Source organism: Macrotis lagotis, chromosome 1 (assembly GCF_037893015.1).
Source record: "Macrotis lagotis isolate mMagLag1 chromosome 1, bilby.v1.9.chrom.fasta, whole genome shotgun sequence".
Taxonomy (NCBI): Eukaryota; Metazoa; Chordata; class Mammalia; order Peramelemorphia; family Peramelidae; genus Macrotis; species Macrotis lagotis.
The window spans coordinates 79,620,500-79,692,588 of record NC_133658.1 but is presented as its reverse complement, the minus strand read 5'-3'; the positions used below and the strand labels follow the sequence as shown (position 1 = coordinate 79,692,588).

At 34.9% G+C, this 72,089-nt stretch overlaps 2 protein-coding genes and 2 pseudogenes across 2 annotated transcripts; all 4 read right to left on the bottom strand.

Annotated features, from left to right (window-relative positions):
* Positions 1–2,853: 2,853 nt before the first annotated feature.
* LOC141513701 (olfactory receptor 1G1-like) lies at positions 2,854–3,753 on the bottom strand (annotated as a pseudogene).
* A 19,882-nt stretch (positions 3,754–23,635) lies between these two features.
* LOC141510111 (olfactory receptor 1G1-like) lies at positions 23,636–24,514 on the bottom strand (annotated as a pseudogene).
* Positions 24,515–39,213: 14,699 nt separating this feature from the next.
* On the bottom strand, positions 39,214–40,146 carry LOC141513695 (olfactory receptor 1f45-like). The gene has a single exon (XM_074223781.1). It carries the CDS (start codon positions 40,144–40,146, stop codon positions 39,214–39,216), a length of 933 nt encoding a protein of 310 aa, XP_074079882.1.
* Positions 40,147–52,414: 12,268 nt separating this feature from the next.
* On the bottom strand, positions 52,415–53,347 carry LOC141513687 (olfactory receptor 1f45-like). The gene has a single exon (XM_074223769.1). The coding sequence runs from the start codon at positions 53,345–53,347 to the stop codon at positions 52,415–52,417; it is 933 nt and encodes a 310-aa protein (XP_074079870.1).
* Between the last annotated feature and the right edge of the window lie 18,742 nt (positions 53,348–72,089).

The window sequence follows — 72,089 nt, the reverse complement described above, 5'->3', positions numbered from 1 at the left end:
ACAATGTGATTTCTGGTTTTAGTGCCTATGCTCCTACCTATGATCCCTGATGAAGTAAAATAAATAATTTTTATGAAAGCCAGGAGACTCTTATCATTATCAATATTGGACCAAAGATGTGTGCATGCGTGTGTGTGTGTGTGTGTGTGTGTGTATGTGTGTGTGGTTTGCACTTATATAATTTGATTTCTTCTTTGAAAAACTGCCTTTTTGGGTGGCTAGGTGGCACAGTGGATAGAGCAGCGGGCCTGGAGTCAGGAGTACCTGAGTTCAAATCCAGACTCAGACAAATTAATAATTACCTAGTTGTGTGGCCTTGGGCAAGTCACTTAACCCCATTGCCTTTGAAAAACTAAAAATAAAATAAAGAAAAAACTGCTTTTTTTCTATCCTTCAACTATTTATCAGAAAAAGAATGAGATCTTTTAAATTTGAGAAAGTCCCTATAGACTTGATTTATGAGGTCTTTTTTGACAAAAATGTCTATAAAAATTTCCTCCAATTGTCTGCTTTCTTTCTAATCTTGGTTCATAGGTTCACTTTGTACAAAATATTCTAAATTTAATATAATCATTATCCATTTAAAATCTTACTTTGCTCTCTATTTCTTGGGTATTCATAAATACTTCCCTTATCCATAAATACTATATTTAATATTTTCAGAGTTTTCTAATTTACTTACATATCTCCCATTCTGTTTAGATAATGAATTCCTTTTAATCTTGGTAAATGGCTTAAGATATTGTTCATACCTAATTTAATAATAATAATAATAATAATAGTAATAATGATAATGATTTATTAAACTTTTCTGTTGCTATGTATTATACATTTTCTTTATTCCACTGATAGAGTATTTCATCTCTTAGCCAGTTCCAGAAACTTCTGATATACTTTATATAGTTTCAGATTTGAATAGTCATCCTTCCTTTATTTTATTAAAAAAATTTCTTTGACCTTGTTGGCTTATTTTCTTCCAAATTTTTTAGCTCAGTGTTTTGCCCCCAGATTCTCTGCAATGGTTCATTCAATACTCCCCCAAACACTCCATTTTACTGTTTACTCTGCTCAGCAGTTGGCTAGGGTCTTGGACACCTGGGGAACCCTATCAGTTCTGTTTGGATTAGAGTCTCAGACATGTAAGGTTCTGTATTAGAAATACATATTCCAGTTATGCATTATTCATGAGGTCCCCTCTAAATATGATATAGCATTATTTTTGGCGTGGTAGAAATCATGGTGTAATTGTCATCCTACACGTGGGAGTGCCCATTTTACTTTCATCCAAAGTGCATATTATGCAAATAAAATATGTTCATAGGAAACAATTACTTCTATAAGCTGATATAATATTTGTGTGTGCCAATTACTATTTGGAAGAAAGGAAACAAGATTATTTTGTATATTCATTTACCAGTATCAAAAAGTTTCAGAGTTTATAAACATTTATTAAGTACGAGGCACTGTCCTAAGTACTGGAGCTACAAACAGACATTTCCTGTTCTTGAGGAACTCACAATTTAAAGTGGTAGACAATATCAAATATTTATGCAGAAACTGACCATATACAGGATAAATTATTGATAATCAATGAAGGAAAGGCAGTAGAATGAAGAGGAATTGGGAAAACTACCTGTGCATTTCCAAAAGTTTGGTGTTACATAGACATGGAAGTTCTTTCTGTTCTTAACAATTAGGACCTCCTGACTTTTTAAATACAGGGTCAATCCTTGACCTCCATATAACTTTTCCCCTTATGTCCTAGATTAGACTTTACTGTTTCAGTTGATTTATTCTTGAAATGAATTGAATTGAAATCACCATGTAAACTGTCATTGGGTTTGTTTTTTATTCATACCTCTAAAAGAATAGAATTGAGATTTATAACTTTTTAATGCAGTTTCTGAAAAAAAAGGTATCCATGCCTTTTTTGGTTGTTTTATGGGTTTTTGTTGTTGTTTGACTTCTAAGTCCAGAGAAAAAAACAACTAAAAGCTTAAAATGGTGACCAAGAAAGGTGATGATGCTGGTGGGGAGCTGAGAAATCAAACAGTAATAAAATCCTATATTCATGGGCACTTTGTTTTTATTGTCCTGTGATCATAGCACTAACTTATCTTTCTTAACTTCTTTATTTTTTTAATGAATTTCATTAGGTTGAATATTTATTTATTTTCCTGGAAAGTTACTTCTAGTTAGTGATACACATGACTATAACTTAATTTAGTGCACCTTCTTTATTGTGCAGAACTGGAAACTGAGACTCAGAACCTCGCTATTAGCTAAATTAGTCACGGAAACAGGATAAGAACTATGTCTGCCATCTGACTCTGAGTGAGATCTCTTTATCATAGCATGTGATGATGAATAAGAAGTTAGCTGAAGGTGACAAGGGCTCAAATAGATTAAATTCAAGCAAAATCATATGAAAAATGAGTGATATTATTCCATACTCAGGTGACAGAATTTTCTAACCTGATGACCAGAATAATGTGGTGAAAGGGAATCAAAGTGGAATTTATTTGTATCTTTATGATCTCTGTTTCTTTGTTAGTAAACAAATGTCTCATTCTTTAATTTCAAAATTAGGTTATTTTGACTAGTCACCAATAGAATTATATTATTATACTATTAGGGAATTTGGCTGATTCAAACTTATCAACACAGGGAGACAAAGTCTGGGACTGAGTTTCAGATATGTGAATGAGATCGAAACGAATAGAACACTTCCACTGTATGAAAATTCTTTTAAGTTGATACCCTCTTGCTCCTCAGTTTGGGTAGCAAAGGGGATGAAAAATATAATTTTAGGATTGATTTTAGATATTTTAGTCTAATAAAGAGGAAGGGGAATTAAAAGAGCCTACTCAGGGCTGATTTCATATCCCAGTTCCTCAAAGTGTAGATAAAATGGTTCAGCACTGGGGTCACCACTGTATACTTTACAGATGCAGTTTTGTCACTTTGGGCAGAATGGTTGGATGAAGGGCTAAAATAAACTGCAAAGACAGTCCCAAAGAAAAGAATTACTACAGAAAAGTGCGAGCTGCAGGTGGAAAAGGCTTTCTGCTTCCCTTCTGCAGATGGCGTCTTTATTATCGTCAAGGCTATATACAAGTAAGATATGATGATGCAGAGGAAGGGAGTCAGGCTAGCAACATTACCTACAGTGACAATCATTAGCTCATTAATGAAGATGTCTGAACAGGATAGCTTCATTAGGGGGATAAGGTCACAGAAGAAATGGGGAATTTCATTTTTGGCACAGAAGACTAGTTCATTAATCAATAGTGTATGTAAGAGTGACTGAAGAACATTAATGATCCATGAAATTGAAATCAAGAGTAAACAAAGCTGAAGTCTCATCATTATTGCATAATGAAGTAGGTGACAGATAGCCACATAGCAGTCATATGCCATTGTTGCCAGGAGAAATTCATCTACTGCCCCCAAAATGATAAAAAAAATATATTTGTGTCAGGCAAGTAGAATAAGAGATGGAGTTATTTTGAGTTTGGACATTCACTAACATCTTGGGGACAGTGGTAGAGATGAAATTGACATCAGCAAAAAGGTAAGTTGGCTAGAAGGAAGTACATTGGGGTATGGAGGTGAGTGCTAGAAATGACAGCCACAATGATGAGTAGGTTTCCAAACACAGTTAGCAGATACATGAATAGAAATATGCAGAAGAATAGTTGTTCATACTTTGATCCCTCAAACAGAGATAGAGGTCTTGTTTTTCCAACCCATGAGTCTAATAAAAGAAAATTAAACTTATTAAACTATATATTCAAGTAAAACACTAGTTTCATGATGAAGCCATTGGAAACATTATAAGGTATTTCTTCTGCAGCAATTATAAACATACTTGTGATCATGATACCATTTTGATTTTTCTCTGCATTAAAGAGGCAACTAGGTGTCACAGTGAATAAAGTGAAGGACCTGGATTCAGGAAGACCTGAGTTCAGACCCGATTTCAGATATTTATTAGCTATGTGACCCAGGACAAATCACTTTGCTCCTCCTTTTCAGTTCCTTTATCTGTAAAATGGTGATAATACCAGAACTTCTCAGAATAATGAAGATAAAAAGACATATTTGTAATTTGTCACAGAACAGTGATATATAAATGCTAGTTCTTGTTATTTATTATTATTACTTTTATTAAAGAGGTCAATTATCTTAAGGAGAATTTCTCATTACAATCATAAGTGACCTTGGGAAGATTATTTTTTGCTTTATGACTCAGTTTTTCTATTTGTAAGATGGGGGAGGATTAGATTATGTTATGTTTTCAGACCTTTTCAATTCTGATCATCTCTGTTTTGAAAATCTATGATTCTACATACATCTTGAACATTGTTATATAATCCTATAATTATCCATTAAAGCCAGTCATATGAGTATATAGAAGACATAGAATGTCAGCCTAGTTTCATGTTTTGCCCCAGATATTTAGCAGTTAGATATTGAAGTTTTCAATTTATCTCAGTTTACCTGAAAACTTTCTTTTTTTTTTCTTTTTTTAGGTTTTTTTGCAAGGCAGTGGGGTTAAGTGGCTTGCTCAAGGCCACACGGCTAGGTAATATTAAGTGTCTGAGACCAGATTTGAACTCAGGTACTCCTGACTCCAGGGCCAGTGCTTTATCCATCGTGCCACCTAGCTACCCCCAACCTGAAAACTTTCTAAGACACTTTGAAGATTGATATCAGTGGAAGTAGTTGTCTCCCCTGGTTTTTACACATATCAATTAACTTCCATGTCTGAAAAGAAAGAGGAGAGAGAGAGAGAGAGAGAGAGAGAGAGAGAGAGAGAGAGAAAAGAAGAGAAGAGAAGAGAAGAGAAGAGAAGAGAAGAGAAGAGAAGAGAAGAGAAGAGAAGAAGAAGAAGAGGAAGAAGAAGGAGAAGAAGAAGAAGGAGAAGAAGAAGGAGAAGAAGAAGGAGAAGAAGGAGAAGAAGAAGGAGAAGAAGGAGAAGAAGAAGGAGAAGGAGAAGAAGAAGGAGAAGAAGAAGAAGAAGGAGAAGGAGAAGAAGAAGAAGGAGAAGAAGAAGAAGAAGGAGAAGGAGGAGGAGGAGGAGGAGGAGATAGACAGAGATAGAAAGATGGATGGAGAGCAAGAGACAGAGAGACTGAGAAGACTAGAGATAGAGATAGAGACACAGAGAGACAGAGACAGCAGGACAGACACAGATAAATCCACAGAGACACAGAGACAAATGGAGAGAGAGACAGAGAGACAGAAACAGAAGCAGAGGCAGAGGCAGTGGCAGAGACAGTAAGAGACAGAGACAGTCAGAGATAAGAGAGAGAGAGAGACAGACAGACAGACAGAGACAGAGAGAGACAGAGAGGGAGGCACATACACACAGTCCTTTTTTTAAAAAAAAAGTTCTTTTTCTGCTATTAGTGACTATGGTTTTATTATCATAGTTTGTTTAAACCTAGAAGGCAAGTTCCTTGAAAATGGGGCCTATTTCACTATTATCTTGTACTGCCTAAGTATCTGAGAAATATTTGAGTGACAGTTGCATAAGATATTTCAAATAAGCAACTTTTCTCATTATGATTTCTATTGCTTTACTCCCAGATGAAAGTTCCAACCAACCTTATACCAAGTATTTCTTACCCTCAGAAGACCATCATCTCTATCCATTTATTCATGAGAGATCCCTCCTCTAGGCCTAAAATGAATTTCCAGTTCACTTCTCTCCCTTTGTAAGGGAGAGATGGGGGGGGGGGGGGAGAGGAGAGAGAGAGAGAGAGAGAGAGAGAGAGAGAGAGAGAGAGAGAGAGAGAGAGAGAGAGAGAGAGAGAGAGAGAGAGATGAGATATTGTGAAAGGAGGAGGAAAGATATATAGGGAGAGATAAGCAAAGTAGGAAGAAGAGAGAAAGGAAGGGAGGGAAGGAAGAGGAAAACAGAGATAGAGACAAAGGGTGAAATTCCTTTAGATGATTTTGAAATAATTAAAACCAACATCCTGTACTATTACTTTATGAAAAGTATGAGATCAGTTTCACAAGTCTCTGTTTTTTTTTCCCTTCTCTTCAGTTCTTTGCTTTACGCTCATGAAAATAATTATTTGCTTCTTTTCCCACTGATATTCACTCCAATGCTTATCACTCTACTTCCTACCTTGGATTTCTGACTTTTCTCATGTGAATAAATCTCCTTATCACACAGTCATATTCAAATGCCTCTCTTGTTTCTTCTGTTCCATTTTAATTAGGCATAACTTTCCTTAATGATACCCTATTTTTATCCCACAAAAATGTAGTGATCTTTTTAGTTTAAAAATGGACCAATAAGCATATTATGTGTTGAAAGTATGTACTCAGAGATGAAATTGTGTGCAGTGGAAATTGATGGGTTGATGTTATGTTCTTTTTACATTTGTTGTGTATTGAAGTATTCATCTTACTATTATTTGTTAAGCCCATAATGATATAAAGTAATATTTAAACAAATCTTTATAGTCCTGAGTTTCTGACCCTCACATTTAATTTGCCTACCTTGGATGACTTTGGGTAATATATACATTGTTATAAATGAGGTATGATATGTTACTTTATGTATAACTGCTTTGCAAACCTGAAAAGCCTATATAAATATTAGTTACTAATATTATACTTTTCCTCCTCTTCCCTCTGCTCCTATTTTAATTACTACAACTACTACAAATATTACTACTACTACTACTACTACTACTACTACTACTACTACTACTACTACTACTACTACTACTATGTACTAGTACTAGTACTACAATTCTTAGGGTTGAATGGTCAAAGTTAAGGGTGTGCCCAAGTGATGCCCTCCTGAGACTAGAATTTAAATCTAAACAGAAAACACAGTTTGAATAATGCAGTGTTGAAAGATGAGCAGAGTGGTAGCTGAAGGGTCAGAGGCAATGGCATGAAGGTGGCTAATAGCTTGTTGTGTCCCTTTTCTTAAATGGTTCTTTCTCCTCTATACACAAACTATGGGTTCCTGTCACAAAATTAGAACTACTACATAGATTATATAATTTATTTACACTTCAATTAAAAAAGAACAACTTAATCTAAAATCAAATTATTTAAATAACCATAATGTGTGAGCTGCTAATATAAAGCTGGTAGAACTATAAATTGATCCAACCATTATGAAAAGCAATCTGGAATTGAACTAAAGAGATAAAACTTTGACCTAGATCTTCTGCTATTAGGACTATTTCTCAAGGTGATCAGGGAAAAAGCAAAAGAATCGATTTATTTTAACATATTTATGGCATCTCTCTTTATGGTGTTTAAAGAGCTGGAAATTGAGGGAATGACTATCAATTGGGAATGGCTATCAAGCTGTAGTATATGTTTGTTGTGGAATACTGTTATTCTATAGGAAATGATGAAGTTGATTGATGAAGTTGATTTATTAAAAACATGGAATGGTTTATATGAAATTATGAAAAGTAATGAACAGAACCAAGAAAAAAGCATAGTATACAGTAATAGTAATAATAGTAATAATAATAATAATAATAATATTGTTCAGAGAAGAGCTATGAATGATTAAGTGATTCTGAGTATCTTAAATACCCAAATCAACTGGAAAGAACCTATGGAAGGAGATAATATCCACCTCCAGAGAAAGAAATGATAAATTGAAGTACGCACAGTATAATAACACACATGCTTCTAAGTCTCAATCTGTGTCAAATGTCCTTCTCTAGTGTAGTGTGAGAAGGGAAGGAGGCAGTTTGGAACTTAAAGTGTAACATAAATTAATTAATAAATAAAAGTGGTGAATGTGCATGTATATATGAAATACATTTTACAATATCTCTCTATCTGAGAGATGCTCTCCACATTGATGGTAGAACATTGGAAAAAGGAAAAAAGAAGAGAGAACAGGGTTGGAAATGACTAGTCCTCTATTTAAGGATAGTGCCTAAGGTGATCACATTTCTTTATTTCTCAGATTGTAATTTTTACTCTTCCAAAATGCCCCATGAAGCTCTTTAAGAAAAAAATATATTTTATTTTTTGTTTTATCTTTTTTAAAGTTTTTTTTTGCAAGGCAAACGGGGTTAAGTGGCTTGCCCAAGGCCACACAGCTAGGTAATTATTAAATGTCTGAGACCGGATTTGAACCCAGGTACTCCTGACTCCAGGGCTGGTGCTGTATCCACTATGCCACCTAGCCGCCCCTTTTGTGTTACATTTGAGTTTCAAGCTGTTTTTCTCCTCATTCCTTCTTTAGAGAAGACCAACATTTTACACACACACACACACACACACACATACTACACATCAATATGTGCCTATAAATTCATTTCCACATACACACATATTATGCATATACATAATATACACAAAACTATGTAATACATTGTCCTATATATATCAGTTCTTTCTCTGGGGATGGATATTACTTTTTCTCATAGTCATTTGTAGTTGAATATCATATAATTCAGAATAACTTAGTCATTCACATTTACTTTGTACAATATTACGAGTATTGTATACTCTTGGTTCTGCTCATTTCACTCTTCCATATTTCATGCAAATTGTCTTGCATGAGAATCTCCCTTCCCCAAACAAGGCTTCTTCCAAACAAGGGGTCCAACATTATACTAAAGACTAGGGAGCCCCAGATTGATTATATGAGTAGTTTAATAAACAAAGCCAGATATTCAATTGGTGCAGTCTGGGGTGTTGGCCAGATAACAATCTTGAATTCTGGCAAAGCCTATTCCCCTCAAATTCCCATGGTAATTTTAGAAAGCAGATTAATGAAAGAGAAGTTATAGAATATATCTGTGTCATATGAAACATTGTTGAGTTTATATTGTTCAGCACTGGGTTCGGGTCTTGGGTGCCTGGGTATCACAACAGCGCTGTTTGGTCTGGAGTCCTGGGCATGTCAGGTCAAGTCAGTATGCATTCTTTCGACTTACATTAATCTTGGCTTACATTATTTAAGATGTTCATAGACAGGGACTCCATAATATTACTATTATGGATTTAAATATTAGAAAATTTTTCTAGGAAACCCACATTATTCATAGCTTTTACAGCTTAAGGGATTCATATTATGGCTTTTGTCAATAGGGTCCCCTGATAAGTCTTTCCATGTTTTCCTAAAATTAACCTGTTCATTCTTATTTCTTTCCCCTCTACTTCATTTTCTAATTATATGCAAAGATAGTTCAACATTTATCTTTTTTGAAAGCTTTTGAGTCTACATTTTTCCAGTCCTTTCTCTTCCCACCCCTCTATCCATGCCAACAAATAATCTGAAATATATTTGTACATGTAAAACTGAATTTAATATATTTCTATATTAGTCAAGCTGTCAAAGAAGAGTTAAAACTCTGTATGAGAAAGAAAGGAAAAAATGTAAATGAAGTTTTAAAAAGGTGAACATAATAAGTTTTTCCTCGGCATTCTGGATGTGGATGACATTTTCTGTAACATGTCTCTCAGGATTGTCTTTGATCACTGAACTCCTGAGAGCAGTTGCATCAATCTTAGTTAATGAATTCCCAGTGTTGCTGTTCTTGTGTATAATATGTATAATATTCTTTTCATTCTCTTGCTTCATTCAACAACAGTTCTGTAAATCTTTCTATACCTTTCTGAAGTGAAGTCATTCATGATTTTTTTAGTTTTTTTGCAAGGCAAATGGGGTTAAGTGTCTTGCCCAAGGCCCATTCATGATTTTTTATAGAATAAAAGTACTCCATCATGGTCACATATTAAAACTTATTGAACCATCCCCCAATTGATGGGCATCCCCTCAATTTCCTATTCTTTGCCACTACAAAAAGAACTGTGATAAATATTTTGTATCTGTAAATTCTTTACCCTTTTATGATCTCATTGGGATATAGACTAGCAATGGTATTGCTGTGTCAAAGGGTTTGCACAATTTTACTGTACTAAGAATATAGTTGCAAATTGCTCTCCAGAATGGTTGCATCAGTTCACAGCTCCACCAACAACCCAACAATACCTTAGTGTCCTTTGTTATTGAAAAAAGGCCAAAATGACATCAATATATTTGAGATAAATTACAGTGTGTCTGACTTATTGATCAGACCAATACAAGCTTAGAATACTCTATCACAGGTTGATAGGTTGGGCACAGGTTGGGCACAAATAGTCCATGTAAACATCTGGGGTACTTACACTAAACATCTGAATGTCACATTTTCTTTCAGCTACTTCAATTCTGCCTTGTTCACAGAGTGCAGCATCCTCTCTGAGGGCATTTCATGCAGAGTAGTCCTGTACCAGTGTCCACCATGCTGTACAGTCAGTTCTAATGTTCTGAGGAGAGACCATTAGGGTGTCCTAGTACCGCTTCTCCTAAAGTCATTGTGAGCACTTGCCCTGTGTGAGTTCTCCATAAAATAGTCTTTTTGGCAAGCATGCTTCTGGCATTCTAACCATTTGCCCAGTTCATAGTAGTTGTACTCTCTGAAGTAATGTTTGAATGCTTGTCAGTTTAGTAAGAGAAAGGTCTTCAGTGTCTGCAATCTCTTGCCAGGTGATATTCAGAATCTTTCTAAGACAATTTAAATGGAATAAATTTGGTCCTGACAAGGTGCTGGTAAACTATCTAGGTTTCACATACATCAAGCTCTGAGGTTAGCAATATGTCTCTGGACACATTCAGTTTGGTAGTTGTCTAATACCTCTTCTCTCCTATACTTTTTTCAGAATACCAAAATACTGAGCTACCTTTGGCAATGCATGTGTCAACCTCATTTTCAAAGAGAAGCGGTACTAGGACACCCTAATGGTCTCTCCTCAGAACATTAGAACTGACTGTACAGCATGGTGGACACTGGTACAGGACTACTCTGCATGAAATGCCCTCAGCAGAGAGGATGCTGCACTCTGTGAACAAGGCAGAATTGAAATAGCTTAAAGAAATTGTGACATTCATATGTTTAGAGTAAGTACCCCAGGTGTGCCTCTTTGGAAAGGACATTGTCAAGGTAAGCAAATTTGTTCATAATATTCAAAACTTCTCCATTTGCTGTTATCACATGGTTCCACATAAGGACAAGGTAGTGCTAGACTGATGGAGGAACTGGGTCTTTTTCTTTTTGAGTTAATTGCTAGACCAAAATTAGAACATGCAGTAGATATTTGAGCCACGCTTTCTTGCATTTCAGCTTCAGAGACTGCATTGAGTATACAATCATCTGCAAACACAAGGTCATGCACCAACACTCCCTCCACTTTGGACTTGGCTTATAGCCTTTTCAAGTAGAAGAATTTACCATCAGTGTGGTAGCTAATCTTGAGTCTTTGTTTATCTTCAGTGAAGATAATAAGGTGAAAACAGCATGGGGGCAAGTACATATTTTTGTTTAATTCCATCGGTGACATAGAAATCTCCAGAGCATTGCCTACTATTAGGAACTCAGGCAAGCATGCTGGTAAGAAATTATTGTACAATACTACTGAATTCTCTGAATAACCTAATTTTGACATAATTTCCCATAAACTCTCATGACTGACAATATCAAAGGCCTTGGACAGATCTGCAATCATTTTATATAGACCTCTCTGGCATTTTTGTGGAGTTGCTGGGCAACTAATCATATATCGACTGTTCCTCTACCCTTTCTGAAGCCACACTGGCTCTCAAGGAGATGACCATTGTTCAGGTGAAGGAACAAGTTGGAGAGTAGCCCTGAAAAGGGCTTGTCAGTCTTCATAACAGAGGTTCTAGTTTTCCTTGAACACACCCTATACTCCTCATAAAAGAACCAGTGGCAACAGTTTTCCCCATATCCAATCCAACATTGATCATTCCCCCCACCCCTTTTTTTGCCAGTTTAGGAAATCTATCGGATGTGAGGTGGTATCTCTGGGTTATTTAAATTTGCAATTCTGTAATCAATAATGATTTGGATATTTTTTCATATGATCATAGATAGCTTTAACTTCTTCATTTGAAAACTGTTCATATCCTTTGACTAGTTATCATTTGGAGAATGACCTGTATTCTTTCTTTTTTTTTTTTGCAAGGCAATGGGGTTAAGTGGCTTGCCCAAGGCCACACAGCTAGGTAATTATTAAGTGTCTAAGGCCGGATTTGAACTCAGGTACTCCTGACTCCAGGGCTGGTGCTTTATCCACTGTGCCACCTAGCTGCCCCCAATGACCTGTATTCTTATACATTTGACTCAATTTTTTATATATTTTAGATAGGAATCCTTTATCAGAACACTAACTGTGAAAATTGTTACTTATTTTCCTGCAGTCCTTCTAGTCTTGGTTGTATTTGTTTTGTTTGTGTAAAGCCTTTTTAATTTATTGTAGTTGAAATTATCCATTTTGAAATATATTATGCTCTCTATCTCTTCTTTGTTCATAAGCTTCTCCCAATTTCATAGATCTGAAAGACTATTCCTTATTCTCTTGACTTATTCTATCATCTTTTAAATATAAATCCTGTTTGCATTTTGACCTTATTTTGGGTGTGAGTTGTGGGTCTATGCCTCGTTTTTGCTATCCCATTTTCCAGTTTTCTCAGCATTTTTTGTCAAATAGTGAGTTCTTGTCCTAGAATTTTTTGAGTTTATCAAACATCAGGTAACCATAGTCAATTACTAATGTTTCTTTTGTACCTAATCTATTCCATTGATTCACTTCTCTGTTTTGTCAGGTCCAGACAGTTTTGATGACTGCTGCTTTATAATATGGTTTTGCATCTCATGCAACTAGGCCAACTTCCTTTTGCAGTTTTTTTCATTAATTACCTTGATATTCTTGATCTTTTGTACCTTCAGAAGAACTTTTTTGCTATTTTTATCTAACTCAGAAAAGTAATTTTTTGGTAGCTTGATTGGCATGGGACTGAATAAATGATTTAATTTAGGTAGAATTGTCATTTTTATTATATTAGCTCAGTATCTCCATGAGCACTTCGCATTTTTGCAGTTGTTTAGTGCTGACTTTGTGTGAAAAGTGTTTTGTAATATGTCCATATAGATTTGGGAGGTAGATTCCCAAGTATTTTGTATTGTCTGCAATTACTTTACATGGAACTTCTCTCTATCTCTTGCTCTTGGAATTTGTTGGCAACAAATAGAAATATTTTGATTTATGTGGGTTCACTTTATATCTGGCAACTTTTCTAATGTGAATTGTTTCAAGTTATTTTTAGTTGATTTTTCTAGGGTTTTATATATATACTCACCATTATATCATCTGAGAAGAGTGAGATTGTTGTTACCTCATTGCCTATTCTGATCCCTTTAATTTCTTTTTCCTCTCTTATTACTATAGTTTAACATTTCTAAGTCAATGTTGAAAAAATGGTGATGATGGGCATCCTTCTCTCACCCTGATCTGATCGAAAAGACATCTACTTTGTCCTCTTTGCATATAATGCTTGTTGATGATTTTAAAATAGAGAGTGCTAATCATTTTAAGAATAACTATTTATTCTTATACTCTCTAGTGTTTTTAATAGGAATGGGTGCTGCATTTTGTCAAAGGCTTTTTCAGTATCTATTGAGATAGTATAATTTTTGTGTATTTTGTAACTGATAAGGTCAATTATGCTTGATTATTTTTCCTAATATTGAATTATCCCTGCATACCTGGTAAAAATCCTCCCTGATTATAGTGTAATATAGTAGCAATAATTTGCTCTAATCCCTTTGCTATAATTTGATTTAAAATTTTTGAATCAATATTCATTAGGGAGATTGGTTCATAATTCTCTTTGTTTTGATTCTTCCTGGTTTAGTATCAGCATCATGTTGGTGTAATAAAATAAATTTGGCAGAACTCCTTCAGCTAATTTTTCAAATAGTTTGTATAAGAATTGGAGATATTTGGTATTTAAATGTTAGCTAGAATTCATTTGTAAATCCATCAGGCCTTGGAGATTTTTTTTTCTTAATGAGTTCATTGACGACTTTTTCAATTTAATTTCTGAAGTGGGTGTATTTAGGTGTTTTATTTCATATATATAATATATTTCACTTAGATTGTCAAATTTCTTAGCATAAAGTTAGGCAAAAGACCTCTGAATTATTGCTTCAATTTCCTCTTCATTGGTGGTGATTTCACATTCCATTTTTGATACAAGTAATTTTCTTTTTTAAAAATCATATTAGTCAAAGTTTTATATATCTTATTTTGCTTTTTGATAAAACTGATTTTCAGAATTTCTAATTTGGTATTTAATTGAAGATTTTTAATTTGTTCTTTTTTAACTTTTTTAGTTGCATGCCTGATTCATTGATCTCCCCTTTCTCTAATTTATTCATGTAAGCATTTAGACCTGTAAAAATTCCCCTAGTAACTGCCTTCACTGCATACCACAAGTTTTGGTAGGTTGCCTCATTATTATTATTATTATAATTATTATTATTATTACTATTGTTATTATTATTATTACTATTGTTATTTTTAGAGAGACCAATTTCCTCTTGGGAGGGGTTGAAACAGTTCAGAATATGGTGATGAGGACAGAAATCAGTGAATTATTCTCTAGACTCCCAGTTTATGTCTCTACAAGAAATAATCAACCCCAGCTGAAAATTCTCAGATTAGGCACAAGGATTTAACCCAAACTCAGAAACTGAACCTTACTCTTGATTTCTTGGAAGCTTCTCTAGAGCTGCCCAGTGTCAGCTTGATATTCCGAGTTTGATCAAAGATTTCCTACCCTGTCCATCTGAAGAGTTAATAGGTCAGGTCCATTTGTAGTCAGGTGAGACAGCCTTTGATGGTGATGTACATTTTTGTATTTCCTCTTTAAAGGTGTTGAATTTTCTGATCAATTTTTCATAATTCCCATGTAATTCCTGCATAATTCCTGCAAGACTCTCATTTCTTTTTTCCATTTTTCTTCTTCCTCTCTTCTTTGGTTTTTAAATTCTTTTAAAAACTCTTCAATGAGCTTTTGGACAATTCATACTCTTTTGAGACTTCCCCCTGTATTGATTTTTCACTGATTTCTTCTTCCAACATGACATTGTTATCATCTTTGCCTGTAAAGTAGTTTTCTATAGTGAGTTGAGTGCTCTTTTAGTTTTTTTTTTTGCTTATCTTTTTTATTTTGACTCTGCTCCTGGGATGGAGTATAGATTCAAGCTTTTTATTTTTAGCCTGTGGTCTGATCCCTGGCTTGTTGTTGGCCAAGATGTTGCCTGTGTAGTCCAGGATTTACCTTAACAGAGTTTAATTTCATTCTTTGTATCTAGGTTCTGACTTAGCAGTGGTTTGTTCCTGCCTTTTGCCCCAGTGTTCCCAGGGTTCAGATTTTGTTTGGGTTTAGAGTCTTCCCTGCTGGTTTGCTAATTGCTGTGACCTCTGCCTTTGTCAAGGCGTCAGGATATGGACTGCACTGTGTCTAAAACCCTCCCATTGGCTTTCCTGCTTTTCTGCCTCCTGGGTTTTACTTCCCCCTTTCCCCAAAAGAGACAGACTTTTATCAAAGATTTTCCATGATTTCTACCATTGAAAACTTCTTTGAATCTTTTCTTTTTCTTGATGGAATCTGGAGCTTAAATGTTAGTGCAGAGGCTTCATTTATCTTTGGTAGGGAAAAGTTCTGGGAGCATGTTAACATCTTGGCTCTGCCCAAGAAGTCATTGCCTCATCATTGTATTTGTCTTGGATGAAATTGCTTATTATTTCTATGGTTTATTGTTCGTCAATTCATCTTTTATATTAGTTTATTTAGTTTCAATTAATTTTTAGCTTACCTTTCCATGGACCTTTATTACATGTAATTTTTAATGTATCAAAACTAGAAAATGATGCATTTATTATTTCTGCCTTTCTGCATTTGATTTTGAGATTTTGCTGCCTTAGTGTATGGATAGTTTTTGAATAGGTACCATGTACCACAGGGGAGAAAGTATATTCCTTTTTATCCCCATCAATTTTTTTCTCGATGTCTATCATATCTAATCTTTCTAAAATTCTATTCACCACCTTGACTTCCTTCTTGTTTATTTTATGATTAGATTTATCTAATTCTGAAGGAGGGAGGTCTTTGGACTTAGATCTTCCTTTAACTCCTTTAGCTTTTTCCAAGAGTTCCCAAGAATTCGGATGCCATGCAGCTTGTTCTGAATATATATGTTTAATATTGATATTACTTCATTACCTATGGTTACCTTTAGGGAGATGTAGTTTTCATCCTTATTCCTTTTAATTTCATCCATTTTTACTTTTGCTTTGTTTCTCACTCCATACAGTTTTCCCCATTTGTACTTTTCTTTTTCCTTTCCCCTTATTCCTCCTCACTAGTGGTTTGCTTTTGGCTATTGTTTCCCTCAATCTGCCCTCCCATTTGTCAACCACTTCCTTTTTTTCTCTTTCCATTTTTACTCCTTTTCTTTTTTATTCTTACTTTTTCCCTCCCTTCTATTACCCTCTTCTTCTCTTTTCTTTCCCCTTTCCTCCATTTCCCTCTAGAATAGGATAAATTTCTAAACCCAGTAGGGAATGTGCGTTATTCCCTCTTTAAATAAAATCTGTTGAAAGATTTACTTAGTAGTCACACCCTCCTTTCCTTCTCACTACTATATTAGATCCTTTAGATATGTTTATATGGTGTTATATATCCTTTAATGCCTTCACTTTCTCCTGGGATAATCTCTTTTTCATGACTTAGTTGTTTATAGATGTCTTCTACCAATTCCCTTTAACAAAGTATACTCCTTTCAGCTGTACTAATAGAATTACAATTCTTAAGTCATAAATATCTTTATATCATAATAAATTTATACTCACACCCACTTTCCAAATGCAATTCCTCAAACTGTACCAATGTAACTTCAATACTCAAGAGCTAAAAAGTTTGAACATATCATATCACTGTTAATTTAGATTAACTTTTCAAGTATCCAAAGAAAAATAAAAATCTGAAGAATTGCATATAGATTAGTATTATTGACTAACAGTCTCCTGCTATTTTATACATCTCTTGAGTCTTGAATTTGAAGATTAAATTTTTTGTTTAATTCTAGGATTTTTTTTATCAGGTAAGTTTGAAAGTCCTCTATTTCATTGAAAGCCCAACTCTTCCCCTGAAAAAATTTGCTGAATTTTGCAAAATAGTTGATTTTTTAGTTGTAATTCAAGCTCCTTTGCTGTCCTTTAATGTTGAAACTGATGTCTAGTGTAATTCTGATTGTGACTCCCTGGTATTTAAGTTGCTTCTTTTTTTGACTGCTTGTGGTATTTTATCCTTTAGTTTAGAGTTCTGAAATTTGGCAACAATATTCCTTTGACTTTTTATTTGGGGAGTCTCTTTCTGGGTAAGATTGGTGTATTCTTTCAAGGATTATTTTATCGTCTTGCAATAAGGTATTAGGGAAGTTTTTCATGATAATTTCCTTCAAGATAGTGTCAAGTTTTTTCTGATTGTGGTTTTTGGGTAGATTTTCAGATAATTTGTAAATTTTATTTTTTGATTTATTTTCCAGGTCAATAAGTGGTACTTAACATTTTTCTTCCATTTTTTCAGCCTTTTGGTTTTATTTGATGGAATCTTGGTTTCTCATAGACTCATTAATTTCCATTTGTCCAATTTCAGTTTTTAGGGTTTTCGTTTCTTCAGTTCACCCATGTGTTTCATTTTCAATTGGTTTATTTTAATTTTAAAGTAGTTAATTTCTTTTTCCATTTGGGCAATTTTACTTTTAAAATTATTATTTTCCTTAGTCAACTTTTCATCATTCTCCTTCCTGATTTCCATTTTTTTTCCATTGTTCTTCTTCCTCTCTTCTTTTAATTTTTGAGCTCTTCAAGAGGTCATTTGGAATTTGGATTTTGGATTTGAGAACCAATTAATAAAGGATTCACATGTAAGCATTTTGTCATTGCTTTCCTCTTATGAGATAGCATTTTTATCATCCCTACAAAAATATGGGTTCTTAATGGTTAGAGATTTTTTTCATTGTTCATTTTGATAGTTGAGTTCTGCTTCTCTGGAGTAGGGTTATATAGTCTCAAACTTTTATGCCAGGACTGAGGTGTCTGAGCCCTGGATTTCTGCTCTGGTGTTTCTGGTGTCCATGACTTGCTCCCTTCTTAGGGTAGTTCAATGCTGCCATACCAGCATTCTGGGGTGTGAACCTTGCCCTCCAAGTTGGGGTTGGGAGTCTCAAATATTCTCATGGACCTCAGCCGTGTGGTAGCTAAGAGCCTTTCATTGATTTTCCAGCTTTCCCATCCATACTGGGCTACACTCCTCCTGTTCCCACGTGAGTCAGATTTTTTTTTCCTGAAGTTCCTTCAAGAGATTTTGCTGAAAAGTTGTTTTACTGCTTTTTTTTTGGTGGGTTGGGTCACTTTAGGATCTGTTTAGAGGTTTCATTGAAAACTGTTTTGTTAAAAACTCTGGTAGCTTCTAGTTTCATACCACAATCTTGGCTCTACTCAGGTTGTCCCCAGATTGCTTTTTGAAATGGGGCAAAAGTTCACTGTTCTCCCAACAGTGTCTTAAATCCCAATTATTCCACATGCCCTCCCACATTTTTCATTTTCCCTTTCTATCATTTTATTTTTCATTTTTATTGATATTTTAGTTTCCCAAATACATGTTATGAAAGTTTTTTCAACATTTATCCATATGCACAACATATATTTTTAAGTTACAAAATTTCCTTCCACTCTTCTTTCCCACCCCCCTCTTCTCAGCAGTGAACAGGCAGGTTAACATTGTACATACATATTTTTGATAGACATGTTTGCAGATTAGACATTTCCAGTATGAGGAATTAGGATTAAGGGAAGGAAATGCATACAAGATCATTTTTATGAAGAGTTCATCAGGTTCTGAAGGGTTTTTTAATTTGTTTTGTGTTTCTTCCTCTGGATGGGGATAACACTGTCCATGGTTGTCTAATATGGCTGTCCTAGCTCTTGAACTGCTCAGAGGAACTGTTTCCATCAAGGCTGATCATCCCACAATGTTGTTAATGTGTACATTGTTCTGTTGGTTCTACTCCCCTTGCTCAGCATCAGATCTATAACTTATCCCATGCTTCTCTAGAGCCTGACCATATTTTGGTTTCTTATAGACAAATAATGTTCCATCATGCCCCATAACTTTTTTAGCCATTCCCCAATTGATGGGCATACCTTCAATTTCCAATTCTTTGTCACTACAAAAAGAACTGCTATGAATATTGTGGGACATGTGGAAACATTTCCTATTTTTTATGATTTCTTCTGGGTATAGACCTAGAATTGGAATGGACCAAATTTTATTGCTCTTTGGGCATAGTTCCATATTGCTCTCCAGAATGATTGGATCTGTTCACAGCTCCACCAGCATTGCATCAATGTCCTAATCCTCCCACAAAATTCCAACATTGATCATTTTCCCTTTTTTTATCTTAGTCAATCTGATAGGTGTGAGGTGTTACCTCATAGTGCTTTTAATTTGCATTTCTCTAAGCAATAATGATTTGGAACATTTCATGTAGTTATATATAGTTTTCATTTGAAAACTCACTATTCATATCCTTTGACCATTTATCAATGGGGGAATGACTTGTAACCTTATAAAGATGATGGAATTCTCTATATATTTTAGAAATGAGATCTCTATCTCTATCAGAATTCATAGTTGCAAGATTGTTTCCCAGCTTTCTGCTTTCCTTTGAATTTTGGCAACATTGATTTTAATCATGCAGAAACCATTTTAATTTAATATGATCAAAATCATTTATTTTGCAGGTAATAATGTATTCTAATGCTTGTTTAGTCATAAATTTATCCCCTTTCCATAGATCTTGGTCTATGAATTTATTCTATGGTGTCTCCCTCTGTGTGTAGATCCTGATCATTTTGAACTAATTTTGGTACAGGATGTGAGATGTGGGTTTATGCCTAGTTTTTGCCATACTATTTTCCAATTTTTCCTACATTTTTTTCCAAATAGTGAGTTCTTATCCCAGAAGCCGATGTCTTTGGGTTTATCAAACAGTAGATTGCTGTAATCATTTACTGCTGTTTCTTTTGCACCTTTCCTAATACACTGATCTATTACTCTATTTCTTAACCAGTACCAGTCAATTTTGAACACTTCCTCTTTACAGTATAGTTTTAGAGCTTGTAGAATTATGTCAAATTCCTTTACATTTTTTCATCAGCTTCCTTGCTATTCTTGACCTTTTGTTGCTCCAGATTTTGTTACTGATTTTTCTAACTCAGAAACATAGTTATTGGGTGATTTGATTGATATAGCACTGAATAAATAATTTAATTTGGGTACAATTGTAATCGTATTATATTAACTTGACCTAATCATAAGCAATTACATTTTTCCAATTATTTATACCTGACTTTATTTGAGAGAGAAGTGATTTATAATTGTGTTCATACAGTTTCTGGGTTTGTCTTGGGAGGTAGATTCCCAAGTATTTAATGTTGTCTACAGTTAATTTAAATGGAATTTCTCTTTCTCTTTCTTACTTTTGAGTTGTGTTGTTCATATATAGAAATGCTGATGATTTATGTGTTTATTTTACTCTAAATATACCATCATATTGTCTGCAAAGACTGAACGTTTTGCTTCCTCACTGCTAGTTCTGATACCTTCAATTTCTTTTTCTTCTCTTATCGCTACAACTAGTATTTCTAATAATATATTGAACAGTAATGGTGATAATGGGAATTCTTGTTTCACTCCTGACTTTATTAGTTATACTCTGAGTTCATTCCCATTACATATCATATTTTTTGATGGTTTTAAATAGATACTTTTTATTATTTTGTTAAATTTTTTAGTTTTTTTTAATAGGAACATATGTTGTATTTTTATGAAAGGCTTTTCCAGCATCTCTTGAGATAATCATATGATTTCTGTTGCTTTTGTTATTGATAAGTTCAATTATGTTAAGTGTTTTTCTAATACTGAACTATTCCTACCTACCTATTATAATTCCTACCTGATCATGGTGCATTATCCTAGTAATAACTTGCTGTAGTCTCATTGCAAAAATTTTATTTAAGATTTTTTCATCAATATTCATTATGGAGATCTTCTCTATCATTTTAGTCAATCTAATAGATGTGAGTTTTTATATCAAAGTTGTTTTAAATTGCCTGTCTTTAATCAATAATGATTTATAGTATTTTTCATAATATTTATATTCATGTTCATATATATGTGTGTACATGTGTGTGTACTTTGATTTGTTCATTGAAAAGCTACCTGTTCATATTCTTTGACCATTTATCAAATGGATGACTCATGTTTTAAATTTGATAAAGATCTTTTCTATTTGAGATAGAAAATCTTTGTTTAACCAAATTTCTCTAAAATGTTTCCTCAATTATCTGCTTTCTTTCTAATATTTTTGCACAGAGCTTTTTAAATTGAATGCAATCAAGATTATCTATTTCATATCTCATGGTGTTCTTTATGTCTTGTTTATTCACAAATTCTTTTCCTATTCATAATTATGGTAGGATAAGTTCTAGAATTTTCTAATTTACTTATATATCTCCCTTTATGTCTAGGACATGGATTAATTTTGAACTTATCTTGGTAAATTATGTAAGATATCTTTTAATATCTACTTTCTGATAGACTACTTTCTAATATTCCTGACCATTCCATTTTTTTTACCAAATAATGAATTCTTCTGACTGCTTATATCTTTCCATGGATCAAATACAATGTTATTATAATTATCTATCATTGTATATGTATGTATATATACATATATATGTATATATATATATATATATATATATATGTCCACTTATTCTATTCCTGAACCACCATTCAATATCTTAGACTGTACCAGATAGTTTTACTATTTATTGCTTTATTATGCAGTTTAAGATTTGATTAAGATTTGATCTTTACTTTAAAAAACCTTTGATATTCTTGAGCATTTGTTCATCTAAATGAAGTTGATTATTGACTTTTGTATTTCAATAAAATAATTTGCATGAAAGTATGCCAGAGAACATACTGAGAACTGAGAGATGGAGTTTCTTATTGACCACTCATTCACTATCTTATTGATATTGATGCTTTCCATTGAGTTATCTGCTAAATGACTTTTAAGATCTCTTCAACATATGTTATTACATTATGTTTGAAGCTCTAGTTCCAAAATAAGTCACTGAAGAAATTGCCATATTATTTATGGGAGTATTCAGTTATTATCAAAAGTATATTATGCAAATAAAGTCTATTCACAGGAAACAATGACTTCACTATCCTCATATTCAACATTTGCAGACAGCAATTAACATTTGGAAGAAAGGTCATAAGATTACTCTGCATATTATTGATGCGGGTCCAGATATGAGCATCAAAGGATTCCAGAGATTGTCAATAAACATTTATTAAACATTATTGAGTTCCAGGCATGTACTAAATGCTAGGGATATAAACAGAGGTGAGGACAGTTCTTCTTGATAAGGTAGACAACATCAAGTAATTATGTACAAACAAACAAAAAGGAAGAGCAACAGAATGAAGGGGGATTGGGAAAACTGCCCATATATGTCCAAAAGAATGGTATCATATGGAAATTCCTTCTAGTTTTAACAACTGCGCCACCCCCTGACATTTCCAATACAGGTACAACTCCTTGAGTTCTAATTAATTTTTTCCCTTAAGTCTTGAAGTTTGAGTTAGCTATTTCAATTTATTAATTCTTGAATGGAATTGAATTGAAATCTCCATATAGTTTATCATTTGGGTTGCTTTTCACCCAACATCTTGAAAAGAAAGGTATTGATTCTTTAACCCTTTCTCTCTATTTTGCTGTACTGATTTTGGTTAGATTGAGAAGGCAATGTTCCAGTCCCTCCTTGCTCTCATAAATGAACCTCCTACCTCTAGTGACTCTTCAGATCACCATCTAGGTAATTACTTGCATGACATATATAATATACAGAATGATATGACAATCTCAACATCCATTCTTTTTCACTTTGGGAAATTATTTCTAATTAGTAATATAAATGACCATAACTTACTTAGTGCAACCATTTCATTATACAGTACAGGAAACTGAGGGTCAGAGATGTGCTCAGAGTTAAGCTAGTCAAGGAATCAAGACTAGATCTTCAGATTCTCGGGAAAGATATGTCTGTCATAACATGTGAGGCTGAGTAATGGGTTAGCTGAATCTGACAAGGAGTGTTAGAAATTTGAATATATTTATAGTGGTAAGTAAATAAAAGCAAAGTAAAATGGAAATCAGATGTCTTTCTTTACTAAGAAGATCAGAATTCTCTAAACTGATTATCTTATGACAGTCTACTGGAGAAAAGGAATCAAAGTGGAATTTATCTGTATCTTCAAAATCGTTTTTTAAAACTAAACTTCTGTAAGTCTCATTTAATTTCAAAAAATTATTGTATATTGTATCTTCACCAAATTATAATATTGTACTTATTGGTGAGTTTTTTTTCCTGGTTCAGGCTTATCAACACAGAGAGAAAAAGCCTGAGATGGATCTTAAGATATTTGACCGAGATCTGAATGAATCAAAGAACTTTTCCTGTAAAAAAATTCTATGAAATTGATACCATCTTGCTACTCAGTTTGGGTAGAAGAGGGAAAGATAAATATAATTATATGATTGGCTTTAGGCATCTTATTCCTCAAGATGGGAACTTAAAAGAACCTCTGCATGGCTGCTTTTATGTCCTTGTTCCTCAGGGTGGAGGTTAAAGGTTTCAACATTGGAGTCATCTCTGTGTACATTACAGATGCTATTATATCACTATGGGACTAAAATAGATTCCAAAGAGAGTCCCAGAGAACAGACCTACTATAGAAAGGTTGGAAGTGGAAAAGATTTTATGCTTCCTTTTTTGCAGATGGGATTCTTAGGATGGCCAAATTTATACACATAAGAGATGATAACACAATAGAATAGAATCAAGCTAGCAAGAACACCAATGGTGAAAATCATTAGTTCATTAATGAAGATATCTGAGCAGGACAGCCTCAGTAGGGGGTACAGGTCACAGTACAAGTGAGGTATTTCATTTTTGGCATGTCTAGTTCATTCATCAACTATGTATGTAAGAGGGAATAAAGGACATTAGCAAACCATATAATTGAAATAAAGAGGAAAAACAAAGCTGGGGGCCCATCATTATTGTGTAATGGAATGGGTGGTAGATGGCCACATAGTGGTCATATGCCATTACAGCCAGGAGAAATTCATTTACTGCCCCCAACATGATAAAAAATATAGCTGTGTAAGTCAGTCAAATTGAGAGATGGACCGATTTTGAGTTTGGCTATTCACCAACATCTTTGTTACTTTTTTAGCTTTTTTGCAAGAAAAATGGGGTTAAGTGGCTTGCCCAAGACCACACAACTAGGTAATTATTAAGTGTCTGAGACTGGATTTGAACCCAGGTACTCCTGACTCCAGGGCCAGTGCTCTATCCACTGTGCCACCTAGCTGCCCCTAACCAACATCTTTGGGACCCTGGTCGAGATAAAATTGACATCAGTAAAAGATAAGTTGATTTTAGGCATCTTATTTCTCAAGATGGGAGCTTAAAAGAACCTCTGCATGGCTGCTTAATCCTTGTTCCTCAGGGTGGAGGTTAAAGGGTTCAGCATTGGAGTCATCTCTGTGTACATTACAAATGCTATTATATCACTATGGGACTAAAATAGACTCCAAAGAGAGTCACAGAGAAGAAAGTAGTACAGTGGGGTATGGAGGAGAGTGCTGGAAGCATCAGCCATGGTGATGAGTATGTTTCCAATCACAGTGATCATATACATAAATAGAAACCGTCAAAAGAGTAGTTGTTGATGCTCTAACCCCTCAATCAGTCCCAGGAGGAGGAAATCAGATATAGTGGTCTGGTTTTTCCAAACCATGAGTCTAATAAAAGAAAATTATACTTATTTTTTTAGGTTTTTTTTCGACAAACGGGGTTAAGTGGCTTGCCCAAGTCCACTCAGCTAGGTAATTATTAAGTGTCTGAGACTGGATTTGAACCCAGGTCCTCCTGACTCCAGGGCCGGTGCTTTATCCACTACACCACCTGCCCTGAAAATTATACTTATTAAACAATATAATTAAATAAATGAATAGTTTCTTGCTGCTGGAAATATGATATGCTATTTCTGTTTCAGGGCTCATTAACACACTCATGAGCCTACTGTTCTGATCTGCTCTTTGTTAAAGAGATCACAGTACATAGTAGCATAGTACATAGAAAACAGCGCTTGATATTAGGAAGACCTGAGTTCTGAACTGATCTCAGGTATTTATTATCTATATTACCAAAGGCATCATTTAGCTTTTTATCACCCTCAGTTCCCTCATCTATAACATAGCAATAATACGAGAACTTATCTCCCTCAGTAGTGAAGCTAAATGAGATGTGGATAATTTCTCATTTAAATCAAAAGTGACTTGGCAAGTTATTTTTTGCTCTGGCTCCCAGGTTTTCTATTTGTAACATTACAGAATTATATCAGGTTGAGTTTACAGACATTTTCAATTCTGACCATCTCTGCTTCTAAAATCCTATGATTCTATAAACATCTAGCATATTATTACATAATGCTATAATCTTCCAGTAGATTGTGGTGACCAGACCGACTTGTAGGAGCATATAGAAGCCATAGGTAGTGTGGATTAAAACAAAACTAGTTTCAAGTCCTGCCACAGATACTCAGCATGTGTGATATTGGGGGAAAAACTTCAAGTTCTTAATGAATTCTTGAAAAAATTTTGTGGACAATCAATTGGAAGATTGACATGAGCCCTGTCATTAGCACATGGAGTTATCTTCCTGGGATTTCCATATATCAATTAACTTCCTGGAGAGAGGGGCAAAGGAAGAGGGAAGGGGAAAAGGTGATGGAAAGATGGTTTAGACAAACTCAACTTTGGTATTGTTTTTCATTCATGATTCCATTTTCTGTCTGCACATCTTGAGTTGCCTGTTTTAAATGTATAAAATGCGCTGCCCATTCCCTTCTGCCTTTTCAAATTCCTTATTATTTTTTGAAACTGAGCTCAAGAATCAACTTTATACATACCTACTACTAGTGCCCCACACTATATCATATTTAGGAATCTCTATAAGACAAGCTCCTTTCAATCAGGGCCTATTTCATCATTGTCTTAGACACACTAAATACCTGAAGAGTATTTATTGATGGATTGAAAGCTACATAGGGTGCCCGTCCCCAAATAAGAAATGTCTTCCATTACTCTATTTTCTGTGCTTTAATCCCAGATTAAAGTTCAAGCTAGCCTAGTATCAGGTGCTTCTTGCTCTCAGAAGGCCATAATTTGCCTCCATTAAATCACAAGAAATCTTTCTTCTGTGTTTAAAATTTATTTCCAGTTCATTTCTCTCCATTAGAGATGACGAGAAGAATAAATAGAGAAAAGAAAGGATAGATGGACGGAGAATGGGACAGAGAGAAAAGGAGGTAGTAAGGGGAAAGAAGGGAGAGAGGAAGAGAAAATGAGAAAGACAAAAAGCTCAAGAGAGGAAGAACAGAGAAATGTAAGGAGAGAAGAGTCAAAGAGGGAGGAAGGGAGGGAGGAAGTCAAGAAGGGATGGAAAGAGGGAAGAAACAAGAGTGTGTGTGTGTGTGTGTGTGTGTGTATTTGTATGTGTATTTGTGTGTTTGTGTGTATGTGTGTATGTGTGAGAGAGAGAGATCAAGATCAGTTTAACTGAAGTTAATTTATTCAATAACAATCATATGTAGGACATTAATATAATGTTATAGTGTTATATATAATGTCTATAGTTTTTATAATATATAATGTATATAGTATATAATATACTGGTAATATAATCTGAAATTATGCCTAAAGAGTTAAAAAATGTATATCCTTTGAACTAGACATACCGCAATTAAGTCTGTTTCCCAAGGTGATTAGGGAAAAAGGAAAAGAACCTTTATATTCTAAAATATTTATGGCAGATCTTTTTTATAGTGTCAAAGAACTAGAAATTAAAGGCACATCCATCAGTTGGATAATTGTGAAATAATATGTGGTGTATGATTATTATGGAATACTATTCTTTTGTAAGAAAAGACAAGTGTATTGCTCAATCATAAACATGGAAAGACTTGCATGAAATAATAAGAGGAAAGTGTGCAGAACCAAAAAAAACCCAGAATATAGTAATAGTAATATTGTTCAAAGAATAAATATGAATGACTGTTTTTCAGAGTATTTTAAATACTCAAAAAACTACAAAGGACCTATGAGGGAAGACATTTTGAACATCTGGAAAAAGCAACAATAAACAGATATATGCATAGTATAGTATTAAACATATCTGTATGTGTCTATGTCTCTAGTTATGTGTCAAATGGTGATTTTCTCCACTGTAGAATGAGGAGAGAAAGAGAAATTTGGAACTTACAATATGACAAAAATGAAAAAAATTCATAATGAAGGACAGTGATGTGTGTATATATATGTATATATGAATATAATATCTCAACTTCCTGAGAGATGTTCCCTACATTGATGTCAGAAGAATAGGAAAAAAATAAAGAAGAGAGAATATGGATGGAATTGGTTATTCCAAGCTCTCTAAATCTTAGCCAACTGGTGTCAGTTGATTACAGATGGTGTGATTCAAAACCTTAACTGTGCTGCTTCCACTTTTCTCCTCTATCACCAGCCATGGAAATTGAGGGAGATCAGAAGTATTGATTCTTTCTGCTACAAGCACCAATATAATTTATAAATTTCATTTCCACTCCTGTGCTGAATCAGAGGTAATTTTGTTCATAGTCATCTCCATTATCCTATTTGTACCTTGCAATATCAGAAGAAAGAGTTATGTTTAAGGACACTGAGAAATAAAATCTTATAGTTCTAGATCAAACTGAAAGAATATTAATGTATTTTTAGCAGTTCCCTCCCAGATGTATGCATTCACATTGAGTGAATATCAATCTCTTATTACCCTTTCTTCCTGTTTTAAGATATTCTGCTCTCATGATTTATTTTTACTGTCATTAAAAACATTTAAGAAATATGAACCCAACATTTCACCAGCAAGCTCAGCATTTATTCAATTTATTATTGTCTCATCTCTTTATAAAATTAGGAGACAATTCTATATAGAGTCAATCCTCAAGAGACTGAACTTACATGTTTTCTCCTGTTGGAAGCTTGGCAAGCAAAAGCAGAGAGAAGGCCTTCAGTAGCTCCCAAGTTTTAGTTTCAGTAAAACCCAAGAGTCTTAAGTATCAGTTTGAGAGCTCGATTTTCCAATGGAATGAATCATTTACTAGAGAATTATCCTTAAGGAATCATTAAGTTGTTTTTAGCACCATGAAAAGGACATGATGATGATTCAAACTCAGTCATAGAAGGACTAGATGTTAAACTTCCTTCCTCTCAACTCACACCCATCAGTCAGGAATGGTCAAAAATGCCTTACTCGTAGTGTCTAGGGTTAGGGATAGGGAGATGTATCATATGTCAGGTTTAAGTTCTTGTAATATGTGTCAGAAGTGGCCATGCTGCAATATGTAGTCCACTAGTTCAGTTCTATGATATTCCCCCTTCCTTTTTCTTCCATTTAATCATGAACTTCAATCTTTGTGTTGGTGAAGTGAAAATTTATTAACTTACTTCTACCTGAGAAATCTTTCTTCTATGCCCAAAGTGGATTTGGAATAAAGTGTCTTGAGACAGTGTCCCTATGGATAACTCTCTAGGGGACATAGTCTTCTCTATTAGATTCAAATGACTCTGACCTCAGCTACTTGTTGAAATAGTAATAATGGTGACAAAGACGGGAGTTAAAATAAATAAAAAATTATTATAATGAGTTAGATGAAATTGATGGTAAATCTCTTAGTGTGGATGGTGCCTAGATCATCCATTTATTTTTCACTACATTAAAATTTGTATTCTCCAACATGCTCCAGTAAACTGTATAAAATCATTTTTTTTCATTAAATTGAATTGTCCAAATGACAGACATTCTCACAATTAGCAGTTCTTTGTGACCACAAAGAGAGCTAATAGAGAAATATTTTAGAACATAGGTTCTTTTCTTTTTCCATGATGACCTTAGGAAACAAATCTAATAGTGTTTATTGGGTCAAAAGGTATATTCACAATTTAAAAATTTTTCAAAAATTGTTTTAAAAATTTATTTTAAATTTTTTTGTTTTTTAATAATAGCCTTTTATTTTATTTTTACTTTTTATCATTTATACAGACACACACACACATAGTTTTCAACATTCATTTTTGTTAGATTTTGAGTTCCACATTTTTCTTCCTTCCTCCTTTTCCTTCTCCCTTCCCAAGAGAGCAAGCTATCTGATATAGGTTCCATATTAGTCATGTTGTGAAAGCAGAACAAGAATAAAAGAAAAAAAAATTTAAAATAAGTGAAAATATCTGAATAGTCTATCTTATTTTAGACTCCATGATTCTTTCTCTGGATGTGGATGGCATTTTCCTTCACAAATCTTTTGGATTTGTCTTTGATAACTGCATTATTGAGAAAAGATAAATTTATTATGGTTATCATCAACAATGTGCTATTATTAATATATAATATATAAATATAATATTCTCCTGGTTCTACTCATTTCACTCAACATCAGTTAGTGTAAATCTTTCTAAGTTTTTATGAACTCTGTCTCATAATTTCTTATTGTAGAATATTTTTCCAACCTATTCATATTCCATAAATTGTCAATCATTCCCCAACTGATGGTCATCCTCTCAAATTACAATTCTTTGCCATCACAAAAATATTCTTTATAAATATTTTTCTATACATTGGTTCTTTTCTTTCTTTTAATGATATCTTGGATAAGAATAATCTATGTAAAACAACAAGAAGCAAAATCTGTATCATGGCTAATTCTTTGCTAATACCAGATAGCGTAATTAATGTCTTGTTTTACAGTTTGTTTTGATGCTGCTAGACTCCTTCCTTTACTTCAAAATAATTCCTGTGGCATTCCTGACTTTTTTTTTCTTTTAAATGAATTTTTTTATTGTTTATTTTTCTAGCTTGGTAAAAGATTTTTGTTTGCTAACTTAATTGGTATGGCACTAAAAAGTCGATTATTTTAGGTAGAATTATCATGTCTATCATATTGACTTAGTTTACTCATTCACACTGTTTCTCCAATTATTTAAATGTCACTTTATTTGTATAAAAACGAATTTTGTAATTATGTTCATAAAGTTTCTGGATTTGTCTCAGCAGGTATACATTATATATTCATTTTAAAAGAACTATTTCTTCTTACAGGGCTTTGTTGATGATATCTGGAAATACTAATGATTTATGTGGGCTTATTTATATACTACTCCTTTGTTAGCATTATTGTTTTGACTAGCTTTTAAATTAAATCCCTAGAATTTTCCAAGTCTATCATCATATCATCTGCAACAAGATTACCTCATTGCTCATTATGATTTCAATTTTTTCTTATTACTATTACTAGCATCTATAGTACAATATTGAATAATATTAGTGATAATAGGCATTGTTATTTCACTCCTGATCTTATTCAAAAGACTTCTAGCATATCTGTATTACATATAATGTTTGCTGATGGTTCTAAGTAGATGGTTCTTATTATTTTCAGGAAAAATCCATTTACACCTATGTTTTCAAGTAGCTTTTCTAGAAATAAGAATGAGCATTGTATTTTGTCAAAAACTTTTTTCTGCATACATTGATGTAATTATGTTATTTTTGTTATTTTTGCTATTGATATAATCAATTATCTTTCTTATATTGAAACAGTCCTGCATTCTTAGTATAAATCCCACTTGGTCATAGGGTACTGTTTTTGTGATATATAGTTGTAGTTCCCTATATATTATTTTATATAGGAATTTTGCATTCACATTCAATAGTAAAATTGGTCCATAAGTTTCTTTCTTTGTTTTTTTCTCTTCCTGATATAGTAGGACTTCTTTACCTAGTATTCCAAATTATTTATTTTTAGAATGAATTAATTTTTAAATGTTTGTTAGAAGTCACCTGTACTTCCATCTGTTTCTGATGCTTCTTTTGGGAAGCTCATTTATGACTTATTTAGTTTATTTTTCTAATATGAGTTTATTTAAATATGCTATTTCTTATTCTGTTAATCTGAACAGTTTATGTTTCCCAGGAAACTATTCAACTGGGAAATTACTTCATCCCTGGAATCTGCACATGAAATTACACTCAGGCCTTGTGATCCCTTTCAAAGCTTTCTTCCAGAACCTCTATTTAACAAGAATAGTAAAGAGGAAGCTAGGTGGAGCAGCGGAAAGAGCCCCGGCCCTAAGGTCGGGAGTACCTGAGTTCAAATCCAACCTCAGACACTTAATAATTACCTAGCTGTGTGGCCTTGGGCAAGCCACTTAACCAAATTTGCCTTGCAACGACTCCCCCCAAAAAACCCAAACAAACAAAAAAGCAAGAGTAGTCAGGTCAACCATCTCCTTATTTCTCCCCAAATTTCAATCTGGATGCCTCTATTGGGGCCCTGCACTGGGTATCATTTTATATTACCTTCCTCTATTAGAATGCTAGCTTCTAAAGGGTGCCTTTTTGTTTCTATTTGCCCTGTATGGTATAAAGTAAGGACTTAATATTACTGATTGACTGACTATGGGGTAGCTCAGTGGAGAGAGTGTTGGGCCTGCAGTCAGGAAGACCTGAGTTAAAATTTACCTTCAGATACTTACTATGTGACCCTGGGTAAATCACTTAATTTCTGTCTAGCTTAGTTTCCTCATTTGTAAAATGGAGGTAACAATAGCATGCAACTTCCAGGTTGCTCTGAGGACAACATGAGATAATAATTATAAAACATCTGCATATTTTAAGCACTATATAAAAATTAGTTACCATTATTTTTATTACAATGATGAAGTTGAGCAGAGTAGTATTTATCTCCTGCCCAAACTCTAATTCAATATTTTTGTATTTTTTAATAGTTCAGAAATTTTATTCCACTAGTTTCATGTGCAATGTTTATTTGTTGAAATTAAAATAGATGACTACTAATTGCATTCTGAGAGCAGTAATCTTCCACAATCCCAAACAAACTAGTACTGAGTTTTTTTCCTGAGATAAAGTTTAACAGGTCCTTATTCTTCAGTATCAGCAAATTACAAAATAAAAAAAAAGTTAAAGCCATATATTTTTTCATATGGCACTACATGCCCTTGTAGGATGAGAACTGCTGATATTGTTCAATTATATTAAATTCTTTGTGACCCCATTTTGGTTTTCTTGGCAAAGATGCTGGAGATTGACTTGCCATTTTTTTCTCCATTATACAGATGAGGAAGTTGAAATAAAGGTTAAATGTCTTAACTAGGGTCACAGAGGTTTGAAGTCTGGTTTGAACTTAAGAAGATGAGTGTTATCAACTGCAGACCCAATACTCTAGCCACTTAGCCACCTTACCTGACTGCCTGGGTGAGGAGTGTAGAGGGACATTTCACACACATATATAGATAATACCTTTATTGGATTCAATCTAATGTTCAATTTTATCTCGGATCCTTAGACCAATATCTAGTGTTTTTGCCTGTGTTTCTGAAATATCTTTACTGAGGCACTGGGGTTAATGTAGATTATGTTTTCTATGAAGAGGTTTGAGGAGTGATTTCTTTTTTCTTTTTTGTTTGTTTGTTTGTTTTTTTAGGTTTTTGCAAGGCAAGGTTAAGTGGCTTGCCCAAGGCCACACAGCTAGGTAATTATTAAGTGTCTGAGACAAGATTTGAACCGAGGTACTCCTGACTCCAAGGCCAGTGCTTTATCCACTAGGCCACCTAGCTGCCCCTTGAGGAATGATTTCATTCAGAAGCACCAAATACCTGACCAAAGTTAAAAAGCTAGTTTTTGAATTTACAAATATATCAAAATATTTTATGACCAGCTGTCAATGTATGCTTTTTAAGTATTATTTATGCAGGGTAGAGAACTGATCACAGTATGAATTGAATTGCTTGGGAAAAAACTCTAGAGTTATAAACAACTATATTGAAGTCAAATTACTCTCAATGTACTGCCTATTCTGATCTATAATCTCAAAACTGATTTTTCTCTAATGAATTCCACGGGAGAACAAACACAAGCAGATGAAATCTAGAAAGATACAAAGATATGATTTATATGAACGTCCATTTTAACATACAGATTGATCACTTGTCTGATTTTTATTAGCATTTCTCAAGTTTCACAAGAGAAACTACCAAAATAGTATGGTATTTTGAGTAGTTACTGCAAAATCTACACAAAGTGCACTGTGTATACAAGTATTTTGTATTCTTAAATTTTTTTTGTTCCAAAAATTCAGTTCAGATTGAAATTTAACATGCAAACAGATCTCAACAGTATAGTTGTTTGGCATTCAGTTCTGGTGCTGTATATTAACTCTTTGCAACCTAGATGTCAATGTGCTTAAGATCCTGTACCAATATTAAAGGCTGTGTTGAACACTGGCTAAAGAAACCTCTCACTTATGAACAATGAGCTTTCCATCTCCTTAACTCTGAGGAACTGTCAATCCTTTTTTCCCTAATGTCTTGGCCATGGTACTCATACATGGGGGTATTCCTTCAATGGTGCCCATATCAATAACCTTTGTCAATATTTTAAAAATATTTATAATGTTCTTTTTAACATTACTAATGCTTCTCAATTACTACCCCTACACATAGAACGTTTCCTTTTTGCAAATAAATATGATCAAGCAAAAAAAATGAACATGTTGCTCATGTAAACAAATGTATACTTCCTTTCTCTGATTAATACTCTCAAGTCATGATGATAATTACATTGATAAGAATGCTGAAGTTTTTCAATATTGTTTTCCTTGACGTTATTGTGATCTTCATATACATTGTTCTCTTTGTTCTGTTTAGTTTGCTTTACAGGTCTTGGAGGCAAGGGTCTAAATTGTCCAAATTGTCCAGATGGTTGGAGGAGGGGAGAAAATATATCCATATAATGGTACCATAGAAAACGGACACACTGCAAAGGTGGAAACCACAGAAGGAAAAGGTTTTATATTTGTCTTCAGTGGATGGGATCCTCAAAATGGTCAAAATAATGTGAATGTAGGACACTAAGATTAGAGTAAATGGTGCAGCAACTTAAAATCCACCCACAATTACAATCTCCATATCATTGATGTAGGTATCAGAACAGGAGAACTTGCAAAGGGCTGCAAGGTCTCAGAAAAAAATGTGGAATGATATTTTCTGCACAAAAAGACGAGCAGTTTACTAAAAGGTTATGTAGTAAGGAGCAACTGTTTGTGATGATCCAGGATCCAGACACAAGGATAAAGACTCTGGGGCTCATTACTATTGAGTAATGGAGCTGGTGGCAGATGTCTCTGTGTTGGGCATATGCCATCACACCCCAGAGGAAGTGCAATAAATATGGTGAAAAAGCATATGTGAGGCAGGCACTTCATGTAGGAGATGGTATGATCCTGGGAGAAATGTTAGTTAACATCTTGGGGACCATGGTAGAGATAAAACACTTGTCAGTAAAAGAGAGATTGATGAGGAAAAAATACATGGGGCTATGGAGGTGACCATTGGGATGCAAGGCTAGAATGATAAGTAGATTCCTAGATACTGTGATCAAGTCTATTCCCAGGAAGAGTGAAAAGAGTTGTTGCTCAGACCACTTGGAAAGCTCTGTTAGGAGAAATTCTGATATACTGGTCAGGATTTTTCTATCATTTCAGTAGAAATCAAAGAAAAGTCGAATGTTAGCACTAATACAAGGAACCTTGAATCATCTAATCTAATCACTTTTTTTACATATAATGAAACTGAGATTAATAATAGCTGCAGAGTCTTTGGCCAGGGGTAGACCAGCTATGGGAGGGTGAGTTCCAGCACAGTCTCAGAGCCCACCTGAAGAACAACCAGCTGGGCCAGGGACCTGAGCTCCAGACTTTTGCCAGAGCCCTTTGCCCATAACAAACAATAAACAAGCCCCCTACCCCAGGTCAGTGGAGCTCACTGAACAGAAAGAGATTAACTCCCTCCCCTAGGGCTAAGCCAAGTTTTCAAGGTCCACTCAGACCCTGCTGCTGTGGACCTCACTCCACATTAAGCAACCAGCACCCATACTGACTTGGCCCTTGGAATTACTAAACTAAGTGAACAAAGCCTCTAGGATGTTCAAAAGCAAACCTCTGAGAGCCGGCTCCCCACTCCCCAACACAAGATGAAAAAAGACCAGAGAAAAGTGGGGCCCATGGAGAAATACTTAGAAGAGACAGATCCTAACCGTAAGAGATCTAGCACTGCTGAGGAGAATATGAATTGGCCTCTTGCCCAGAAAGATTTCCTTGAAGAAATCAGGATGGAGTTTAAAAAACCAATTGGAAAAAATGGGAAAAGAAACCCAAGAGAAATTTAACATCTAGCAACAAGAAAACAAATCCTTGGAAAAAATTTTGACAAATAAAAAATAATAACTCTCTCAGATCTTCAATTCGTGAAATGCAAAAAGAAAATGATTCTCTCAAATCCTCAATGGGGCAAATGCAAAAGGCAATATTGTTTTATGAAAAACTTTCAGTGACTAAATCATGTTGACTTTAAGAAATGCCCAGATTAGCTACAAAGGCCCTGTGAAGGAAGAGGATATCTGCATCCAGAACATAAATATAAGTATGTATAGAATGATTTTAAATATAGACACATATGTATGTTTGTATGTAAATGTATATATAATACATTTACAAACAAAGATAAATGCACACATATAGTTGTGTCTAATGGTAGTCATCTCTAAGATGGGGAAGGGAAGAAAAAAGGGAAAAATGAAAGTTATAAGATAACTTTATTATATATTTTAAAGGAATACAACATTTTATTTATAATAGATTTGCAGTTTTATGTACAAATCAATTTTAAAAATTCCATTACATTATGGAAATACTTGTCATTTCCTAAGTTCAGAATAAAATAAATTAAATTTGAAGAAGGCACCAAGAGAAAAGAGGAACATATTGGATAGGGGAGGGTTGAGAGAGAGAGATACCTAGGCTTTGAACTTGAGTAATTGGAGGATGGTAGTATTCTGAAAAGGAACAGAGGAATTGGGTAGTGGGAAGGGCTTAAGGCATCAGGTAATGAGTCAAATTTTCAGTCTGTGTATAAGCTATTTTTGGGACATCCATTTTAAGATTTCCCAGCTTGCACTGGAATTGCTTATTAAAACCACAGAGGGATGGCAGCTAGCATTTTCAGGGTTCTAGGGTAAACCATGTCAGTAGTTATCCTCCACAGATTTCCCACCAATGTATTTTCCCTTAAAAATCAGTTATTATGTCTATTTAGATAATGACGAAAGAAGAACACTGGTAATAGACTATTATAACTCTATCCAATGTATCTTCTATCACAAATACATTCAGGAAGTGAGAGGAAACAGTGGATGTAAATTCAAAATAAGATGGTATTAAGGCACATTTGTACGAAATTCATAGAACTAAGACAGCCCACAAATGCAGAACTTCAATGCTTCTATATCCTTTCTTTCATCAGAGGGTTCTCACAAAGTTTGTTGTGGGATTTGGAGGATGATGATTTGGCAATTCTTCTGCTGATCTTTTAGAATGGAACCTCACAGGGGATCTTTTCTGGATGGGCATCACAACTGGACTTCTTCATAGAAGTCATTCAGTCTCAGTTGAATGGGTTATTTGGTTGCTGGGTCATTTGACTGTTAACAGTGTCTCCTCACTAGGCTCGATTGCTTCAGGATTGGGTTAGTCAAATCACTGACATTAGGAAGCTACTTCTCAGACAAGTTTGGGCAGGTCACATTGCTTTAGGCAGCAATTACTGGAATGGTCAAACACTGGCCCTGGAATCTTCTCAGGGAATAGTGTTTCTTCTCTACGTACTGATATCCAAGGACACCTTGAATTTATTCTTAGATGTTCAGTTGTAGTCTTTTACCACCAGCAATCTCTGGCCAACTGGATGGTATTACATTATCTTCAGATATAGTACTTTCTACCAGTGCTGTAGTGTTTTTTCAGCCATAGTAATAACCTTTAATTGGGTATTGTAAGAAGCTTCTTCCCTCTTACTCCTTTAGAGCCTTGGCTCTAAGATTTCCCCAACTCCAGGAAGAAAGTGAGAGAATTCTAGTTTCTGCTATTTGATAATCCATTCAATATGGTACTCAGCCTTGGCTTGTAGTGATAGGTATCAATTCTGTTATTTTTTCTAGGTATCAGAAATACTGACCTTATGAACATGAGTAACTAAAGACAAAAGTATGATTGCAGTCTTGTTCTAGGGGAAAGTCTTTTTGATTCTGGCATATGACGAAGTTATTCAAACTTCAGAACCTTTAAAGTGTGAATTATTTATTCTGAATCTAAAACCTTCCCGATTTACATAGCGAAGCCTCTGACGTTTTACATTTCAGCCTTGCTGAAGTCTCTCTGGGACATATTATACAACTAAAACATTGCTGTCCATGCTACCTGAATCAACTAAAAGAAGACCAGGATCATACAGACTGCATAGGTAATGGTCTGATGTCCTCGCTTTAGAGTATGGAGACCTTTGGGCACTGTAGTAGAAGTAAGGCACAAGTCTCCTTAGAGAAAAGTTGACCGGGAGCATGTATAAAGTAATGTAAAGATATAAATATGAACCAGTGCATTCCATAATAGAATTCCATCTCCTCATCTACTCCATCTCTGGCTTCTAACTTCCCTGGCATTCTTCAAGTCTCAGTAAAAATCCCACCTTTATTTCAGGAGCCCTTTCCCATCTCTCTTAATTCTATTGCCTTCTCTCTGTTCATTGTTTCTAAATTAACCTATTTATGGCTTGTTTATACAGAACAGTTTGAATGCTTTATCTCTCAGATCTGAGCTCCTTGAGAGCAATTTTGCAATACTTTGTGGAGTACCTGATGCAGCAGACATTTAATCAAATAATAATTTCTCAGTCAAGTTTATTGACTGACTGATATCATTTGAGGGCACAGTATCATATTGAGCACCTGATGCCATCTTTATTCTTTCTTTACTTTCCCATACCCTCTCTACAAATCAGTAATTTACTGAGACATTGGTTTTCTTTGCATAATATTACTAGTATCCCTTTCTATTTCCCTACTCATTTCCCTACTCATTCCCCTAGTTCATTTAGGCCTATTTTTAAAAGCCTCCTAAAAGCTCCTAAATCTCTCATGTCTCCAATCCATTCTCCCAAACAACTGCGAAAGAGATATTCTTAATGTATAGCTGTTGTTTGTTCTCTATTCCCTTTAGGACAGGTAGCTGAACCCTGGGACTGAAAACAATTTTATATATATATATATATACATATATATATATATATATGTATATATATATATATATACATATATATATGTATGCATACCTATATATATATACACACACACATATAAAATATATGTAACATATATACACAAAATAGCCAATATATTTGATTAGCTTCTTCAGGTTAATTGTTTTCATGTAATTGTATGTATTTTATGTATTTATCAATTTTATTCTTTAAAGGGGTCCACAAGCCTTACCAGAATGCCGAAGGGGCCCATTACACCCAAAAAAGTTTATAACCCTTGTTAACATACATTTCATTCCTTGGCCATTAATTTTCAATGTAATCTGGCTCCTGAATGTTTATCCACAAAGAACATCCCACCCATTTATCATCTTCATCCCTTTCATTACCACCAAACCAGTCAAATTTCTGTTCTCCATACATGTCATTTCCTATTTCACCTCTATGTCACCGTATTAGTTATCCTTTAAAATTCCTCATCTCCCATCATTTCCTTTAATAAGTATCAGGATCCTATATAATAATAACAATTTACCTGCAGGGTAATGAACAGATGATTTGTAAAATATTACATTTTAATTCTAGAGTAACTTTCTTTAAAGCTCAGCTCAGATTCTCTTTTTTCTTGACAAATTTCCTGAATCTACCAGTTTCTATTGCTTCCTGAAATTAATTTGTATTTACTTTACATATATTAATTTGTATTTACTTATGCATATATCTTGTTTTCTTTAACAGAATATAAGTTTCTTGAGGGTAGGGGTCATTTTAATTCTTGTCTTTGTTACACTAGTTCCTTGGGGAGGACCTGATATAAACACTTTTATTGATACTAAATATTTGTTGAATTAAATTTTATTCTGTTATTCTAATGCATTTATAAAATCAATTTTGTAAGAATTAATCTCTGGAGAGCTACCTTCATGTCATGATTTCTCAGGCTATAGATAAAGGGGTTAAGCATGGGGCTAATCACAGTAAAGATAACTGTGGCTACTGTGTCCACCTTTGAGTAGGAGGATGAGGGGCGCAGATAGATCCCTATTATGGCACCGTAGAAGAGGGAAACCACTGTGAGGTGAGAGCCACAAGTAGACAGGGCTTTCTTTATTCCTTGGATAGATGGGAGCTTCATCACATTGGAGAATATAAAAACATAAGAGATGGCAATACATGTGAATGGGGTAATAAACACTGCCCCACCCACAGTGAACACCATCAAATCACTGATATAGGTATCTGAACAGGAGAGCTTTCGAACTGCATATGGATCACAAAAGAAGTGGGGAATGGTATTGTCAGCACAGAAGGATAATTGAGCCATTAGTAGGGTGTGTAGGAGAGCATGAAGATTAGTGATGACCCAGGATATAGCCACTAGAAGGATGCAAAGCCCAGGACGCATGACAGTGGTGTAGTGAAGTGGGCGACAAATGGCCATGTAGCGGTCATAAGCCATTACCATAAGAAGAAACCCATCCATGTTTACAAAAGTAATGACGAAATATATCTGTATCATGCACTCCACATAAGAGATAGACTTACTTCTTATTATGTGGTTTACCAGCGTCTTGGGGAGAGTAACTGATGAAAGGCAAATGTCAGCAAAAGAGAGGTTGGCCAGGAAGAAGTACATGGGTGAGTGGAGCCGGGCATCCAAGCCAATGGCCAGCATGATGAGCAGGTTTCCAATCACAGTGATAAAATATACACAGAGGAATAACCAGAAGAGAATTTGCTGTTGTTGTGGCTGGTCGAAGAGCCCGAGAAGAAGGAATTCAGAGACAATTGTTTGGTTATTTCTGTCCATATCTGCAGCAGAAAAAATATAGTTCAATCAACAAAGGATAATAAAGGGGTTTTTTTGCTTTGTTTTTTTAGGTTTTTTCAAGGCAAATGGCGTTAAGTGGCTTCCCCAAGGCTACACAGCTAGGTAATTATTAAGTGTCTGAGACCGGATTTGAACCCATGTACTCCTGACTCCAGGGCAGGTGCTTTATCCACTATGCCACCTAGCCGCCTCTGATAATAAAGTTTTAATAGTTACTCTTATTCACTATTTAGGAATGCATTTTTTACATGTCTCCAAGTCCAAGATTGTTTTTTTTTTATTATTCTAAGTGCACCATTTTAGTCTAACCTTTTAGAATAATGATTTGATAGTCATATCGGTGAATTGAGGATTTGGTCATGCATTCAGAACTAACTTAAAGGCAATATATAAATAATGGGAGTTGTTCTGTGTGTGGAAAGAAATAATGAGCTCACTTATCAATTGGTATTATGAACAGTTTTTACAATGTTCGTAAAAGATAAAAATCAAGGACATGCCTGTGATAAGTTGAGCAATTAAATTTGTGCCCCTCTCCCATTTCAGTTTCTACATTCCACCTCCATACTATTTAATACTTTTTCCTGAAATTCATTCAAGCTATCATTGGTAGTGAGAGGCAGTATGATTGTTAGGACGCTCTAGATTTATTTAAGTCCAATTTCTCACACACTCTAGATGTGTGACCATATGTACTTTACCTTTTAGTATTTCTCACTTAACTGTACAATAAATGTTCTCTCTAAATATATTTCAATTCATCTCTCTCATTGTTGAAAAATGATTTATTTTGTCCTAATGCTGAATATTTTTTGCTAAATATTGGCCAAAATACAAATTTCACAAAGAATCAATTATAGCTGCATTTTATATTAGTTTCTTACAAACTATCCTATAATGAACTTAAAAAACAATTAAACAACAAATAAAATTTGCAAAGACATATATTTTTCAACATAACATGCTCCTTCACTGCATTATTTTAAATTAAATTATGTTTTACTTGTTTTAATTAACATCTTTTTCTTTCTTCCACTCCAATTAAACCACTGAAAAGGAAAAGGGAATGAAAACTCATGACAAATGTATAGCCAAGTGAAATAAATTCCCACATGGTTATGTCCAAAAATCATTTTGAAAACTGGGTCTATCATCATTTTGTCAGGAGATGGGCAGCATGCTGATTCACAAGTCTCTGAAATCATGAGGCTGAATATAAGCTCTGAAAGTAAAAAACTAAGTAAAATCTGCATCGTAGAGGAAATTTCCACTTTGGTAATTTCCAAATCACAGGCACAGGTTCAAGGAATTGATGATAGAGAGAGATAGGCAGACATAACCACATATATAGTTGGATAAAATTTATTGCTTTTATTTACTTCAGTTCACTGGAGCAAATCTACAAGATGTATCTTTAGTTGAGATTTAGTTCATAATCTCTGACTTTACACTGCAGCTCTTTAATTTAAAAGTAAAACTCTATTAAAGCCACCAAAATATTCGAATTTTAGAAATTATTTTATGGAGTTTTTTAGCAATTAACATGAAAAATAAAATTTGATGCTTCTTATTTCTTTAAAATTGAGCAATAGATGTGTTAGAATAACAGGGAGGCATACAGGGAAAATCACTGTATTTGGAATCTGAAGACTTGGATTTTGACTTGAATTAATAATTATTGCTACTTATTAACTGTTTGATTCTGAGCAAGTGTCTTAGTCTCCCTGAATCTTCTTTGGTAACAAATGGAATTACTTATACTTTATTATCCAGTTCATAGTGCTGTTTTGAACAAATCACCTCAAAATGGTATTGAAATATGAACCTTAGTTTTTCAGTCAGAACTTATAATATAGTTGGAAAAAAAGCTAGTTTGAGTTTGATAAACTAGGTTTAAATTTTCCTTTACTATTGGTATTTGTGTGATGTCAAACAAATCACTCAATCTCTCTTGGTGAGCCTCAATACCTCATTTTTAAAATGAGGGGATAGTACTAGATGACCTCTATGATTTCATTTAGCTCTAAATCTATTATCTAAGATCTTAATCTTAGACTTTTAACTTTGGTTTCAATTAAATTCCCTTAGATACCCTAACTCACCCAAATCTCCTCATGAGGCTGCTACATTGCTTCAAGTCTTCAAGATGGTTTGTGCCCAGTCTTTATGGTGACTCTGCATCAAAGTGAATTTTCATAGTTTCTGGCATTAGATGATTCAATTTAAAGAGCTCTTCTTGCAACTGTTTTTTTTCCCCATCCTGTCAGTCTTCACAATACTCAGAATGACATTTCTCTTTCACAATACAATAAATTAAAGGAAAAGAGAAAGCTATATAGCATATTTCTCTATGAAGAATAAATATCCCTAATGTTTTTCTATGTGAATAAACTTAATTTCCTGTGCTATTTTAGAAACCTTTAGGGTTACAAAATCACTATTAGAGCCAGGAGGAATCTTATAATTCAAGGGATCTTTGGTAGATTTAACAAGTTATGCTAAAGTAATTCAGAACAGGGAACGTTCATTTTAGGGTGCAATTGATCTGAGAGAAAGAGGACTTTGACTGGACCTTGATGTGTGAGTAGTATTTAGTTACCAAAATAGGGAAGGAAAAGTTTGAACAGAGGGAAATGGGGTACACCAAGCTTTTTAAGATGTGAAAACACAAAGGAGTGGGGAAAGGGCTACGAGAACATTTTAACATGGAATGGAGAGTGCACATTAGAGGAAGAATTAGGAATTCTGCAAGAAAGGTACTGTGTTATCTATTGATAAGAGTCCCAATTGCCAGGCAGAATAATATAGCCTTTCCTTCAAAATAGAATCGGGAAGTTTATGTGATCTCTCCCAGGACAAGATATTCCTGTTTTAATATAATGGGTAGATTGCTGAATTTGTATCTAGAGACCCCAATATTAATACCAGATCTAACAATATATGTGATCATTCTCCCTACTAGTCCAAGTTAGTCAAGCTCTTTTCTGTTTGTCTTCAGTTTCTTTAAAAAATGAAAGTTTAAGACTAGATGATGTTTAAAGCTCCTCTAAGTCTCAGGCCTAGGATTCTCTCTCAAGGATCATAGTCTTGCCTAGTTCTTAAGAGCTAGTACCCCAAACTTGATTCTTCAGTACTCTGCTATAAGCTATGTCCTATCCATGATAGGGTAAGAGACAGACTAGGATGTCGTGAGGTATAATTTCTCACTGACTTTGACCTAGATGGGGAAAGGAAGCTATATGTGTGTCTGTGCATAGATATACTTATTATCTATTTTTTGTCTGATCATGATATGTGCGTATGTATGTAAATATGGAAGTATGTGTATGAAGGTAATATCCACCTGATGTTTCCCTAGGTCTTACCTGGATGATATGTAAAGCTCATAAGTAGTGTCACTTAAGGCCCTTGGCTCTGTTGCTTCTACTTCTTTCTTGCAGGTAATGGAAAATTAAAATGTAGCCAGAGGTTGAGGGACCCGAGAAACTCTCCCTGAAGTAGATGAGAAGAAAGTAGGAACTATTACTTCTTGGACATGATAGGGTAGACCTGGTTTTTCTCTCCCAGTGGGAGTCTATTTTGGGCTGGTGGTGGGAATATTTATTGATTTCTTAAACCTTAGAGATTTTATACCCACAGCACTTCATTAAAGATAAATGTGATTTAGTGGTATTGCTCTATTCATACAATTTTAATATTAATACATGGAAGTGACTAGAGTTATAGGACTGAATTGACTACTTGATATAACTTTGGCAAGTCACTGTCCCTCTTGAGTTTCTTTTTTTTTTCCCGAAAAATAATGGATTGATTTAGATGATCTCTAGCATCCCTTATTAATTTAGAATTCTATTTTCAATTCCTTGTTTGATTATATGCATCTTTAGTTTAGAGGGGATCTTACAGGTCATTTAACCTGCTTCTCCCTTATCCTTATCTTAAATAAATTCTGTCCGCAAGATTCATGACAAATCAAAAATCAAAAAACAAAGCAACAACAAATGGGGCAGCTAGGTAGACAGTGGATACAGTACTGACCCTGGAGTCAAGAGGATATGAGATCAAACTTGACCTCATAAACTTAATAATAGTATAGCTCCATGACCTTGGGCAAGTCACCCCCCTTTGCCTTGTAAAAACCAACCCCCAAAATCCCAAAGAAACAAGATTCCTGACTATTGGTCATTTTTTTGGATGTAGTAGGGCCTAACAAATTTATAAAACAATATATTTCCATCTTCTAATTGCTAAAATCTTTGGAAACTTCTTCCCTAAATTGATAAAAAATTCACATTTTTTTTCATAATTTAATTTTAGTCACACAGAATAAGGTTAAACTCTACTTTATGTAATAAGTTTTTATTTAGTTGAAGACATCTCTTGTGTTTCCATAAAGTCTTATATCTAGAAAGTAAAAAAGCTGTTCTCCTTCAGCTAAATCATAATATGGCATGGTTAGAAGTCTTCTCACCATCCTCATTACTCAATAAACTTACAGCATGAACTCCAGAATTAATAGTCTATTTCAGATATCTTTCCAAGTAAAATCTCACATCTCTGAACTTCCTTTTGAGGGCACCACCATCTTTCTAGTCACCCAAGACTTCAAACTCTATATTATCCTTCTGTATTCAATCTCCTTCATCTGACCACATTATCTAAAATGAAGAGGAGAAGACAAGAATATAAGACAGCAGAATCAGAATTCAAAAGATTTTGGTGTTGCTCTCCTTGGGGCATGCTAGTAATTATGAAAAAATATTTAGGTGACTGTTGACTGAGCTAAGAGAACGGAACAATTGAGTTAAGAGGAGAGTATACATAATCCATTTCAAACTTTTTGCCTCCAAAGTAGCTATATGTGTCCAGTGTACAAGAGGCAGCTAGTGGCACAGGGTATGGAGCACTGATCTTGGAATCAGGAAAATGGGAGTTTGAATCTAGGATCATAAATATGACCCTTAATAGCTGTATGATCTTGGGTAAGTCATTTAACTGTTTGTTTTGCATCTATGGCCATCTCCAGTTATTCTGTTTCATATCTGGTCACTAGACCCCTCCCTTAAATCCTGTTCTTCTTCTTATCATGACATTATCTCCTTGATGTCTTAGTTTTCTTCAAGAAAAAAGGACAAAAATCATCATCATCATCATCATCATCATCAAGAGGCTGAATCTCAAATAGAAGTCTCGTGTTGTTGAAGTGTAGGGAGTCACAAATCAGAAACAGGAGATTTATACTTTATTCAATCTCAAGCTGTTTCCTAGGAGCTTGAGATTGTGTTCTAAAGATGGTAGTATCCTGTGCCAACATGTCACTGGTGTCCCAGGTATTGATCTCTGCTTTTCCTAGCTAACTCAGCCATATCTACAAAATTAACTGAAAACACAACATCTCCTTCCCCCCGTAAAGAGTGCCTACATAAGATTTACATTATTTCTAGGTTAAGTGGTGTTGGATCAAGGACTCTACCAATTTTGTATTACACTGTACATTAGCTGTCATGTATTCTTTTTAGGTCTTTACTGTATCGATACCCTGGGTTCTAGTGTTAACTCCAATTCTCCTATGGGTAATTGATGACTGTATTCTTTTGAATGACTTTTTAAAATATTTTAACATAGAATGAATTCTTTCCACCATCAGCAGGATTAGGAGGGTATTAGGGAATTTGGATAATTTAAGTATACATCAAGGTGAAGCTATTATAACGAACCGGGTGGGGTGGATATGGAGTAAGGAAGAGAATTCTCTTCATCATGTTACTAGATTTATCCATTAAGTGATGGTAAACTTCCCCATTGGGTCTTGGTCCTGAACACATATTTCCTGACTAGACATACTAGGCAAAGTTAGGTTGATATTACAACTTCCAAAAGCATTGTTAGATATATGATCTAAAACAAACTCATATAATTTACCAAGAGACTATCATCACAAATCTAAAGTCCTGATGATTAAGCATACCAGAAAGGATGGAAAACAAAAGGTCTTATGACCATATTAGAATAACTTTTCTTTTTATGCTGATGCCATCCTGCTTGAAAAATCAGTAGTGAATTCAAATATTTTCAGTGTTAGAGATTACATGAGCTTGAAACTCAGTTGGTTAAATGAACTCTACCTCCTGTGTCCTTTGAAAAGACGGTGATGTTTTAACAAATTGTTGAATGGTACTGTCAGAGCAGAGAACTGAGAGAAAAAGTATCTACAACTCACAAAACAGATGGATCATTTACATGTTCTTTGTAGAGTTGGAAGTTCCCCTCTGTAAAGTATAACTTTTATTTTACTGTGTGCTCCATGAATTATATGTCCTTATTTTTATTCATTTTTTATGAATACAAATGAACAAATTAGTTCTGGTGTAAGTACTCTTAGAAGGCTCCTACCATTGTGTTGTGCAATAGAGGTTTCTGAGGAAGGTGGCTTAACTGTACCTGATATAAAACTATATTACAAAGTGTCAGTCATAAAAAAAAATGTGTGTTATTGGGTTAGAAATAGAGAAGTGTACTGATGGATTAGAGTATGTACAAAAGAAACAATAGTAAATGTTTGTAGAAATCTACTGTTTAATAAACCAATGACTCTAGCTTCTTGGATAAGACAATTTTGAAAAAACTGCTGGGAAAACTGGAAAAGAGTAAAACAAAAACTAAGCATAAACTAACATCTCACTCCCTATACCAAGACAAGGTCAATATATACATATACATATATATGTATATATATATATATACATATATATGTATATATATGTGTGTGTGTGTGTGTGTGTGTGTGTGTGTGTGTGTGTGTGTGTATGGCAAATAGAAGAACAAGGCATAGTTTAACTATTGGATCTATGGGGAGGAGTGGAGTTTATGACCAAACAATATAGAAAATATCATGAATTTGAAAGTGGATAATTCTAAATACATTAAATAAAACCTATTCATTCAAGGTTAGAAGGAATGCAGAAAGATGGGAAACAATTTTCATGACCGGTGTTTCTGATAAAGGACTCATTTCTAAAAAAATTAGAGAAATGAGTTGAATTTATAAAATTGCAAGTAATTCTCCAGTAGATGAACATTCAAAGAATAAGAACAGGTACTTTCCAGATGAGAAAATGAAAGGTATCTGTAGTCATATAAAAATATTCAAAATGATTATTGATTAGAGAAATGCCAACTAAAACAATCCCAAGATACTACTTCACAGCTAACAGATTAACCAAAATGATAACGATCATCAATTAGACAGGAAATGGGAAAATTGGGACACTCATGAATTGTTGATGGAGTTGTGAACTGATCCTACCTTTCTAGAGAACAAATTCTGGAAAGAATTATGTCCAAAGGTCAATAAAACTTTGATCTAGCAATACCACTACTAGGTCTACATTCCAAAGCAATCATAAGAAGGAGAAAATATCCCCATTTACAAAGATGTTTATAGTTGCTCTTTTTGAATTGTCATAGAATTGGAAATTGAGATAATATACACCAATTTGGGGGTGATTTAAGAATTTATAATTATATGAATGTTGATGGAGTACTATTGTTCTGTAAGAAATCATGAATGGTTTCAGCCAAGATGGAGAAGAGAAGACAGAAACTGTGATAATGCTCTCTCTCTCTCTCTCTCTCTCTCTCTCTCCCCTCAGAAATAACAGGAGAGAAAACTCTTAATAGAAATTCGATCAACAAAACCCAGAAAGAGAAGCTAGAAGATCACCTACCAAGAAGGTCTGTCTTAGGGGACCATGAGTGAACCAGGAGAAGAGAGCAGGGCAAAAGAGAGCAGAGGATTAGCACTGGGGATGGCAGCTGGGGGAGGCCAGAGGGTCAGCCTCAGCCATGGAGAATTCGGTGAGTGGCGGGTGCAAGATCCAGCTTTAGATGCAGAGTCTTTGGCCAGGGGTACACCAGCTATGGGAGGAGTTCCAGCACAGTCTCCGAGCCCACCTGGAGAACAACCAGCTGGGCCAGGGACCTGAGCTCCAGACTTTTGGCAGAGCCCTTTGCTCATAACAATCAATAAACAAGCCCCCCCCCCCCCCCCAGGGCAATGGAACTCACTGAACAGAAAGAAATTAACTCCCTCCCCCAGGGCTAAGCCAAGTTTTCAAGGTCCACTCAGACCCTGCTGCTGTGGACCTCACTCCAAATTAAGCAACCAGCACCCATACTGACTTGGCCCTTGGAATTACTAAACCAAGTGAACAAAGCCTCTAGGATGTTCAAAAGCAAACCTCTGAGAGCCGGCTCCCCACTCTCCAACACAAGATGAAAAAAGACCAGAGAAAAGTGGGGCCCATGGAGAAATATTTAGAAGAGACCGATCCTAACCCTAAGAGATCTAGCACTGCTGAGGAGAATATGAATTGGCCTCCAGCCCAGAAAGATTTCCTTGAAGAAATGAGGATGGAGTTTAAAAAAACCAATTGGACAAATTTGGAAAAGAAACCCAAGAGAAAATGAACATCTAGCAACAAGAAAACAAATCCTTGGAAAAACATTTTGAGAAATAAAAAATAATAACTCTCTCAGATCTTCAATTCGTGAAATGCAAAAAGAAAATGATTCTCTCAAATCCTCAATGGGGCAAATGCAAAAGGCAATATTGTTTTATGAAAAACTTTCAGTGACTAAATCATGTTGACTTTAAGAAATGCCCAGATTAGCTACAAAGGCCCTGTGAAGGAAGATGATATCTGCATCCAGAACATGAATATAAGTATATATAGAATGATTTTAAATATAGACACATATGTATGTTTGTATGTAAATGTATATATAATACATTTACAAACAAAGATAAATGCACACATATAGTTGTGTCCAATGGTAGTCATCTCTAAGATGGGAAAGGGAAGAAAAAAGGGAAAAATGAAAGTTATAAGATAACTTTATTATATATTTTAAAGGAATACAACATTTTATTTATAATAGATTTGCAGTTTTATGTACAAATCAATTTTAAAAATTCCATTACATTATGGAAATACTTGTCATTTCCTAAGTTCAGAATAAAATAAATTAAATTTGAAGAAGGCACCAAGAGAAAAGAGGAACATACTGAATAGGGGAGGGTTGAGAGAGAGAGATACCTAGGCTTTGAACTTGAGTAATTGGAGGATGGTAGTATTCTGAAAAGGAACAGAGGAATTGGGTAGTGGGAAGGGCTTAAGGCATCAGGTAATGAGTCAAATTTTCAGTCTGTGTATAAGCTATTTTTGGGACATCCATTTTAAGATTTCCCAGCTTGCACTGGAATTGCTTATTAAAACCACAGAGGGATGGCAGCTAGCATTTTCAGGGTTCTAGGGTAAACCATGTCAGTAGTTATCCTCCACAGATTTCCCACCAATGTATTTTCCCTTAAAAATCAGTTATTATGTCTATTTAGATAATGACAAAAGAAGAACACTGGTAATAGAATATTTTAACTCTATCCAATGTATCTTCTATCACAAATACATTCAGGAAGTGAGAGGAAACAGTGGATGTAAATTCAAAATAAGATGGTATTAAGGCACATTTGTACGAAATTCATAGAACTAAGACAGCCCACAAATGCAGAACTTCAATGCTTCTATATCCTTTCTTTCATCAGAGGGTTCTCACAAAGTTTGTTGTGGGATTTGGAGGATGATGATTTGGCAATTCTTCTGCTGATCTTTTAGAATGGAACCTCACAGGGGATCTTCTCTGGATGGACATCACAACTGGACTTCTTCATCGAAGTCATTCAGTCTCAGTTGAATGGGTTACTTGGTTGCTGGGTCATTTGACTGTTAACAGTGTCTCCTGACTAGGCTTGATTGCTTCAGGATTGGGTTAGTCAGATCACTGACATTAGGAAGCTACTTCTCAGACAAGGTTGGGCAGGTCACATTGCTTTAGGCAGCAATTACTGGAATGATCAAACACTGGCCCTGGAATCTTCTCAGGGAATAGTGTTTCTTCTCCACGTACTGATATCCAAGGACACCTTGAATTCATTCTTAGATGTTCAGTTATAGTCTTTTACCACCAGCAATCTCTGGCCAACTGGATGGTATTACATTATCTTCAGATATAGTACTTTACTACCAGTGCTGTAGTGTTTTTTCAGCCATAGTAATAACCTTTAATTGGGTATTGTAAGAAGCTTCTTCCCTCTTACTCCTTTAGAGCCTTGGCTCTAAGATTTCCCCAACTCCAGGAAGAAAGTGAGAGAATTCTAGTTTCTGCTATTTGATAATCCATTCAATATGGTACTCAACCTTGGCTTATAGTGATGGGTATCAATTCTGTTATATTTTCTAGGTATCAGAAATACTGACCTTATGAACATAAGTAACTAAAGACAAACGTATGATTGCAGTCTTGTTCTAGGGGAAAGTCTTTTTGATTCTGACATATGATGAAGTTATTCAAACTTCAGAACCTTTAAAGTATGAATTATTTATTCTGAATCTAAAACCTTCCCGATTTACATAGCAAAGCCTCTGACGTTTTACATTTCAGCCTTGCTGAAGTCTCTCTGGGACATATTATACAACTAAAACATTGCTGTCCATGCTACCTGAATCAACTAAAAGAAGACCAGGATCATACAGACTGCATAGGTAATGGTCTGATGTCCTCGCTTTAGAGTATGGAGACCTTTGGGCACTGTAGTAGAAGTAAGGCACAAGTCTCCTTAGAGAAAAGTTGACCGGGAGCATGTATAAAGTAATGTAAAGATATAAATATGAACCAGTGCATTCCATAATAGAATTCCATCTCCTCTTCTACCCCATCTCTGGCTTCTAACTTCCCTGGCATTCTTCAAGTCTCAGTAAAAATCCCACCTTTATTTCAGGAGCCCTTTCCCATCTCTCTTAATTCTATTGCCTTCTCTCTGTTCATTGTTTCTAAATTAACCTATTTATGGCTTGTTTATACAGAATAGTTTGAATGCTTTATCTCTCAGATCTGAGCTCCTTGAGAGCAATTTTGCAATACTTTGTGGAGTACCTGATGCATCAGACATTTAATAAAATAATAATTTCTCAGTCAAGTTTATTGACTGACTGATATCATTTGAGGGCACAGTATCATATTGAGCACCTGATGCCATCTTTATTCTTTCTTTACTTTCCCATACCCTCTCTACAAATCAGTAATTTACTGAGACATTGGTTTTCTTTGCATAATATTACTAGTATCCCTTTCTATTTCCCTACTCATTTCCCTACTCATTCCCCTAGTTCATTTAGGCCTATTTTTAAAAGCCTCCTAAAAGCTCCTAAATCTCTCATGTCTCCAATCCATTCTCCCAAACAACTGCGAAAGAGATATTCTTAATGTATAGCTGTTGTTTGTTCTCTATTCCCTTTAGGGCAGGTAGCTGAACCCTGGGGCTGAAAACAATAATATATATATATATATATATATATATATATATATATATATATATATATATATATATATATATATATACACACACACATATAAAATATATGCAACATATATACACAAAATAGCCAATATATTTGATTAGCTTCTTCAGGTTAATTGTTTTCATGTAATTGTATGTATTTTATGTATTTATCAATATTATTCTTTAAAGGGGTCCACAAGCCTTACCAGAATGCCAAAGGGGCCCATTACACCCAAAAAAGTTTATAACCCTTGTTAACATACATTTCATTGCTTGGCCATTAATTTTCAATGTAATCTGGCTCCTGCATGTTTATCCACAAAGAAGATCCCACCCATTTATCCTCTTCATCCCTTTCATTACCACCGAACCAGTCAAATTTCTGTTCTCCATACATGTCATTTCCTATTTCACCTCTATGTCACTGTATTAGTTATCCTTTAAAATTCCTCATCTCCCATCATTTCCTTTAATAAGTATCAGGATCCTATATAATAATAACAATTTACCTGCAGGTAATGGACAGATGATTTGTAAAATATTACATTTTAATCCTAGAGTGACTTTCTTTAAAGCTCAGCTCAGATTCTCTTTTTCTTGACAAATTTCCTGAATCTACCAGTTTCTATTGCTTCCTGAAATTTATTTGTATTTACTTTACATATATTAATTTGTATTTACTTATGCATATATCTTGTTTTCTTTAACAGAATATAAGTTTCTTGAGGGTAGGGGTCATTTTAATTCTTGTCTTTGTTGCACTAGTTCCTTGGGGAGGACCTGATATAAACACTTTTATTGATACTAAATATTTGTTGAATTAAATTTTATTCTGTTACTCTAATGCATTTATAAAATCAATTTTGTAAGAATTAATCTCTGGAGAGCTACCTTCATGTCATGATTTCTCAGGCTATAGATAAAGGGGTTAAGCATGGGGCTAATCACAGTAAAGATAACTGTGGCTACTGTGTCCACCTTTGAGTAGGAGGATGAGGGGCGCAGATAGATCCCTATTATGGCACCGTAGAAGAGGGAAACCACTGTGAGGTGAGAGCCACAAGTAGACAGGGCTTTCTTTATTCCTTGGATAGATGGGAGCTTCATCACATTGGAGAATATAAAAACATAAGAGATGGCAATACATGTGAATGGGGTAATAAACACTGCCCCACCCACAGTGAACACCATCAAATCACTGATATAGGTATCTGAACAAGAGAGCTTTCGAACTGCATATGGATCACAAAAGAAGTGGGGAATGGTATTGTCAGCACAGAAGGATAATTGAGCCATTAGTAGGGTGTGTAGGAGAGCATGAAGATTAGTGATGACCCAGGATATAGCCACTAGAAGGATGCAAAGCCCAGGACGCATGACAGTGGTGTAGTGAAGTGGGCGACAAATGGCCATGTAGCGGTCATAAGACATGTCCATAAGAAGAAACCCATCCATGTTTACAAAAGTAATGAAGAAATACATCTGTATCATGCACTCCGCATAAGAGATAGACTTACTTTTTATTATGTGGTTTACCAACGTCTTGGGGATCGTAACTGATGAAACGCAAATGTCAGCAAAAGAAAGGTTGGCCAGGAAGAAGTACATGGGTGAGTGGAGCCGGGCATCCAGGCCAATGGCCAGCATGATGAGCAGGTTTCCAATCACAGTGATAAAATATACACAGAGGAATAACCAGAAGAGAATTTGCTGTTGTTGTGGCTGGTCGAAGAGCCCGAGAAGAAGGAATTCAGAGACAATTGTTTGGTTATTTCTGTCCATATCTGCAGCAGAAAAAATATAGTTCAATCAACAAAGGATAATAAAGGTTTTTTTTTGTTTTTTTAGGTTTTTGCAAGGCAAATGGCGTTAAGTGGTTTCCCCAAGACTACACAGCTAGGTAATTATTAAGTGTCTGAGACCGGATTTGAACCCATGTACTCCTGACTCCAGGGCAGGTGCTTTATCCACTATGCCACCTAGCCCCCTCTGATAATAAAGTTTTAATAGTTACTCTTATTCACTATTTAGGAATGCATTTTTTGCATGTCCCCAAGTCCAAGATTGTTTTTTTTTTTATTATTCTAAGTGCACCATTTTAGTCTAACCTTTTAGAATAATGATTTGATAGTCATATCGGTGAATTGAGGATTTGGTCATGCATTCAGGACTAACTTAAAGGCAATATATAAATAATGGGAGTTGTTCTGTGTGTGGAAAGAAATAATGAGCTCACTTATCAATTGGTATTATGAACAGTTTTTACAATGTTCGTAAAAGATAAAAATCAAGGACATGCCTGTGATAAGTTGAGCAATTAAATTTGTGCCCCTCTCCCATTTCAGTTTCTACATTCCACCTCCATACTATTTAATACTTTTTCCTGAAATTCATTCAAGCTATCATTGGTAGTGAGAGGCAGTATGATTGCTAGGACGCTCTAGATTTATTTAAGTCCAATTTCTCACACACTCTAGATGTGTGACCATATGTACTTTACCTTTTAGTATTTCTCACTTAACTGTACAATAAATGTTCTCTCTAAATATATTTCAATTCATCTCTCCTTTTGTTGAAAAATGATTTATTTTGTCCTAATGCTGAATATTTTCTGCTAAATATTGGCCAAAATACAAGTTTCACAAAGAATCAATTATAGCTGCATTTTATATTAGTTTCTTACAAACTATCCTATAATGAACTTAAAAAACAATTAAACAACAAATAAAATTTGCAAAGACATATATTTTTCAACGTAACATGCTCCTTCACTGCATTATTTTAAATTAAATTATGTTTTATTTGTTTTAATTAACATCTTTTTCTTTCTTCCACTCCAATTAAACCACTGAAAAGGAAAAGGGAATGAAAACTCTTGACAAATGTATAGCCAAGTGAAATAAATTCCCACATGGTTATGTCCAAAAATCATTTTGAAAACTGGGTCTATCATCATTTTGTCAGGAGATGGGCAGCATGCTGATTCACAAGTCTCTGAAATCATGAGGATGAATATAAGCTCTGGAAGTAAAAAACTAAGTAAAATCTGCATTGTAGAGAAATTTTCCACTTTGGGAATTTCCAAATCACAGGCACAGGTTCAAAGAATTGATGATAGAGAGAGATAGGCAGACATCACTACATATATAGTTGGATAAAATTTATTGCTTTTATTTACTTCAGTTCACTGGAGCAAATCTACAAGATGTATCTTTAGTTGAGATTTAGTTCATAATCTCTGACTTCACACTGCAGCTCTTTAAAAGTAAAACTCTATTAAAGCCACCAAAATATTTCAACTTTAGAAATTATTTTATGGAGTTTTTAAGCAATTAACATGAAAAATAAAATTTGATGCTTCTTATTTCTTTAAAATTGAGCAATAGATGTGTTAGAATAACGGGGAGGCATACAGGGAAAATCACTGTATTTGGAATCTGAAGACTTGGATTTTGACTTGAATTAATAATTATTGCTACTTATTAACTGTTTGATTCTGAGCAAGTGTCTTAGTCTCCCTGAATCTTCTTTGGTAACAAATGGAATTACTTATACTTTATTATCCAGTTCATAGTGCCGTTTTGAACAAATCACCTCAAAATGGTATTGAAATATGAACCTAATTTTTTCAGTCAGAACTTATAATATAGTTGGAAAAAAAGCTAGTTTGAGTTTGATAATCTAGGTTTAAATTTTCCTTTACTATTGGTATTTGTGTGATGTCAAACAAATCACTCAATCTCTCTTGGTGAGCCTGAATACCTCATTTTTAAAATGAGGGGATAGTACTAGATGACCTCTATGATTTCATTTAGCTCTAAATCTATTATCTAAGATCTTAATCTTAGACTTTTAACTTTGGTTTCAATTAAATTCCCTTAGATACACTAACTCACCCAAATCTCCTCATGAGGCTGCTACATTGCTTCAAGTCTTCAAGATGGTTTGTGCCCAGTCTTTATGGTGACTCTGCATCAAAGTGAATTTTCATAGTTTCTGGCATTAGATGATTCAATTTAAAGAGCTCTTCTTGCAACTGTTTTTTTCCCATCCTGTCAGTCTTCACAATACTCAGAATGACATTTCTCTTTCACAATGCAGTAGATTAAACGAAAAGAGAAAGCTATATAGCATATTTCTCTATGAAGAATAAATATCCCTAATGTTTTTCTATGTGAATAAACTTAATTTCCTGTGCTATTTTAGAAACCTTTAGGGTTACAAAATCACTATTAGAGCCAGGAGGGATCTTAGAATTTAAGGGTTCTTTGGTAGATTTAACAAGTTATGCTAAAGTAATTCAGAACAGGGAAGGTTCATTTTAGGGTGCAATTGATCTGAGAGAAAGAGGACTTTGACTGGACCTTGATGTGTGAGTAGTATTTAGTTACCAAAATCGGGAAGGAAAAGTTTGAACAGAGGGAAATGGGGTACACCAAGCTTTTTAAGATGTGAAAACACAAAGGAGTGGGGAAAGGGCTACAAGAACAGTTTAACTGGAATGGAGCGTGTACATTAGAGGAAGAATTAGGAATTCTGCAAGAAAGGTACTGTGTTATCTATTGATAAGAGTCCCAATTGCCAGGCAGAATAATATAGCCTTTCCTTCAAAATAGAATTGGGAAGTTTATGTGATCTCTCCCTAGTTCCAGGACAAGATATTCCTGTTTTAATATAATGGGTGGATTGCTGCATTCATATCTAGAGACCCCAATATTAATACCAGATCTAACAATATATGTGATAATTCTCCCTACTAGTCCACGTTAGTCAAGCTCTTTTCTGTTTGTCTTCAGTTTCTTTAAAAAATGAAAGTTTAAGACTAGATTATGTTTAAAGCTCCTCTAAGTCTCAGGCCTAGGATTCTCTCTCAAGGATCATAGTCTTGCCTAGTTCTTCTTAAGAGCTAGTACCCCAAACTTGATTCTTCAGTACTCTGCTATAAGCTATGTCCTATCCATGATAGGGTAAGAGACAGACTAGGATGTCGTGAGGTATAATTTCTCACTGACTTTGACCTAGATGGGGAAAGGAAGCTATATGTGTGTCTGTGCATAGATATACTTATTATCTATTTTTTGTCTGATCATGATATGTGCGTATGTATGTAAATATGGAAGTATGTGTATGAAGGTAATATCCACCTGATGTTTCCCTAGGTCTTACCTGGATGATGTGTAAAGCTCATAAGTAGTGTCACTTAAGGCCCTTGGCTCTGTTGCTTCTACTTCTTTCTTGCAGGTAATGGAAAATTAAAATGTAGCCAGAGGTTGAGGGACCCGAGAAACTCTCCCTGAAGTAGATGAGAAGAAAGTAGGAACTATTACTTCTTGGACATGATAGGGTAGACCTGGTTTTTCTCTCCCAGTGGGAGTCTATTTTGGGCTGGTGGTGGGAATATTTATTGATTTCTTAAACCTCAGAGATTTTATACCCACAGCACTTCATTAAAGATAAATGTGATTTAGTGGTATTGCTCTATTCATACAATTTTAATATTAATACATCGAAGTGACTAGAGTTATAGGACTGAATTGACTACTTGATATAACTTTGGCAAGTCACTGTCCCTCTTGAGTTTCTTTTTTTTTTCCCCGAAAAATAATGGATTGATTTAGATGATCTCTAGCATCCCTTATTAATTTAGAATTCTATTTTCAATTCCTTGTTTGATTATATGCATCTTTAGTTTAGAGGGGATCTTACAGGTCATTTAACCTGCTTCTCCCTTATCCTTATCTTAAATAAATTCTGTCCGCAAGATTCATGACAAATCAAAAATCAAAAAACAAAGCAACAACAAATGGGGCAGCTAGGTAGACAGTGGATACAGTACTGACCCTGGAGTCAGGAGGATATGAGATCAAACTTGACCTCATAAACTTAATAATAGTATAGCTCCATGACCTTGGGCAAGTCACCCCCTTTGCCTTGTAAAAACCAACCCCCAAAATCCCAAAGAAACAAGATTCCTGACTATTGGTCATTTTTTTGGATGTAGTAGGGCCTCACTAATTTATAAAACAATATATTCCATCTTCTAATTGCTAAAATCTTTGGAAACTTCTTCCCTACATTGATAAAAAATTCACATTTTTTTTCATAATTTAATTTTAGTCACACAGAATAAGGTTAAACTCTACTTTATGTAATAAGTTTTTATTTAGTTGAAGACATCTCTTGTGTTTCCATAAAGTCTTATATCTAGAAAGTAAAAAAGCTGTTCTCCTTCAGCTAAATCATAATATGGCCTGGTTAGAAGTCTTCTCACCATCCTCATTACTCAATAAGCTTACAGCATGAACTCCAGAATTAATAGTCTATTTCAGATATCTTTCCAAGTAAAATCTCACATCTCTGAACTTCCTTTTGAGGGCACCACCATCTTTCTAGTCACCCAAGACTTCAAACTCTATATTATCCTTCTGTATTCAATCTCCTTCATCTGACCACATTATCTAAAATGAAGAGGAGAAGACAAGAATATAAGACAGCAGAATCAGAATTCAAAAGATTTTGGTGCTGCTCTCCTTGGGGCATGCTAGTAATTATGAAAAAATATTTAGGTGTCTGTTGACTGAGCTAAGAGAAAGGAACAATTGAGTTAAGAGGAGAGTATACATAATCCATTTCAAACTTTTTGCCTCCAAAGTAGCTAAATGTGTCCAGTGTACAAGAGGCAGCTAGTGGCACAGGGTATGGAGCACTGATCTTGGAATCAGGAAAATGGGAGTTTTAATCTAGGATCATAAATATGACCCTTAATAGCTGTATGATCTTGGGTAAGTCATTTAACTGTTTGTTTTGCATCTATGGCCATCTCCAGTTATTCTGTTTCATATCTGGTCACTAGACCCCTCCCTTAAATCCAGTTCTTCTTCTTATCATGACATTATCTCCTTGATGTCATAGTTTTCTTCAAGAAAAAAGGACAAATATCATCATCATCATCATCATCATCATCAAGAGGCTGAATCTCAAGTAGAAGTCCCGTGTTGTTGAAGTGTAGGGAGTCACAAATCAGAAACAGGAAATTTATACTTTATTCAATCTCAAGCTGTTTCCTAGGAGCTTGAGATTGTGTTCTAAAGATGGTAGTATCCTGTGCCAACATGTCACTGGTGTCCCAGGTATTGATCTCTGCTTTTCCTAGCTAACTCAGACATATCTACAAAATTAACTGAAAACACATCATCCCCTTTCCCCCTAAAGAGTGCCTACATAAGATTTACATTATTTCTAGGTTAAGTGGTGTTGGATCAAGGACTCTACCAATTTTGTATTACACTGTACATTAGCTGTCATGTATTCTTTTTAGGTCTTTACTGTATTGATACCCTGGGTTCTAGTGTTAACTCCAATTCTCCTATGGGTAATTGATGACTGTATTCTTTTGAATGACTTTTTAAAATATTTTAACTTAGAATGAATTATTTCTACCATCAGCAGTTTAGGAGGGTATTAGGGAATTTGGATAATTTAAGTATACATCAAGGTGAAGCTATTATAACGAATCGGGTGGGGTGGATATGGAGTAAGGTAGAGAATTCTCTTCATCATGTTACTAGATTTATCCATTAAGTGATGGTAAACTTCCCCATTGGGTCTTGGTCCTGAACACATATTTCCTGACTAGACATACTAGGCAAAGTTAGGTTGATATTACAACTTCCAAAAGCATTGTTAGATATATGATCTAAAACAAACTCATATAATCTACCAAGAGACTATCATCACAAATCTAAAGTCCTGACGATTAAGCATACCAGATCGGATGGAAAACAAAAGGGCTTATGACCATATTAGAATAACTTTCCTTTTTATGCTGATGCCATCCTGCTTGAAAAATCAGTAGTGAATTCAAATATTTTCAGTGTTAGAGATTACATGAGCTTGAAACTCAGTTGGTTAAATGAACTCTACCTCCTGTGTCCTTTGAAAAGACTGTGATGTTTTAACAAATTGTTGAATGGTAGTGTCAGAGCAGAGAACTGAGAGAAAAAGTATCTACAACTCACAAAACAGATGGATCATTTACATGTTCTTTGTAGAGTTGGAAGTTCCCCTCTGTAAAGTATAACTTTTATTTTATTGTGTGCTCCATGAATTATATGTCCTTATTTTTATTCATTTTTTATAAATCCAAATGAACAAATTAGTTCTGGTGTAAGTACTCTTAGAAGGCTCCTATCATTGTGTTGTGCAATAGAGGTTTCTGAGAAAGGTTGCTTAACTGTACCTGATATAAAACTATATTACAAAGTGTCAGTCATAAAAAAATGTGTGTTATTGGGTTAGAAATAGAGAAGTGTACTGATGGATTAGAGTAGGTACAAAAGAAACAATAGTAAATGTTTGTAGAAATCTATTGTTTAATAAACCAATGACTCTAGCTTCTTGGATAAGACAGTTTTGAAAAAACTGCTGGGAAAACTGGAAAACAGTAAAACAAAAACTAAGCATAAACTAACATCTCACTCCCTATACCAAGATAAGGTCAATATATACATATACATACATATATATATATATATATATACACATATGTATATATATATATATGTGTTTGTGTGTGTGTGTGTGTGTGTGTGTGTGTGTGTGTGTGTTTGTGCGCGCGTGTGTATGGCAAATAGAAGAACAAGGCATAGTTTACCTATTGGATCTATGGGGAGGAGTGGAGTTTATGACCAAACAATATAGAAAATATCATGAATTTGAAAGTGGATAATTCTAAATACATTAAATAAAACCTATTCAATCAAGGTTAGAAGGAATGCAGAAAGATGGGAAACAATTTTCATGACCGGTGTTTCTGATAAAGGACTCATTCCTAAAAAAATTAGAGAAATGAGTTGAATTTATAAAATTGCAAGTAATTCTCCAGTAGATGAACATTCAAAGAGTAAGAACATGTACTTTCCAGATGAGAAAATGAAAGGTATCTGTAGTCATATAAAAATATTCAGAATGATCATTGATTAGAGAAATGCCAACTAAAACAATCCTAAAATACTACTTCACAGCTAACAGATTAAACAAAATGATAACGATCATCAATTAGACAGGAAATGGGAAAATTGGGACACTCATGAATTGTTGATGGAGTTGTGAACTGATCCTACCTTTCTAGAGAATAAGTTCTGGAAAGAATTATGTCCAAAGGTCAATAAAACTTTGATCTAGCTATACCACTACTAGCTCTACATTCCAAAGCAATCAGAAGAAGGAGAAAAATTTCCCCATTTACAATTATGTTTATAGTTGCTCTTTTTGAATTGTCATAGAATTGGAAATTGAGATAATACACATCAATTTGGGGGTGATAATTATATGAATGTTGATGGAGTACTATTGTTCTGTAAGAAATCATGAATGGTTTCAGCCAAGATGGAGAGAGAAGACAGAAACTGTGATAATGCTCTCTCTCTCTCTCTCTCTCTCTCTCTCTCTCTCTCTCTCTCCTCAGAAAAAGCAGGAGAGAAAACTTAATAGAAATTCGATCAACAAAACCCAGAAAGAGAAGCTAGAAGATCACCTACCAAGAAGGTCTGTCTTAGGGGACCATGAGTGAACCAGGAGAAGAGAGCAGGGCAAAAGAGAGCAGAGGATTAGCACTGGGGATGGCAGCTGGGGGAGGCCAGAGGGTCAGCCTCAGCCATGGAGAATTCGGTGAGTGGCGGGTGCAAGATCCAGCTTTAGATGCAGAGTCTTTGGCCAGGGGTACACCAGCTATGGGAGGAGTTCCAGCACAGTCTCCGATCCCACCTGGAGAACAACCAGCTGGGCCAGGGACCTGAGCTCCAGACTTTTGGCAGAGCCCTTTGCCCATAACAAACAATAAACAAGCCCCCCCCCCCCCCCCCCCCCCCCCCCGCCTCCAGGGCAGTGGAGCTCACTGAACAGAAAGAAATTAACTCCCTCCCCCAGGGCTAAGCCAAGTTTTCAAGGTCAACTCAGACCCTGCTGCTGTGGACCTCACTCCACATTAAGCAACCAGCACTCCATACTGACTTGGCCCTTGGAATTACTAAACCAAGTGAACAAAGCCTCTAGGATCTTCAAAAGCAAACCTCTGAGAGCCGGCTCCCCACTCTCCAACACAAGATGAAAAAAGGCCAGAGAAAAAGTGGGGCCCATGGAGAAATATTTAGAAGAGACCGATCCTAACCCCGAGAGATCTAGCACTGTTGAGGAGAATATAAATTGGTCTCCAGCCCAGAAAGATTTCCTTAAAGAAATCAGATTAAAAAACAATTGGAAAAATTGGGAAAAGAAACTCAAGAGAAAATTAACATGTTGCAAGTGAAATATTAACATCTCACAACAAGAAAACAAATCGGTGAAAAACATGGACAAATAAACAATGAGAATAACTCAAATCTTCAATTAGACAAATGTAAAAAAGGAAGTGATTCTCTGAAAACTACATTTGGTCAGATAGAAAAGTGCTTCAAAAATAGAATGGACCAACTGGAAAAGGAGTTGAAAAAATAAAGGATGAAAAATCTTCTCTTCTAAGGAAAAGAATGGAATTGTCAGAAACTAATGACCTCTTGAGACAACAAGATTGTGTGTAAAAAGAAAAAAACCAGAAGATCAAAAAATAAGAAAAAAATGTAAAATAAATACCCTTATCAGCAAAATCAGTAACCTCAAGAATTGATTGAATATGGAGAATCTGAGAATCATTGGCCTTCCTAAGAACATTGAGAAAAAAAAAAATCTTGGACTTAAAATTTCAGGATTTAGTGATGAAAAATTGCCCTGATATCATGGAACCAGAGGGCAAAATAGTTAGCTGAAAGAATACATTGATCTCCTCCAGAAAGAGATTCTATAAAACACTAAGGTCTGTTGTGGCCAAATTCCAGGACTATCACATAAAAGAAAAAATCTTGCAAGCAGTCAGAAAGAAAAAAATTTTAATACCAATGAGCCACAGTAATGAATAGGAAGGACCTGGCTGCAGCAGCATTAAAGGATTGAAGGTCCTGGAATGAGATATTCTGAGGAGCATGGGAGCTTGGAATGCAGCCAAGAATCTACTACCCAGCAAATCTGAGCCTTTTTCCAGGGAAAAAGATGGACACTTAATGAAAAGGGAGACTTCCAAGATTTCATAATGAAAAGACCAGAGCTAAATATAAAATTTGGACATCAAACAGGAGGCTCAAGAGACACATGAAAAGGTTAAAAAAAAAGAAAAAGAAAAACTGCTATACAATAAGATGAAACTGGCTATATAACCACTTGGGAGAAAGAGCCTCATAATGCTTGAGAGTTGTAACTCTATTAGAGAGAATATACATAGCCAGAAGTGATTGACACTCATACCTTTTTGTGACTCAGATAGAATGATGTAAAAATAATACCTCCTTAAAAAGGGTGGCAGTAAGGAAAAGGGAGGTTGGAGGGAGACTGAATGGGGTAAATCTCATTACATCAAGAGGGGAAGAAGGGAGGAGGTGAGAATCATCTAATCAGACTTGGCTTAAAGTTAACTTATACACACTTAATCAAGTTAAGAAATTTATCTTACATTTCGAGCATTGAAAGGGGTAAAGGGAGAGGGTGAAAAAGGGGAACTAACAGAAAGGAAGGAATAAGGGGAAAAGGGGAGGGGGACAATTTAAGAGGGCAAACATTGGTGGAAGTATTCAGAAACAAAACACTGGGGAATATGTATAAAGGGAAAAAAAGGGAAAAATACAAACAGAAGGAAGATAGCATGGAGGGCAATAAAGGGTTACTAATTATAACTTTGAATGTGAATGTGATGAACTCTCCTTTAAAATGTAAGCAGATAGCAGAGTGGATTAAAAACCAGAATCCTACAATTTGCTGGTTTTACAAGAAACTCATTTGAGGCAGAGAGATACATATAGAGTAATGGTAAAAGGTTGGAGCAAAATATATTTTGCTTCAGCTGAAGGGAAAAAAAAACAGGGGTAGCAATCTTTATCTCAGACAAAGCAGTTGCAAAAATAGATTGTGTTAAAAGAGATAAGGAAGGAAAATATATCTTCCTAAAATATATCCTCCAAAAAGGCACCATAGATAATAAAGTAATTTCAATACTAAATATGTATGCACCCAATTGGACAGCATCCAAATTCTTAGAAAAGATGTTGAAAGAGTTATAGGAAGACATAGACAGCAAAACTTTACTAGTGGGAGACCTCAACTTCCTGCTCTCAGATTTAGATAAATTGAATCATAAAATAAACAAGAAGGAAGTTAAGGAGGTAAATAAACAAGATATGATAGATCTATGGAGGAAATTGAATGGGGATAGAAAGTAATATACATTTTTCTGCATTTACACAAAATTGACCATTTACTAGGACATAAAAACCTAATGATCAATTGCAGAAAGGCAGAAATAGTGAATACATCTATATCAGATCATAATGCAATAAAATTCATATGTAATATTGGGCCAGGGAGATATAGAACCAGAATTAAGTGGAAACTAAATAACCTCATTTTAAAGAATGAGTATCCTCCACTGTCCTCCTTCTCTCCTTCTTACTCTAGATGTCTATACCCCATTGAGTATATATATGCTATTTCCTCTCCTAGCCACCTCTGATGAGAGCAAAGTTTCCTTCATTCCCCCTCACCTCCCCACTTCCATATCATTGCAATAGCTCATTGTAATAAAAAAGTCTTATTATATGAAATATCTTAACCTATTCCACCTCTCCTTTTTCATCCTTCCATTACATTTCCCTTTTAGCCATTGACTACATTTTTACACTATATTGTATCTTCAAATTTGGCTCTCTCCTGTGCTTCATCTATAAAAGCTCCTTCTACCTGCTCTATTAAATGAGAAGGTTCATATGAATATTATCAGAATCATTTTTCTATGCAGGAATAATACGGTTCATCATCATTAAGTCCTTCATATTTTATCCTTCTCCTCCACTCTCTATGCTTCACCTGAGTCCTGTATTTGAAGATCAAACTTTCTGTTTAGCTCTCACTATTCTAACAAGAACATTTGAAATCCCCATGGTTCATTGAAAGTCCATCTTTTCCCTTGAAAGAGGACATTCAGTTTTGCTGAGTAGTTGATTCTTGGTTGCATTCTGAGCTCTTTTGCCTTCCAGAATATTATATTCCAAAACCTATGAGCTTTTAATGTAGTTGCTGCTAAGTCCTGTATGATCCTGACTGCAGCTCTACGATATTTGAATTAGGTCCTTCTGGCTGCTTGTTATATGTTCTCTTTGACTTGGGAGTTCTGGAACTTGGCTACAATATTCCTGGCGGTTGTTTTTATTGGATCTCTTTCTTGGGGAGATTGGTGGATTCTCTCAATTTCTATTTTGCCCCCTGCTTCTAGGATATCTGGGCAATTTTCCTGTGATAATTCTGTGAAAATGATGTCAAGGCTCTTTTCCTGATCGTGACTTTCAGGTATTCCAATAATTTTTAAATTATCTTTCCTGAATCTGTTTTCTATATCAGTTGTTTTCTCATTGAGATGTTTCACATTTTTTCTATTTTTTTATTCTTTTGGTTTTGAAGCATTGTGTCTAGATTTATCATAAAATCAGCAGCTTCCCTCAGTTCCATTCTACATCTGAAGGATTTGTTTCCCTCAGAGGTCTTTCTTATCTCTTTTTCCATCTGGCCAATTCTGCTTTTTAAAGCATTCTTCTCCTCAATAACTTTGTGAACTGTTCTATCCATTTGACCTATACTGGTTTTTAACATGTTATTTTCTTTAGCACTTTTTGGATCTCATTGACTTAAACTGCTGACTTCTTTTTCATGTTTTTCCTGCATCTCTCTCATTTCTTTTCCCAATTTTTCTTCTATCTCCCTCACTTGATTTTCAAAGTCTTTTTTGAGTTCTGTTATAGCCTGAGCCCAATTTCTATTTTTCTTGGAGTCTTCAGATGTAGGAACTTTTACTTCCTCATCTTCAGATTGAGTATTTTGATCCTTCTTGGGATCATAGACAAAGTATTTCTCAATGGTGTTCTTTTTTCTCTGTTTATTCATGTTTCCAGCCTGTGCCTGGTTTTGAGGTGCTTCCTGAGCTTTTGAGTATTATTGGTACACCCCCCCAACAAGGATCTCTGTTGTGTGAGACTTTGTCTTCCCTCCTGGTCTGTGAATGACCACAAGTGCACCCCTCTGCCATAGGGGGGAGCTGCTGTTCTATGTGGGCCTAGACTCTGTGATCAGGATCTGAATGTGGTCAGAGCACCAGAGTCCTGTTCTAGGTACAGAGGGTAGACCTTGGAAATCTCTCTCCACTCCCTTACCTAGGCTGAGCAAGTTGAACTGGGTGCTCCCCCAGGGTATAGGCCAGGAAACTTACCCTGCTGCTGTGAGCCAAGGCTCCCAGCTCCCTGGGTCTGCCTCCTGGAGGTTGAAGTTCCATCACTCTGTTGTGCCACCCCTGTAACCCCATGGAGCAGGGCCTTTCCCCTCTTTTCCAGGTTACCTTGGGCTGGAGAATTGCCTCACTGGATCCCTATGTGGGTCCTGTCTCTCAAAAATTCAGTTAGAGTCCTTATTTTATAAGTTTGAAAATATCAGAGGAGAGTACTTAAGAGAGGATACTCTCCTGTTGCCATCTTGGCTCTGCCCCAATAATGACAATAATGATACAATATACCAAAACCTATGGGATGCACTCAAGGCAGCTGTCAGGGGATATATTATATCTTTAGATGCTTACATGAATAAATTAGAGAAAGAAGAAATCAATGAACTAAATATACAACTAAAAAAATTAGAGAAAGAACCAATTAAAAACCCTCAACTAAATACCAAATTAGAAATTCTAAAAATTAAATGAAAAGTTAATAAAATTGAAAGCAAGAAAACTATTGAACTATTAAATAAACTCAAGAGCTGGTTTTATGAAAAAAAACCCAATAAAATTGATAGACCTCTGGTCAATCTGATTTAAAAAAAAGAAGAAAACCAGATTGCTGGTATCATAAATGAAAAAGGTGAACTCATCACCAATAAGGAAGAAATTAAAGTAATAGTTTGGAATTATTTTGCCTAAATCTGTGCCAATAAATTTGACACTCTAAGTGAAATGGGTGAATATTTGCAAAAATATAAGTTGCTCAGGTTAAGAGAAGAGGAAATTAAAAACTTAAATAATCCTATCTTAGAAAAAGAAATTCATCAAGCCATTATTGCACTCCCTAAGAAAAAATCTCTAGGCCAGATCAATTCACAATTGATTTCTATCAAACATTTAAGGAATAATTGGTTCCAATTCTATATAAACACTTTGGAAAAATAGGTGAAAACAGAATTCTTCCTCTTTCTATGACACCAATATGCTGATACCTAATCCAGGAAGAGTTAAAACAGAGAAAGAAAATTATAGACCAATCTCCCTGATGAATATAGATGCAAAAGTCTTAAATAAAATCTTAGCAAAACAATTACAACAAGTTATCACTAGGATAATACATTATGACCAAATAGGATTTATCCCAGCAATACAGGATTGGTACAATATTAGGCAAACTGTTAATATAATTAATTATAACAATAACAAACCTATCAGAAATCATATGATTGGGGCGGCTAGGTGGCACAGTGGATAGAGCACTGGTCTTGGAGTCAGGAGTACCTGAGTTCAAATCTGGCCTCAGACACTTAATAATTACCTAGCTGTGTGGTCTTGGGCAAGCCACTTAACCCTATTGCCTTGAAAAAGCTAAGAAAACAAAACAAAACAAAAAGAGAAATCATATGATTATATCAATAGATGCTGAAAAAACTTTTGACAAAATAGAGCATCCATTCCTACTAAAAACACTAGAGAGTGGAGGAATAAATGGATTATTCTTCAGAATAATATGCAGTATCTATCTGAAACCATCAACAAGCATTATACGCAATTAAGATAGGCTAGAAGCATCCCCAATAAGATCAGGGGTGAAAAAAGGATGCCCATTATCACCACTACTATTCAATATCATTTTAGAAATGTTGGCCTCAGCAATAAGAGAAGAAAAATAAATTGAAGGAATTAGAATAGGGAAGGAGGAGACAAAACTCTCACTCTTTGCAGATGATGTGATGGTTTACCTAGAGAATCCCAAAAAGTCATCTAAAAAACTATTAGAAATAATTAGCAACTTTGGTAAAGTAGCAGGATAAAAAATAAACCCTCATAAATCCTCAACATTTCTATATATGACTAGCAAGATACAAGAGAAAAGAGCTAGAAAGAGAAACCCCATTCAAAGTAACCTTAGACAAAATAAAATACCTGGGAGTCTACCTGGTAATGCAGACTCAAGAACTTTTTGAAAACTATTACAAAACTCTTCTCACACAAATAAAATCAGATTTAAATTCCTGGGCAAATATCAACTGTTCATGCATAGGTTGAGCTAATATAATAAAAATGACAATTCTACCAAAACTAAACTACTTGTTTAGCGCCCTACCAATAAAAATTCCAAAAAATTACTTTAATGAGTTAGAAAAAGTTGTAAATCAATTTATGTGGAGAAATAAAATGTCACACATGTCTAGGGATTTAATGAAAAAAAGTGCAAAAGAAGGTGGCTTAGCTTTACCAAATCTAAAATTATATTATAAAGCATTGGTCCTCAAAACTGTCTGGTATTGGCTAAGAAATAGAGGGGTGGACCAGTGGAATAGACTAGGTGCAATAGCAGAAAATGATTATAGTAGTCTGCTGTTTGATAAACCCGAAGAGTCCAGCTATTGGGATGAAAACTCTCTTCGACTAAAACCTGTTGGGAAAATTGGTAGTTATTATGGAAAAAACTTAGATTTGATCAACACCTCACACCCTATACCAAGATAAGATCCAAATGGATATAGGATTTAGACATAAAAGGCAGTATTATAAGCAAACTAGAAGACCAAGGAGTAGTTTACCTGTCAGATCTATGAAAAGGGAAACAGTTTATGACCAAGGAAGAGATAGAGAACATCATTCAAAACAAACTAGATAATTTTGATTACATTAAATTAAAAAGCTTTTGCACAGACAAAAACCCACTGTAACCAAGATCAAGAGAAATGTAGTAAATTGGGAAACAATTTTTGCAAATAGTATTTCTGACAAAGGACTCATTTCTAAAATATACACAGAACTGAGTCAAATTTTCAAAAAAAACAAGACATTCCCCAACTGACCAATGGTCAAAGGATGTGGAAAGGAAATTTACAGCTTAGGAAATCAAAGCAATCCATGGTCATACGAAAAATTACTCCAAATCATTACATATTAGAGAAGTGCAAATTAAACCATCTCTGAGATACCACCACACACCTCTCAGACTGGCCAATATGACCAGAAAGGCCAATGATCAATGTTAGAAGGTATGCAGGAAATCTGGGACAATAGCACATTGTTGGTGGAACTGAGAACTCATCCAACCTTTCTGGAGAGCAATTTGGGATTATGCCTAAAGGGCAACAAAAATGTACATACACTTTGACCCAGTAATACCACTACTGGGTCTATAACCTGAAGAAATGATGAAAAAGGGTAAAAACATCACTTGCACAAAATGTTTATAGCAGCTTTTTTTGTGGTGGCAAAAAATTGGAAATTAAGTGAATGGCCTTCAAATGGGGAATGGCTTAACAAACTGTGGTATATGTATGTCATGGAAGACTTGTTCCATTAGAAACCAAGAGGGATGGGAATTCAGGGAAATCTGGAAGGGTTCACATGAACTGATGATGAATGAGATGAGAAGAACCAGAAAAACACTGTACACCCTTTCAGCAACATGGGGGTGATGATCAACCCTAATGGATTTGCTCATCCCTTCAGTGCAACAACCAGGGACAATTTTGAGCTATCTGAAATGGAGAATACTATCTGTATTCAGAAAAAGAAATATGGACTTTGAACAAAGATCAAAGACTATTACTGTTGAATTAGAAAAAAAGCATTATATTATAATGTAATTTTATTATCTCATGCTTTAATTTTCTTCCTTAAGGATATGATTTCTCTGTCATCACATTCAACTGAGATCAGTGTATAACATGGAATCAATGTAAACACTAACAGAATGCCTTCTGTGTGGGGTTGGGGGAGAGAAGCAAGAATGGGGGAAAATTGTAACACTCTAAATAAATAAAATCTTTCTTTTAAAAAAAAAAGAAATCATGAATGACTAGACTTCAGAAAAGACTGGAAAGATTTGCATGCGGTGATTCTGAGTAAAGTGAGTAGAACCAATAGAACATTCTACACATTAACAAAAGCATTGTGAAATAATCAGTGATGAATGTATCTCTTTGCAGCAGGGTAGTGATCAAGTCCTGAAAGACTTGTTATGGAAATTGTCATCCACATTCATAGAAAATTCTCACACTTTCCCCTAAGGTTCTAATTTCTCTTTCACAACATGATAAGTATTGAAATGTGTTAAACAGGTTTGTATATGTGCAACTTATAACAAATTATTTGCTTCCATGAGAAGAGGGAAGGAAGGGAACATAGAAAGATTTGGAACTCAAAACTTTGCAAAAGAATGAATATTGGAAATTATCTTTTCATGTAACTGAAAAAATAAAGTGAATACATTAAAAGAGAGAAAATATCCCTGCCCTCAAGAATCTTACATTCTCTAAGTGGAAAAACAAAAAAAATAATTTCTGATTGTATACAAGGTAAAGTAAAAGTAATTGGGGAGGGGCAGTAGATGTTAGGTACTTGTTTCATCTAGGAGCATTAGAACTGACCTTTGTTGAGAATAAGTGAATCTACAGAATAAGAGTAAGTACATTCCTTCCCTGAGGGTGGGGGAAATAACTGGTACAGAGGCCCAGAGATGGGACAGTAAGTTTCACAGTACGCAAGAAGTGCAGTATGATTAAACTGCAAAGTTAAAAGCATGGAAGTAAAGCGTAATAAACCTAGAGAGACTAAAGTCGGATTGTTAAGGGCTTTTATAGTCAAGTAGAAATTTGTATGTTTACCTAGGGACAATAAAGAGCTACTAGAGTTTTTGTGAGCAGGGGAGCACCATAGTGCCTTTGCTTTTGGGAAATACCTTTGGTAGCAATGTGACACATAGATTGGAGAAATTGGAGACTTGAGGCAGGAAGAACATTTAGAAGAGTGTTACAAAACACTAAAACTGGAAATAGAAGGCCTGCTAGAAGCCTCTGTTCAGTTCTTCTCAAATACCTTCCATAGAATTACTTTTTCCATCCTGGTCAATGAAGAGATCGAGACTGGGATTCTTGGAACAAGGCTGTAAAATTGAATAACCTACTAGAGCGTCATAGCTAACTACTTTCCACTTTCAATGTAATATAAGCTCTGTAGTGTAGGGACATAGGGAATTTTGTCTTTGTATGCCCTAAGAGAGCACTTAAGGGCAGCTAGGTGGCACAGTGGATAGAGCTTCAGCCCTGGAGTCAAGAGGACCTGAGTACAATTCTGGTCTTAGACACTTAATAATATCCTAGCTGTGTGACCTTGGGCACGTCACTTAACCCCTTTGTCCTGAGAAAATAAGAGAGAGGCACATATATATATATATATATATATATATATATATATATATATATATATATAGAGAGAGAGAGAGAGAGAGAGAGAGAGAGAGAGCATGAGCCCACTTAAGCACTTAACAGCTTCTTAATAAATATGTTTGGCATATATTAAATGCAAAATAAATACTTAAGGGAATAAATGTAGTAATTCATGAGTTATCATTAATCTTTTTTTTAGTTTAGTTTTATTTATTTATTTATTTATTTTGCAAGGTGATGGGGTTGAGTGGCTTGCCCAAGGCCACACAGCTAGGTAATTATTAAGTGTCTGAGGCCGGATTTGAACTCAGGTACTTCTGACTCCAGGGCCAGTGCTCTATCCACTGAGCCACCTAGATGTCCCAGTATCATTCCTCTTGAATGAAGATAGAATAATATCTGCTTCCTGGGACCAGGGCCACCTTCCTCCAAGAAATGAAGGAGTAAGCAATTTCTGTATTTAAAGGTCTCAAATAGTTTCTATAGTTTGGCTAATTTAGTCAGGCATATTATCATATATTTGCTGTTGATACTTTCTGGTCTCTAGACAGGAGGAATAATGGAGGAATAGCAGCATGATAGCCAACCTTTCCAGTTATACTTGGTCATCTGCTTTGGAAATTTAGAGAATAGTGTCATGTTCTTCCAGAGGCAAGTCTGAATGTGCTTGTAATTAAGGCCTTAAAAGGGAGAAAAGATGATTTGTAGATTGGGAAAGGCAGGGCAGGCTGGAGAGTGTTTATTGATTTCAAAGACCAAGTCAAATATGTGCTTTGTAGTGAATTTGAGATGATATTAGACAGGTTGAGGTGAGTAAGACAACCACTATCAATCAAAGAGGAGTTCTCTCAGTTTAGGAAGACAAAATACAGGGACTACCAAGGAGTCAACCCTACTTGAACTTCTATTCACTTCTGAAAAGCTGAATTCCAAAGCTTTGTCCGCTCTTTCTTCCTCCTGGTTTTAAATCTCTAAGAAGGTGGATGATAGAACC

Bases quoted from the DNA above. Each gene is read 5' to 3' on its own strand.
- LOC141513695 (XM_074223781.1), bottom strand. From the start codon at position 40,146: ATGGACAGAAATAACCAAACAATTGTCTCTGAATTCCTTCTTCTCGGG.
- LOC141513687 (XM_074223769.1), bottom strand. From the start codon at position 53,347: ATGGACAGAAATAACCAAACAATTGTCTCTGAATTCCTTCTTCTCGGG.